The following is a 72,089-nucleotide window of genomic DNA, read 5'->3' as shown; positions in this document are numbered from 1 at the left end:
AAAGAAATGGTATGTAAACCCCGTATTTACATATCTGCCACTGTGCAAGAGAGTCCGTATAGGTGTTCGAGTGTTCGAACCGTAATGCGCAAGAAATGGTATGTAAACCCCGTATTTACATATCTGCCACTGTGCAGGAGAATCCGTATAGGTGTTCGAGTGTTCGAACCGTATTGCGCAAGAAATGGTACGTAAACCCCGTATTTACATATCTGCCACTGTGCAAGAGAGTCCGTATAGGTGTTCGAGTGTTCGAACCGTAATGCGCAAGAAATGGTACATAAACCCCGTATTTACATATCTGCCACTTTGCAGGAGAATCCGTATAGGTGTTCGAGTATTCGAACCGTAATGCGCAAGAAATGGTATGTAAACCCCGTATTTACATATCTGCCACTGTGCAGGAGAATCCGTATAGGTGTTCGAGTGTTCGAACCGTATTGCGCAAGAAATGGTACGGAAACCCCGTATTTATATATCTGCCAGTGTGCAGGACAATCCGTATAGGTGTTCGAGTGTTCGAACCGTATTGCGCAAGAAATGGTATGTAAACCCCGTATTTACATATCTGCCACTGTGCAGGAGAATCCGTATAGGTGTTCGAGTGTTCGAACCGTATGGCGCAAGAAATGGTATGTAAACGCCGTATTTATATATCTGCCACTGTGCAGGAGAATCCGTATAGGTGTTCGAGTGTTCGAACCGTAATGCGCAAGAAATGGTACGTAAACCCCGTATTTACATATCTGCCACTGTGCAGGAGAATCCGTATAGGTGTTCGAGTGTTCGAACCGTATTGCGCAAGAAATGGTATGTAAACCCCGTATTTACATATCTGCCACTGTGCAGGAGAATCCGTATAGGTGTTCGAGTGTTCGAACCGTATTGCGCAAGAAATGGTATGTAAACCCCGTATTTACATATCGGCCACTGTGCAGGAGAATCCGTATCGGTGTTCGAGTGTTCAAACCGTATTGCGCAAGAAATGGTATGTAAACCCCGTATTTACATATCTGCCACTGCGCAGGAGAATCCGTATAGGTGTTCGAGTGTTCGAACCGTATTGCGCAATAAATGGTACGTAAACCCCGTATTTACATATCTGCCTCTGTGCACGAGAATCCGTATAGGTGTTCGAGTGTTCGAATCGTATTGCGAAAGAAATGGTATGTAAACCCCGTATTTACATATCTGCCACTGTGCAGGAGAATCCGTATAGGTGTTCGAGTGTTCGAACCGTATTGCGCAAGAAATGGTATAAAAACCCCGTATTTACATATCTGCCACTGTGCAGGAGAATCCGTATAGGTGTTCGAGTGTTCGAACCGTATTGCGCAAGAAATGGTATGTAAACCCCGTATTTACATATCTGCCTCTGTGCAGGAGAATCCGTATAGGTGTTCGAGTGTTCGAACCGTAATGCGCAAGAAATGGTAAGTAAACCCCGTATTTACATATCTGCCACTGTGCAGGAGAATCCGTATAGGTGTTCGAGTGTTCGAACCGTATTGCGAAAGAAATGGTATGTAAACCCCGTATTTACATATCTGCCACTGTGCAGGAGAATCCGTATAGGTGTTCGAGTGTTCGAACCGTATTGCGCAAGAAATGGTACGTAAACCCCGTATTTACATATCTGCCACTGTGCAAGAGAGTCCGTATAGGTGTTCGAGTGTTCGAACCGTAATGCGCAAGAAATGGTACGTAAACCTCGTATTTACATATCTGCCACTTTGCAGGAGAATCCGTATAGGTGTTCGAGTGTTCGAACCGTAATGCGCAAGAAATGGTATGTAAACCCCGTATTTACATATCTGCCACTGTGCAGGACAATCTGTATAGGTGTTCGGGTGTTCGAACCGTATTGCGCAAGAAATGGTACGGAAACCCCGTATTTACATATCTGCCAGTGTGCAGGACAATCCGTATAGGTGTTCGAGTGTTCGAACCGTATTGCGCAAGAAATGGTATGTAAACCCCGTATTTACATATCTGCCACTGTGCAGGAGAATCCGTATAGGTGTTCGAGTGTTCGAACCGTATGGCGCAAGAAATGGTATGTAAACCCCGTATTTACATATCTGCCACTGTGCAGGCGAATCCGTGTAGGTGTTCGAGTGTTCGAACCGTATGGTGCAAGAAATGGTATGTAAACCCCGTATTTACATATCTGCCACTGTGCAGGAGAATCCGTATAGGTGTTCGAGTGTTCGAACCGTAATGCGCAAGAAATGGTACGTAAACCCCGTATTTACATATCTGCCACTGTGCAGGAGAATCTGTATAGGTGTTCGAGTGTTCGAACCGTATTGCGCAAGAAATGGTATGTAAACCCCGTATTTAAATATCTGCCACTGTGCAGGAGAATCCGTATAGGTGTTCGAGTGTTAAAACCGTAATGCGCAAGAAATGGTAAGTAAACCCCGTATTTTCATATCTGCCACTGTGCAGGAGAATCCGTATAGGTGTTCGAGTGTTCGAACCGTATTGCGCAAGAAATGATATGTAAACCCCGGATTTACATATCTGCCACTGTGCAAGAGAATCCGTATAGGTATTCGAGTGTTCGAACCGTATTACGCAAGAAATGGTATGTAAACCCCGTATTTACATATCTGCCACTGTGCAGGAGAATCCGTATAGGTGTTCGAGTGTTCGAACCGTATTGCGCAAGAAATGGTATGTAAACCCCGTATTTACATATCTGCCACTGTGCAAGAGAGTCCGTATATGTGTTCGAGTGTTCGAACCGTAATGCGCAAGAAATGGTACGTAAACCCCGTATTTACATATCTGCCACTTTGCAGGAGAATCCGTATAGGTGTTCGAGTGTTCGAACCGTAATGCGCAAGAAATGGTATGTAAACCCCGTATTTACATATCTGCCACTGTGCAGGAGAATCCGTATAGGTGTTCGAGTGTTCGAACCGTATTGCGCAAGAAATGGTACGGAAACCCCGTATTTACATATCTGCCAGTGTGCAGGACAATCCGTATAGGTGTCCGAGTCTTCGAACCGTATTGCGCAAGAAATGGTATGTAAACCCCGTATTTACATATCTGCCACTGTGCAGGAGAATCCGTATAGGTGTTCGAGGGTTCGAACCGTATGGCGCAAGAAATGGTATGTAAACCCCGTATTTACATATCTGCCACTGTGCAGGAGAATCCGTATAGGTGTTCGAGTGTTCGAACCGTATGGCACAAGAAATGGTATTTAAACCCCGTATTTACATATCTGCCACTGTGCAGGAGAATCCGTATAGGTGTTCGAGTGTTCGAACCGTAATGCGCAAGAAATGGTACGTAAACCCCGTATTTACATATCTGCCACTGTGCTGGAGAATCCGTATAGGTGTTCGAGTGTTCGAACCGTATTGCGCAAGAAATGGTATGTAAACCCCGTATTTACATATCTGCCACTGTGCAGGAGAATCCGTATAGGTGTTCGAGTGTTCGAACCGTATTGCGCAAGAAATGGTATGTAAACCCCGTATTTACATATCTGCCACTGTGCAGGAGAATCCGTATAGGTGTTCGAGTGTTCGAACCGTATTGCGCAAGAAATGGTATGTAAACCCCGTATTTATATATCTGCCACTGTGCAGGAGAATCCGTATAGGTGTTCGAGTGTTCGAACCGTAATGCGCAAGAAATGGTAAGTAAACCCCGTATTTACATATCTGCCACTGTGCAGGAGAATCCGTATAGGTGTTCGAGTGTTCGAACCGTATTGCGCAAGAAATGATATGTAAACCCCGTATTTACATATCTGCCAGTGTGCAGGACAATCCGTATAGGTGTTCGAGTGTTCGAACCGTATTGCGCAAGAAATGGTATGTAAACCCCGTATTTACATATCTGCCACTGTGCAGGAGAATCCGTATAGGTGTTCGAGTGTTCGAACCGTATGGCGCAAGAAATGGTATGTAAACCCCGTATTTACATATCTGCCACTGTGCAGGAGAATCCGTATAGGTGTTCGAGTGTTCGAACCGTATGGTGCAAGAAATGGTATGTAAACCCCGTATTTACATATCTGCCACTGTGCAGGAGAATCCGTATAGGTGTTCGAGTGTTCGAACCGTAATGCGCAAGAAATGGTACGTAAACCCCGTATTTACATATCTGCCACTGTGCAGGAGAATCTGTATAGGTGTTCGAGTGTTCGAACCGTATTGCGCAAGAAATGGTATGTAAACCCCGTATTTACATATCTGCCACTGTGCAGGAGAATCCGTATAGGTGTTCGAGTGTTAAAACCGTAATGCGCAAGAAATGGTAAGTAAACCCCGTATTTTCATATCTGCCACTGTGCAGGAGAATCCGTATAGGTGTTCGAGTGTTCGAACCGTATTGCGCAAGAAATGATATGTAAACCCCGGATTTACATATCTGCCACTGTGCAGGAGAATCCGTATAGGTATTCGAGTGTTCGAACCGTATTACGCAAGAAATGGTATGTAAACCCCGTATTTACATATCTGCCACTGTGCAGGAGAATCCGTATAGGTGTTCGAGTGTTCGAACCGTATTGCGCAAGAAATGGTATGTAAACCCCGTATTTACATATCTGCCACTGTGCAAGAGAGTCCGTATATGTGTTCGAGTGTTCGAACCGTAATGCTCAAGAAATGGTACGCAAACCCCGTATTTACATATCTGCCACTTTGCAGGAGAATCCGTATAGGTGTTCGAGTGTTCGAACCGTAATGCGCAAGAAATGGTATGTAAACCCCGTATTTACATATCTGCCACTGTGCAGGAGAATCCGTATAGGTGTTCGAGTGTTCGAACCGTATTGCGCAAGAAATGGTGCGGAAACCCCGTATTTACATATCTGCCAGTGTGCAGGAGAATCCGTATAGGTGTCCGAGTCTTCGAACCGTATTGCGCAAGAAATGATATGTAAACCCCGTATTTACATATCTGCCACTGTGCAGGAGAATCCGTATAGGTGTTCGAGTGTTCGAACCGTATGGCGCAAGAAATGGTATGTAAACCCCGTATTTACATATCTGCCACTGTGCAGGAGAATCCGTATAGGTGTTCGAGTGTTCGAACCGTATGGCGCAAGAAATGGTATGTAAACCCCGTATTTACATATCTGCCACTGTGCAGGAGAATCCGTATAGGTGTTCGAGTGTTCGAACCGTAATGCGCAAGAAATGGTACGTAAACCCCGTATTTACATATCTGCCACTGTGCTGGAGAATCCGTATAGGTGTTCGAGTGTTCGAACCGTATTGCGCAAGAAATGGTATGTAAACCCCGTATTTACATATCTGCCACTGTGCAGGAGAATCCGTATAGGTGTTCGAGTGTTCGAACCGTATTGCGCAAGAAATGGTATGTAAACCCCGTATTTATATATCTGCCACTGTGCAGGAGAATCCGTATAGGTGTTCGAGTGTTCGAACCGTAATGCGCAAGAAATGGTAAGTAAACCCCGTATTTACATATCTGCCACTGTGCAGGAGAATTCGTATAGGTGTTCGAGTGTTCGAACCGTATTGCGCAAGAAATGATATGTAAACCCCGTATTTACATATCTGCCACTGTGCAGGAGAATCCGTATAGGTGTTCGAGTGTTCGAACCGTATTGCGCAAGAAATGGTACGTAAACCCCGTATTTACATATCTGCCACTGTGCAGGAGAATCCGTATAGGTGTTCGAGTGTTCGAACCGTATTGCGCAAGAAATGGTACGTAAACCCCGTATTTACATATCTGCCACTTTGCAGGAGAATCCGTATAGGTGTTCGAGTATTCGAACCGTAATGCGCATGAAATGGTATGTAAACCCCGTATTTACATATCTGCCACTGTGCAGGAGAATCCGTATAGGTGTTCGAGTGTTCGAACCGTATTGCGCAAGAAATGGTACGGAAACCCCGTATTTACATATCTGCCAGTGTGCAGGACAATCCGTATAGGTGTTCGAGTGTTCGAACCGTATTGCGCAAGAAATGGTATGTAAACCCCGTATATACATATCTGCCACTGTGCAGGAGAATCCGTATAGGTGTTCGAGTGTTCGAACCGTATGGCGCAAGAAATGGTATGTAAACCCCGTATTTACATATCTGCCACTGTGCAGGAGAATCCGTATAGGTGTTCGAGTGTTCGAACCGTATGGCGCAAGAAATGGTATGTAAACCCCGTATTTATATATCTGCCACTGTGCAGGAGAATCCGTATAGGTGTTCGAGTGTTCGAACCGTAATGCGCAAGAAATGGTACGTAAACCCCGTATTTACATATCTGCCACTGTGCAGGAGAATCTGTATAGGTGTTCGAGTGTTCGAACCGTATTGCGCAAGAAATGGTATGTAAACCCCGTATTTACATATCTGCCACTGTGCAGGAGAATCCGTATAGGTGTTCGAGTGTTAAAATCGTAATGCGCAAGAAATGGTAAGTAAACCCCGTATTTTCATATCTGCCACTGTGCAGGAGAATCCGTATAGGTGTTCGAGTGTTCGAACCGTATTGCGCAAGAAATGATATGTAAACCCCGGATTTACATATCTGCCACTGTGCAGGAGAATCCGTATAGGTATTCGAGTGTTCGAACCGTATTACGCAAGAAATGGTATGTAAACCCCGTATTTACATATCTGCCACTGTGCAGGAGAATCCGTATAGGTGTTCGAGTGTTCGAACCGTATTGCGCAAGAAATGGTATGTAAACCCCGTATTTACATATCTGCCACTGTGCAAGAGAGTCCGTATATGTGTTCGAGTGTTCGAACCGTAATGCTCAAGAAATGGTACGCAAACCCCGTATTTACATATCTGCCACTTTGCAGGAGAATCCGTATAGGTGTTCGAGTGTTCGAACCGTAATGCGCAAGAAATGGTATGTAAACCCCGTATTTACATATCTGCCACTGTGCAGGAGAATCCGTATAGGTGTTCGAGTGTTCGAACCGTATTGCGCAAGAAATGGTGCGGAAACCCCGTATTTACATATCTGCCAGTGTGCAGGAGAATCCGTATAGGTGTCCGAGTCTTCGAACCGTATTGCGCAAGAAATGATATGTAAACCCCGTATTTACATATCTGCCACTGTGCAGGAGAATCCGTATAGGTGTTCGAGTGTTCGAACCGTATGGCGCAAGAAATGGTATGTAAACCCCGTATTTACATATCTGCCACTGTGCAGGAGAATCCGTATAGGTGTTCGAGTGTTCGAACCGTATGGCGCAAGAAATGGTATGTAAACCCCGTATTTACATATCTGCCACTGTGCAGGAGAATCCGTATAGGTGTTCGAGTGTTCGAACCGTAATGCGCAAGAAATGGTACGTAAACCCCGTATTTACATATCTGCCACTGTGCTGGAGAATCCGTATAGGTGTTCGAGTGTTCGAACCGTATTGCGCAAGAAATGGTATGTAAACCCCGTATTTACATATCTGCCACTGTGCAGGAGAATCCGTATAGGTGTTCGAGTGTTCGAACCGTATTGCGCAAGAAATGGTATGTAAACCCCGTATTTATATATCTGCCACTGTGCAGGAGAATCCGTATAGGTGTTCGAGTGTTCGAACCGTAATGCGCAAGAAATGGTAAGTAAACCCCGTATTTACATATCTGCCACTGTGCAGGAGAATTCGTATAGGTGTTCGAGTGTTCGAACCGTATTGCGCAAGAAATGATATGTAAACCCCGTATTTACATATCTGCCACTGTGCAGGAGAATCCGTATAGGTGTTCGAGTGTTCGAACCGTATTGCGCAAGAAATGGTACGTAAACCCCGTATTTACATATCTGCCACTGTGCAGGAGAATCCGTATAGGTGTTCGAGTGTTCGAACCGTATTGCGCAAGAAATGGTACGTAAACCCCGTATTTACATATCTGCCACTTTGCAGGAGAATCCGTATAGGTGTTCGAGTATTCGAACCGTAATGCGCATGAAATGGTATGTAAACCCCGTATTTACATATCTGCCACTGTGCAGGAGAATCCGTATAGGTGTTCGAGTGTTCGAACCGTATTGCGCAAGAAATGGTACGGAAACCCCGTATTTACATATCTGCCAGTGTGCAGGACAATCCGTATAGGTGTTCGAGTGTTCGAACCGTATTGCGCAAGAAATGGTATGTAAACCCCGTATATACATATCTGCCACTGTGCAGGAGAATCCGTATAGGTGTTCGAGTGTTCGAACCGTATGGCGCAAGAAATGGTATGTAAACCCCGTATTTACATATCTGCCACTGTGCAGGAGAATCCGTATAGGTGTTCGAGTGTTCGAACCGTATGGCGCAAGAAATGGTATGTAAACCCCGTATTTATATATCTGCCACTGTGCAGGAGAATCCGTATAGGTGTTCGAGTGTTCGAACCGTAATGCGCAAGAAATGGTACGTAAACCCCGTATTTACATATCTGCCACTGTGCAGGAGAATCTGTATAGGTGTTCGAGTGTTCGAACCGTATTGCGCAAGAAATGGTATGTAAACCCCGTATTTACATATCTGCCACTGTGCAGGAGAATCCGTATAGGTGTTCGAGTGTTAAAACCGTAATGCGCAAGAAATGGTAAGTAAACCCCGTATTTTCATATCTGCCACTGTGCAGGAGAATCCGTATAGGTGTTCGAGTGTTCGAACCGTATTGCGCAAGAAATGATATGTAAACCCCGGATTTACATATCTGCCACTGTGCAGGAGAATCCGTATAGGTATTCGAGTGTTCGAACCGTATTACGCAAGAAATGGTATGTAAACCCCGTATTTACATATCTGCCACTGTGCAGGAGAATCCGTATAGGTGTTCGAGTGTTCGAACCGTATTGCGCAAGAAATGGTATGTAAACCCCGTATTTACATATCTGCCACTGTGCAAGAGAGTCCGTATATGTGTTCGAGTGTTCGAACCGTAATGCTCAAGAAATGGTACGCAAACCCCGTATTTACATATCTGCCACTTTGCAGGAGAATCCGTATAGGTGTTCGAGTGTTCGAACCGTAATGCGCAAGAAATGGTATGTAAACCCCGTATTTACATATCTGCCACTGTGCAGGAGAATCCGTATAGGTGTTCGAGTGTTCGAACCGTATTGCGCAAGAAATGGTGCGGAAACCCCGTATTTACATATCTGCCAGTGTGCAGGAGAATCCGTATAGGTGTCCGAGTCTTCGAACCGTATTGCGCAAGAAATGATATGTAAACCCCGTATTTACATATCTGCCACTGTGCAGGAGAATCCGTATAGGTGTTCGAGTGTTCGAACCGTATGGCGCAAGAAATGGTATGTAAACCCCGTATTTACATATCTGCCACTGTGCAGGAGAATCCGTATAGGTGTTCGAGTGTTCGAACCGTATGGCGCAAGAAATGGTATGTAAACCCCGTATTTACATATCTGCCACTGTGCAGGAGAATCCGTATAGGTGTTCGAGTGTTCGAACCGTAATGCGCAAGAAATGGTACGTAAACCCCGTATTTACATATCTGCCACTGTGCTGGAGAATCCGTATAGGTGTTCGAGTGTTCGAACCGTATTGCGCAAGAAATGGTATGTAAACCCCGTATTTACATATCTGCCACTGTGCAGGAGAATCCGTATAGGTGTTCGAGTGTTCGAACCGTATTGCGCAAGAAATGGTATGTAAACCCCGTATTTATATATCTGCCACTGTGCAGGAGAATCCGTATAGGTGTTCGAGTGTTCGAACCGTAATGCGCAAGAAATGGTAAGTAAACCCCGTATTTACATATCTGCCACTGTGCAGGAGAATTCGTATAGGTGTTCGAGTGTTCGAACCGTATTGCGCAAGAAATGATATGTAAACCCCGTATTTACATATCTGCCACTGTGCAGGAGAATCCGTATAGGTGTTCGAGGGTTCGAACCATATTGCGCAAGAAATGGTATGTAAACCCCGTATTTACATATCTGCCACTGTGCAGGAGAACCCGTATAGGTGTTCGAGTGTTCGAACCGTATTGCGCAAGAAATGGTATGTAAACCCCGTATTTACATATCTGCCACTGCGCAGGAGAATCCGTATAGGTGTTCGAGTGTTCGAACCGTATTGCGCAAGAAATGGTACGTAAACCCCGTATTTACATATCTGCCTCTGTGCACGAGAATCCGTATAGGTGTTCGAGTGTTCGAATCGTATTGCGAAAGAAATGGTAAGTAAACCCCGTATTTACATATCTGCCACTGTGCAGGAGAATCCGTATAGGTGTTCGAGTGTTCGAACCGTATTGCGCAAGAAACGGTATAAAAACCCCGTATTTACATATCTGCCACTGTGCAGGAGAATCCGTATAGGTGTTCGAGTGTTCGAACCGTATTGCGCAAGAAATAGTATGTAAACCCCGTATTTACATATCTGCCACTGTGCAGGAGAATCCGTATAGGTGTTCGAGTGTTCGAACCGTAATGCGCAAGAAATGGTAAGTAAACCCCGTATTTACATATCTGCCATTGTGCAGGAGAATCCGTATAGGTGTCCGAGTCTTCGAACCGTATTGCGCAAGAAATGATATGTAAACCCCGTATTTACATATCTGCCACTGTGCAGGAGAATCCGTATAGGTGTTCGAGGGTTCGAACCGTATGGCGCAAGAAATGGTAAGTAAACCCCGTATTTACATATCTGCCACTGTGCAGGAGAATCCGTATAGGTGTTCGAGTGTTCGAACCGTATTGCGCATGAAATGGTATGTAAACCCCGTATTTACATATCTGCCACTGTGCAGGAGAATCCGTATAGGTGTTCGAGTGTTCGAACCGTAATGCGCAAGAAATGGTACGTAAACCCCGTATTTACATATCTGCCACTGTGCTGGAGAATCCGTATAGGTGTTCGAGTGTTCGAACCGTATTGCGCAAGAAATGGTATGTAAACCCCGTATTTACATATCTGCCACTGTGCAGGAGAATCCGTATAGGTGTTCGAGTGTTCGAACCGTATTGCGCAAGAAATGGTATGTAAACCCCGTATTTATATATCTGCCACTGTGCAGGAGAATCCGTATAGGTGTTCGAGTGTTCGAACCGTAATGCGCAAGAAATGGTAAGTAAACCCCGTATTTACATATCTGCCACTGTGCAGGAGAATTCGTATAGGTGTTCGAGTGTTCGAACCGTATTGCGCAAGAAATGATATGTAAACCCCGTATTTACATATCTGCCACTGTGCAGGAGAATCCGTATAGGTGTTCGAGTGTTCGAACCGTATTGCGCAAGAAATGGTACGTAAACCCCGTATTTACATATCTGCCACTGTGCAGGAGAATCCGTATAGGTGTTCGAGTGTTCGAACCGTATTGCGCAAGAAATGGTACGTAAACCCCGTATTTACATATCTGCCACTTTGCAGGAGAATCCGTATAGGTGTTCGAGTATTCGAACCGTAATGCGCATGAAATGGTATGTAAACCCCGTATTTACATATCTGCCACTGTGCAGGAGAATCCGTATAGGTGTTCGAGTGTTCGAACCGTATTGCGCAAGAAATGGTACGGAAACCCCGTATTTACATATCTGCCAGTGTGCAGGACAATCCGTATAGGTGTTCGAGTGTTCGAACCGTATTGCGCAAGAAATGGTATGTAAACCCCGTATATACATATCTGCCACTGTGCAGGAGAATCCGTATAGGTGTTCGAGTGTTCGAACCGTATGGCGCAAGAAATGGTATGTAAACCCCGTATTTACATATCTGCCACTGTGCAGGAGAATCCGTATAGGTGTTCGAGTGTTCGAACCGTATGGCGCAAGAAATGGTATGTAAACCCCGTATTTATATATCTGCCACTGTGCAGGAGAATCCGTATAGGTGTTCGAGTGTTCGAACCGTAATGCGCAAGAAATGGTACGTAAACCCCGTATTTACATATCTGCCACTGTGCAGGAGAATCCGTATAGGTGTTCGAGTGTTCGAACCGTATTGCGCAAGAAATGGTATGTAAACCCTGTATTTACATATCTGCCACTGTGCAGGAGAATCCGTATAGGTGTTCGAGGGTTCGAACCATATTGCGCAAGAAATGGTATGTAAACCCCGTATTTACATATCTGCCACTGTGCAGGAGAACCCGTATAGGTGTTCGAGTGTTCGAACCGTATTGCGCAAGAAATGGTATGTAAACCCCGTATTTACATATCTGCCACTGCGCAGGAGAATCCGTATAGGTGTTCGAGTGTTCGAACCGTATTGCGCAAGAAATGGTACGTAAACCCCGTATTTACATATCTGCCTCTGTGCACGAGAATCCGTATAGGTGTTCGAGTGTTCGAATCGTATTGCGAAAGAAATGGTAAGTAAACCCCGTATTTACATATCTGCCACTGTGCAGGAGAATCCGTATAGGTGTTCGAGTGTTCGAACCGTATTGCGCAAGAAACGGTATAAAAACCCCGTATTTACATATCTGCCACTGTGCAGGAGAATCCGTATAGGTGTTCGAGTGTTCGAACCGTATTGCGCAAGAAATAGTATGTAAACCCCGTATTTACATATCTGCCACTGTGCAGGAGAATCCGTATAGGTGTTCGAGTGTTCGAACCGTAATGCGCAAGAAATGGTAAGTAAACCCCGTATTTACATATCTGCCATTGTGCAGGAGAATCCGTATAGGTGTCCGAGTCTTCGAACCGTATTGCGCAAGAAATGATATGTAAACCCCGTATTTACATATCTGCCACTGTGCAGGAGAATCCGTATAGGTGTTCGAGGGTTCGAACCGTATGGCGCAAGAAATGGTAAGTAAACCCCGTATTTACATATCTGCCACTGTGCAGGAGAATCCGTATAGGTGTTCGAGTGTTCGAACCGTATTGCGCATGAAATGGTATGTAAACCCCGTATTTACATATCTGCCACTGTGCAGGAGAATCCGTATAGGTGTTCGAGTGTTCGAACCGTAATGCGCAAGAAATGGTACGTAAACCCCGTATTTACATATCTGCCACTGTGCTGGAGAATCCGTATAGGTGTTCGAGTGTTCGAACCGTATTGCGCAAGAAATGGTATGTAAACCCCGTATTTACATATCTGCCACTGTGCAGGAGAATCCGTATAGGTGTTCGAGTGTTCGAACCGTATTGCGCAAGAAATGGTATGTAAACCCCGTATTTATATATCTGCCACTGTGCAGGAGAATCCGTATAGGTGTTCGAGTGTTCGAACCGTAATGCGCAAGAAATGGTAAGTAAACCCCGTATTTACATATCTGCCACTGTGCAGGAGAATTCGTATAGGTGTTCGAGTGTTCGAACCGTATTGCGCAAGAAATGATATGTAAACCCCGTATTTACATATCTGCCACTGTGCAGGAGAATCCGTATAGGTGTTCGAGTGTTCGAACCGTATTGCGCAAGAAATGGTACGTAAACCCCGTATTTACATATCTGCCACTGTGCAGGAGAATCCGTATAGGTGTTCGAGTGTTCGAACCGTATTGCGCAAGAAATGGTACGTAAACCCCGTATTTACATATCTGCCACTGTGCAAGAGAGTCCGTATAGGTGTTCGAGTGTTCGAACCGTAATGCGCAAGAAATGGTACGTAAACCCCGTATTTACATATCTGCCACTTTGCAGGAGAATCCGTATAGGTGTTCGAGTATTCGAACCGTAATGCGCATGAAATGGTATGTAAACCCCGTATTTACATATCTGCCACTGTGCAGGAGAATCCGTATAGGTGTTCGAGTGTTCGAACCGTATTGCGCAAGAAATGGTACGGAAACCCCGTATTTACATATCTGCCAGTGTGCAGGACAATCCGTATAGGTGTTCGAGTGTTCGAACCGTATTGCGCAAGAAATGGTATGTAAACCCCGTATTTACATATCTGCCACTGTGCAGGAGAATCCGTATAGGTGTTCGAGTGTTCGAACCGTATGGCGCAAGAAATGGTATGTAAACCCCGTATTTACATATCTGCCACTGTGCAGGAGAATCCGTATAGGTGTTCGAGTGTTCGAACCGTATGGCGCAAGAAATGGTATGTAAACCCCGTATTTATATATCTGCCACTGTGCAGGAGAATCCGTATAGGTGTTCGAGTGTTCGAACCGTAATGCGCAAGAAATGGTACGTAAACCCCGTATTTACATATCTGCCACTGTGCAGGAGAATCCGTATAGGTGTTCGAGTGTTCGAACCGTATTGCGCAAGAAATGGTATGTAAACCCCGTATTTACATATCTGCCACTGTGCAGGAGAATCCGTATAGGTGTTCGAGGGTTCGAACCGTATTGCGCAAGAAATGGTATGTAAACCCTGTATTTACATATCTGCCACTGTGCAGGAGAACCCGTATAGGTGTTCGAGTGTTCGAACCGTATTGCGCAAGAAATGGTATGTAAACCCCGTATTTACATATCTGCCACTGCGCAGGAGAATCCGTATAGGTGTTCGAGTGTTCGAACCGTATTGCGCAAGAAATGGTACGTAAACCCCGTATTTACATATCTGCCTCTGTGCACGAGAATCCGTATAGGTGTTCGAGTGTTCGAATCGTATTGCGAAAGAAATGGTAAGTAAACCCCGTATTTACATATCTGCCACTGTGCAGGAGAATCCGTATAGGTGTTCGAGTGTTCGAACCGTATTGCGCAAGAAACGGTATAAAAACCCCGTATTTACATATCTGCCACTGTGCAGGAGATTCCGTATAGGTGTTCGAGTGTTCGAACCGTATTGCGCAAGAAATAGTATGTAAACCCCGTATTTACATATCTGCCACTGTGCAGGAGAATCCGTATAGGTGTTCGAGTGTTCGAACCGTAATGCGCAAGAAATGGTAAGTAAACCCCGTATTTACATATCTGCCATTGTGCAGGAGAATCCGTATAGGTGTTCGAGTGTTCGAACCGTATTGCGAAAGAAATGGAATGTAAACCCCGTATTTACATATCTGCCACTGTGCAGGAGAATCCGTATAGGTGTTCGAGGGTTCGAACCGTAATGCGCAAGAAATGGTAAGTAAACCCCGTATTTTCATATCTACCACTGTGCAGGAGAATCCGTATAGGTGTTCGAGTGTTCGAACCGTATTGCGCATGAAATGATATGTAAACCCCGTATTTACATATCTGCCACTGTGCAGGAGAATCCGTATAGGTGTTCGAGTGTTCGAACCGTATTTCGCAAGAAATGGTATGTAAACCCCGTATTTACATATCTGCCACTGTGCAGGAGAATCCGTATAGGTGTTCGAGTGTTCGAACCGTATTGCGCAAGAAATGGTATGTAAACCCCGTATTTACATACCTGCCACTGTGCAAGAGAGTCCGTATAGGTGTTCGAGTGTTCGAACCGTAATGCGCAAGAAATGGTACGTAAACCCCGTATTTACATATCTGCCACTTTGCAGGAGAATCCGTATAGGTGTTCGAGTGTTCGAACCGTAATGCGCAAGAAATGGTATGTAAACCCCGTATTTACATATTTGCCACTGTGCAGGAGAATCCGTATAGGTGTTCGAGTGTTCGAACCGTATTGCGCAAGAAATGGTACGGAAACCCCGTATTTACATATCTGCCAGTGTGCAGGACAATCCGTATAGGTGTCCGAGTCTTCGAACCGTATTGCGCAAGAAATGGTATGTAAACCCCGTATTTACATATCTGCCACTGTGCAGGAGAATCCGTATAGGTGTTCGAGTGTTCGAACCGTATGGCGCAAGAAATGGTATGTAAACCCCGTATTTACATATCTGCCACTGTGCAGGAGAATCCGTATAGGTGTTCGAGTGTTCGAACCGTATGGCGCAAGAAATGGTATGTAAACCCCGTATTTACATATCTGCCACTGTGCAGGAGAATCCGTATAGGTGTTCGAGTGTTCGAACCGTAATGCGCAAGAAATGGTACGTAAACCCCGTATTTACATATCTGCCACTGTGCTGGAGAATCCGTATAGGTGTTTGAGTGTTCGAACCGTATTGCGCAAGAAATGGTATGTAAACCCCGTATTTACATATCTGCCACTGTGCAGGAGAATCCGTATAGGTGTTCGAGTGTTCGAACCGTATTGCGCAAGAAATGGTATGTAAACCCCGTATTTACATATCTGCCACTGTGCAGGAGAATCCGTATAGGTGTTCGAGGGTTCGAACCGTATTGCGCAAGAAATGGTATGTAAACCCCGTATTTACATATCTGCCACTGTGCAGGAGAACCCGTATAGGTGTTCGAGTGTTCGAACCGTATTGCGCAAGAAATGGTATGTAAACCCCGTATTTACATATCTGCCACTGCGCAGGAGAATCCGTATAGGTGTTCGAGTGTTCGAACCGTATTGCGCAAGAAATGGTACGTAAACCCCGTATTTACATATCTGCCTCTGTGCACGAGAATCCGTATAGGTGTTCGAGTGTTCGAATCGTATTGCGAAAGAAATGGTAAGTAAACCCCGTATTTACATATCTGCCACTGTGCAGGAGAATCCGTATAGGTGTTCGAGTGTTCGAACCGTATTGCGCAAGAAACGGTATAAAAACCCCGTATTTACATATCTGCCACTGTGCAGGAGAATCCGTATAGGTGTTCGAGTGTTCGAACCGTATTGCGCAAGAAATAGTATGTAAACCCCGTATTTACATATCTGCCACTGTGCAGGAGAATCCGTATAGGTGTTCGAGTGTTCGAACCGTAATGCGCAAGAAATGGTAAGTAAACCCCGTATTTACATATCTGCCATTGTGCAGGAGAATCCGTATAGGTGTTCGAGTGTTCGAACCGTATTGCGAAAGAAATGGAATGTAAACCCCGTATTTACATATCTGCCACTGTGCAGGAGAATCCGTATAGGTGTTCGAGGGTTCGAACCGTAATGCGCAAGAAATGGTAAGTAAACCCCGTATTTTCATATCTACCACTGTGCAGGAGAATCCGTATAGGTGTTCGAGTGTTCGAACCGTATTGCGCATGAAATGATATGTAAACCCCGTATTTACATATCTGCCACTGTGCAGGAGAATCCGTATAGGTGTTCGAGTGTTCGAACCGTATTTCGCAAGAAATGGTATGTAAACCCCGTATTTACATATCTGCCACTGTGCAGGAGAATCCGTATAGGTGTTCGAGTGTTCGAACCGTATTGCGCAAGAAATGGTATGTAAACCCCGTATTTACATACCTGCCACTGTGCAAGAGAGTCCGTATAGGTGTTCGAGTGTTCGAACCGTAATGCGCAAGAAATGGTACGTAAACCCCGTATTTACATATCTGCCACTTTGCAGGAGAATCCGTATAGGTGTTCGAGTGTTCGAACCGTAATGCGCAAGAAATGGTATGTAAACCCCGTATTTACATATTTGCCACTGTGCAGGAGAATCCGTATAGGTGTTCGAGTGTTCGAACCGTATTGCGCAAGAAATGGTACGGAAACCCCGTATTTACATATCTGCCAGTGTGCAGGACAATCCGTATAGGTGTCCGAGTCTTCGAACCGTATTGCGCAAGAAATGGTATGTAAACCCCGTATTTACATATCTGCCACTGTGCAGGAGAATCCGTATAGGTGTTCGAGTGTTCGAACCGTATGGCGCAAGAAATGGTATGTAAACCCCGTATTTACATATCTGCCACTGTGCAGGAGAATCCGTATAGGTGTTCGAGTGTTCGAACCGTATGGCGCAAGAAATGGTATGTAAATCCCGTATTTACATATCTGCCACTGTGCAGGAGAATCCGTATAGGTGTTCGAGTGTTCGAACCGTAATGCGCAAGAAATGGTACGTAAACCCCGTATTTACATATCTGCCACTGTGCTGGAGAATCCGTATAGGTGTTTGAGTGTTCGAACCGTATTGCGCAAGAAATGGTATGTAAACCCCGTATTTACATATCTGCCACTGTGCAGGAGAATCCGTATAGGTGTTCGAGTGTTTGAACCGTATTGCGCAAGAAATGGTATGTAAACCTCGTATTTACATATCTGCCACTGCGCAGGAGAATCCGTATAGGTGTTCGAGTGTTCGAACCGTATTGCGCAAGAAATGGTACGTAAACCCCGTATTTACACATCTGCCTCTGTGCACGAGAATCCGTATAGGTGTTCGAGTGTTCGAATCGTATTGCGAAAGAAATGGTAAGTAAACCCCGTATTTACATATCTGCCACTGTGCAGGAGAATCCGTATAGGTGTTCGAGTGTTCGAACCGTATTGCGCAAGAAACGGTATAAAAACCCCGTATTTACATATCTGCCACTGTGCAGGAGAATCCGTATAGGTGTTCGAGTGTTCGAACCGTATTGCGCAAGAAATGGTATGTAAACCCCGTATTTACATATCTGCCACTGTGCAGGAGAATCCGTATAGGTGTTCGAGTGTTCGAACCGTATTGCGCATGAAATGGTACGTAAACCCCGTATTTACATATCTGCCACTGTGCAAGAGAGTCCGTATAGGTGTTCGAGTGTTCGAACCGTAATGCGCAAGAAATGGTACGTAAACCCCGTATTTACATATCTGCCACTTTGCAGGAGAATCCGTATAGGTGTTCGAGTATTCGAACCGTAATGCGTAAGAAATGGTATGTAAACCCCGTATTTACATATCTGCCACTGTGCAGGAGAATCCGTATAGGTGTTCGAGTGTTCGAACCGTATTGCGGAAGAAATGGTATGTAAACCCCGTATTTACATATCTGCCACTGTGCAGGAGAATCCGTATAGGTGTTCGAGTGTTCGAACCGTACGGCGCAAGAAATGGTATGTAAACCCCGTATTTACATATCTGCCACTGTGCAGGAGAATCCGTATAGGTGTTCGAGTGTTCGAACCGTATGGCGCAAGAAACGGTATGTAAACCCCGTATTTATATATCTGCCACTGTGCAGGAGAATCCGTATAGGTGTTCGAGTGTTCGAACCGTATTGCGCAAGAAATGGTATGTAAACCCCGTATTTACATATCTGCCACTGTGCAGGAGAATCCGTATAGGTGTTCGAGGGTTCGAACCGTATTGCGCAAGAAATGGTATGTAAACCCCGTATTTAAATATCTGCCACTGTGCAGGAGAATCCGTATAGGTGTTCGAGTGTTCGAACCGTATTGCGCAAGAAATGGTAGGTAAACCCCGTATTTACATATCTGCCACTGCGCAGGAGAATCCGTATAGGTGTTCGAGTGTTCGAACCGTATTGCGCAAGAAATGGTACGTAAACCCCGTATTTACATATCTGCCTCTGTGCACGAGAATCCGTATAGGTGTTCGAGTGTTCGAATCGTATTGCGAAAGAAATGGTAAGTAAACCCCGTATTTACATATCTGCCACTGTGCAGGAGAATCCGTATAGGTGTTCGAGTGTTCGAACCGTATTGCGCAAGAAACGGTATAAAAACCCCGTATTTACATATCTGCCACTGTGCAGGAGAATCCGTATAGGTGTTCGAGTGTTCGAACCGTATTGCGCAAGAAATGGTATGTAAACCCCGTATTTACATATCTGCCACTGTGCAGGAGAATCCGTATAGGTGTTCGAGTGTTCGAACCGTAATGCGCAAGAAATGGTAGGTAAACCCCGTATTTACATATCTGCCATTGTGCAGGAGAATCCGTATAGGTGTTCGAGTGTTCGAACCGTATTGCGAAAGAAATGGTATGTAAACCCCGTATTTACATATCTGCCACTGTGCAGGAGAATCCGTATAGGTGTTCGAGTGTTCGAACCGTATTGCGCATGAAATGGTACGTAAACCCCGTATTTACATATCTGCCACTGTGCAAGAGAGTCCGTATAGGTGTTCGAGTGTTCGAACCGTAATGCGCAAGAAATGGTACGTAAACCCCGTATTTACATATCTGCCACTTTGCAGGAGAATCCGTATAGGTGTTCGAGTATTCGAACCGTAATGCGCAAGAAATGGTATGTAAACCCCGTATTTACATATCTGCCACTGTGCAGGAGAATCCGTATAGGTGTTCGAGTGTTCGAACCGTATTGCGGAAGAAATGGTATGTAAACCCCGTATTTACATATCTGCCACTGTGCAGGAGAATCCGTATAGGTGTTCGAGTGTTCGAACCGTACGGCGCAAGAAATGGTATGTAAACCCCGTATTTACATATCTGCCACTGTGCAGGAGAATCCGTATAGGTGTTCGAGTGTTCGAACCGTATGGCGCAAGAAACGGTATGTAAACCCCGTATTTATATATCTGCCACTGTGCAGGAGAATCCGTATAGGTGTTCGAGTGTTCGAACCGTATTGCGCAAGAAATGGTATGTAAACCCCGTATTTACATATCTGCCACTGTGCAGGAGAATCCGTATAGGTGTTCGAGGGTTCGAACCGTATTGCGCAAGAAATGGTATGTAAACCCCGTATTTAAATATCTGCCACTGTGCAGGAGAATCCGTATAGGTGTTCGAGTGTTCGAACCGTATTGCGCAAGAAATGGTAGGTAAACCCCGTATTTACATATCTGCCACTGCGCAGGAGAATCCGTATAGGTGTTCGAGTGTTCGAACCGTATTGCGCAAGAAATGGTACGTAAACCCCGTATTTACATATCTGCCTCTGTGCACGAGAATCCGTATAGGTGTTCGAGTGTTCGAATCGTATTGCGAAAGAAATGGTAAGTAAACCCCGTATTTACATATCTGCCACTGTGCAGGAGAATCCGTATAGGTGTTCGAGTGTTCGAACCGTATTGCGCAAGAAACGGTATAAAAACCCCGTATTTACATATCTGCCACTGTGCAGGAGAATCCGTATAGGTGTTCGAGTGTTCGAACCGTATTGCGCAAGAAATGGTATGTAAACCCCGTATTTACATATCTGCCACTGTGCAGGAGAATCCGTATAGGTGTTCGAGTGTTCGAACCGTAATGCGCAAGAAATGGTATGTAAACCCCGTATTTACATATTTGCCACTGTGCAGGAGAATCCGTATAGGTGTTCGAGTGTTCGAACCGTATTGCGCAAGAAATGGTACGGAAACCCCGTATTTACATATCTGCCAGTGTGCAGGACAATCCGTATAGGTGTCCGAGTCTTCGAACCGTATTGCGCAAGAAATGGTATGTAAACCCCGTATTTACATATCTGCCACTGTGCAGGAGAATCCGTATAGGTGTTCGAGTGTTCGAACCGTATGGCGCAAGAAATGGTATGTAAACCCCGTATTTACATATCTGCCACTGTGCAGGAGAATCCGTATAGGTGTTCGAGTGTTCGAACCGTATGGCGCAAGAAATGGTATGTAAATCCCGTATTTACATATCTGCCACTGTGCAGGAGAATCCGTATAGGTGTTCGAGTGTTCGAACCGTAATGCGCAAGAAATGGTACGTAAACCCCGTATTTACATATCTGCCACTGTGCTGGAGAATCCGTATAGGTGTTTGAGTGTTCGAACCGTATTGCGCAAGAAATGGTATGTAAACCCCGTATTTACATATCTGCCACTGTGCAGGAGAATCCGTATAGGTGTTCGAGTGTTTGAACCGTATTGCGCAAGAAATGGTATGTAAACCTCGTATTTACATATCTGCCACTGCGCAGGAGAATCCGTATAGGTGTTCGAGTGTTCGAACCGTATTGCGCAAGAAATGGTACGTAAACCCCGTATTTACACATCTGCCTCTGTGCACGAGAATCCGTATAGGTGTTCGAGTGTTCGAATCGTATTGCGAAAGAAATGGTAAGTAAACCCCGTATTTACATATCTGCCACTGTGCAGGAGAATCCGTATAGGTGTTCGAGTGTTCGAACCGTATTGCGCAAGAAACGGTATAAAAACCCCGTATTTACATATCTGCCACTGTGCAGGAGAATCCGTATAGGTGTTCGAGTGTTCGAACCGTATTGCGCAAGAAATGGTATGTAAACCCCGTATTTACATATCTGCCACTGTGCAGGAGAATCCGTATAGGTGTTCGAGTGTTCGAACCGTATTGCGCATGAAATGGTACGTAAACCCCGTATTTACATATCTGCCACTGTGCAAGAGAGTCCGTATAGGTGTTCGAGTGTTCGAACCGTAATGCGCAAGAAATGGTACGTAAACCCCGTATTTACATATCTGCCACTTTGCAGGAGAATCCGTATAGGTGTTCGAGTATTCGAACCGTAATGCGTAAGAAATGGTATGTAAACCCCGTATTTACATATCTGCCACTGTGCAGGAGAATCCGTATAGGTGTTCGAGTGTTCGAACCGTATTGCGGAAGAAATGGTATGTAAACCCCGTATTTACATATCTGCCACTGTGCAGGAGAATCCGTATAGGTGTTCGAGTGTTCGAACCGTACGGCGCAAGAAATGGTATGTAAACCCCGTATTTACATATCTGCCACTGTGCAGGAGAATCCGTATAGGTGTTCGAGTGTTCGAACCGTATGGCGCAAGAAACGGTATGTAAACCCCGTATTTATATATCTGCCACTGTGCAGGAGAATCCGTATAGGTGTTCGAGTGTTCGAACCGTATTGCGCAAGAAATGGTATGTAAACCCCGTATTTACATATCTGCCACTGTGCAGGAGAATCCGTATAGGTGTTCGAGGGTTCGAACCGTATTGCGCAAGAAATGGTATGTAAACCCCGTATTTAAATATCTGCCACTGTGCAGGAGAATCCGTATAGGTGTTCGAGTGTTCGAACCGTATTGCGCAAGAAATGGTAGGTAAACCCCGTATTTACATATCTGCCACTGCGCAGGAGAATCCGTATAGGTGTTCGAGTGTTCGAACCGTATTGCGCAAGAAATGGTACGTAAACCCCGTATTTACATATCTGCCTCTGTGCACGAGAATCCGTATAGGTGTTCGAGTGTTCGAATCGTATTGCGAAAGAAATGGTAAGTAAACCCCGTATTTACATATCTGCCACTGTGCAGGAGAATCCGTATAGGTGTTCGAGTGTTCGAACCGTATTGCGCAAGAAACGGTATAAAAACCCCGTATTTACATATCTGCCACTGTGCAGGAGAATCCGTATAGGTGTTCGAGTGTTCGAACCGTATTGCGCAAGAAATGGTATGTAAACCCCGTATTTACATATCTGCCACTGTGCAGGAGAATCCGTATAGGTGTTCGAGTGTTCGAACCGTAATGCGCAAGAAATGGTAGGTAAACCCCGTATTTACATATCTGCCATTGTGCAGGAGAATCCGTATAGGTGTTCGAGTGTTCGAACCGTATTGCGAAAGAAATGGTATGTAAACCCCGTATTTACATATCTGCCACTGTGCAGGAGAATCCGTATAGGTGTTCGAGTGTTCGAACCGTATTGCGCATGAAATGGTACGTAAACCCCGTATTTACATATCTGCCACTGTGCAAGAGAGTCCGTATAGGTGTTCGAGTGTTCGAACCGTAATGCGCAAGAAATGGTACGTAAACCCCGTATTTACATATCTGCCACTTTGCAGGAGAATCCGTATAGGTGTTCGAGTATTCGAACCGTAATGCGCAAGAAATGGTATGTAAACCCCGTATTTACATATCTGCCACTGTGCAGGAGAATCCGTATAGGTGTTCGAGTGTTCGAACCGTATTGCGGAAGAAATGGTATGTAAACCCCGTATTTACATATCTGCCACTGTGCAGGAGAATCCGTATAGGTGTTCGAGTGTTCGAACCGTACGGCGCAAGAAATGGTATGTAAACCCCGTATTTACATATCTGCCACTGTGCAGGAGAATCCGTATAGGTGTTCGAGTGTTCGAACCGTATGGCGCAAGAAACGGTATGTAAACCCCGTATTTATATATCTGCCACTGTGCAGGAGAATCCGTATAGGTGTTCGAGTGTTCGAACCGTATTGCGCAAGAAATGGTATGTAAACCCCGTATTTACATATCTGCCACTGTGCAGGAGAATCCGTATAGGTGTTCGAGGGTTCGAACCGTATTGCGCAAGAAATGGTATGTAAACCCCGTATTTAAATATCTGCCACTGTGCAGGAGAATCCGTATAGGTGTTCGAGTGTTCGAACCGTATTGCGCAAGAAATGGTAGGTAAACCCCGTATTTACATATCTGCCACTGCGCAGGAGAATCCGTATAGGTGTTCGAGTGTTCGAACCGTATTGCGCAAGAAATGGTACGTAAACCCCGTATTTACATATCTGCCTCTGTGCACGAGAATCCGTATAGGTGTTCGAGTGTTCGAATCGTATTGCGAAAGAAATGGTAAGTAAACCCCGTATTTACATATCTGCCACTGTGCAGGAGAATCCGTATAGGTGTTCGAGTGTTCGAACCGTATTGCGCAAGAAACGGTATAAAAACCCCGTATTTACATATCTGCCACTGTGCAGGAGAATCCGTATAGGTGTTCGAGTGTTCGAACCGTATTGCGCAAGAAATGGTATGTAAACCCCGTATTTACATATCTGCCACTGTGCAGGAGAATCCGTATAGGTGTTCGAGTGTTCGAACCGTAATGCGCAAGAAATGGTAAGTAAACCCCGTATTTACATATCTGCCATTGTGCAGGAGAATCCGTATAGGTGTTCGAGTGTTCGAACCGTATTGCGAAAGAAATGGTATGTAAACCCCGTATTTACATATCTGCCACTGTGCAGGAGAATCCGTATAGGTGTTCGAGGGTTCGAACCGTAATGCGCAAGAAATGGTAAGTAAACCCCGTATTTTCATATCTACCACTGTGCAGGAGAATCCGTATAGGTCTTCGAGTGTTCGAACCGTATTGCGCAAGAAATGATATGTAAACCCCGTATTTACATATCTGCCACTGTGCAGGAGAATCCGTATAGGTGTTCGAGTGTTCGAACCGTATTGCGCAAGAAATGGTATGTAAACCCCGTATTTACATATCTGCCACTGTGCAGGAGAATCCGTATAGGTGTTCGAGTGTTCGAACCGTATTGCGCAAGAAATGGTATGTAAACCCTGTATTTACATATCTGCCACTGTGCAAGAGAGTCCGTATAGGTGTTCGAGTGTTCGAACCGTAATGCGCAGGAAATGGTATGTAAACCCCGTATTTACATATCTGCCACTGTGCAGGAGAATCCGTATAGGTGTTCGAGTGTTCGAACCGTATTGCGCAAGAAATGGTACGGAAGCCCCGTATTTACATATCTGCCAGTGTGCAGGACAATCCGTATAGGTGTCCGAGTGTTCGAACCGTATTGCGCAAGAAATGGTATGTAAACCCCGTATTTACATATCTGCCACTGTGCAGGAGAATCCGTATAGGTTTTCGAGTGTTCGAACCGTATGGCGCAAGAAATGGTATGTAAACCCCGTATTTACATATCTGCCACTGTGCAGGAGAATCCGTATAGGTGTTCGAGTGTTCGAACCGTATGGCGCAAGAAATGGTATGTAAACCCCGTATTTAAATATCTGCCACTGTGCAGGAGAATCCGTATAGGTGTTCGAGTGTTCGAACCGTATTGCGCTAGAAATGGTACGGAAACCCCGTATTTACATATCTGCCAGTGTGCAGGACAATCCGTATAGGTGTCCGAGTGTTCGAACCGTATTGCGCAAGAAATGGTATGTAAACCCCGTATTTAAATATCTGCCACTGTGCAGGAGAATCCGTATAGGTGTTCGAGTGTTCGAACCGTAATGCGCAAGAAATGGTACGTAAACCCCGTATTTACATATCTGCCACTGCGCAGGAGAATCCGTATAGGTGTTCGAGTGTTCGAACCATATTGCGCAAGAAATGGTACGTAAACCCCGTATTTACATATCTGCCACTGTGTAGGAGAATCCGTATAGGTGTTCGAGTGTTCGAACCGTATTGCGCAAGAAATGGTATGTAAACCCCGTATTTACATATCTGCCACTGTGCAGGAGAATCCGTATAGGTGTTCGAGTGTTCGAATCGTATTGCGCAAGAAATGGTATGTAAACCCCGTATTTACATATCTGCCACTGTGCAAGAGAGTCCGTATAGGTGTTCGAGTGTTCGAACCGTAATGCGGAAGAAATGGTAAGTAAACCCCGTATTTACATATCTGCCACTTTGCAGGAGAATCCGTATAGGTGTTCGAGTGTTCGAACCGTAATGCGCAAGAAATGGTATGTAAACCTCGTATTTACATATCTGCCACCGTGCAGGACAATCCGTATAGGTGTTCGAGTGTTCGAACCGTATTGCGCAAGAAATGGTACGGAAACCCCGTATTTACATATCTGCCAGTGTGCAGGACAATCCGTATAGGTGTTCGAGTGTTCGAACCGTATTGCGCAAGAAATGGTATGTAAACCCCGTATTTACATATCTACCACTGTGCAGGAGAATCCGTATAGGTGTTCGAGTGTTCGAACCGTATTGCGCAAGAAATGATATGTAAACCCCGTATTTACATATCTGCCACTGTGCAGGAGAATCCGTATATGTGTTCGAGTGTTCGAACCGTATTGCGAAAGAAATGGTATGTAAACCCCGTATTTACATATCTGCCACTGTGCAGGAGAATCCGTATAGGGGTTCGAGTGTTCGAACCGTATTGCGCAAGAAATGGTATGTAAACCCTGTATTTACATATCTGCCACTGTGCAAGAGAGTCCGTATAGGTGTTCGAGTGTTCGAACCGTAATGCGCAGGAAATGGTATGTAAACCCCGTATTTACATATCTGCCACTGTGCCGGAGAATCCGTATAGGTGTTCGAGTGTTCGAACCGTATTGCGCAAGAAATGGTACGGAAGCCCCGTATTTACATATCTGCCAGTGTGCAGGACAATCCGTATAGGTGTCCGAGTGTTCGAACCGTATTGCGCAAGAAATGGTATGTAAACCCCGTATTTACATATCTGCCACTGTGCAGGAGAATCCGTATAGGTGTTCGAGTGTTCGAACCGTATGGCGCAAGAAATGGTATGTAAACCCCGTATTTACATATCTGCCACTGTGCAGGAGAATCCGTATAGGTGTTCGAGTGTTCGAACCGTATGGCGCAAGAAATGGTATGTAAACCCCGTATTTAAATATCTGCCACTGTGCAGGAGAATCCGTATAGGTGTTCGAGTGTTCGAACCGTATTGCGCAAGAAATGGTACGGAAACCCCGTATTTACATATCTGCCAGTGTGCAGGACAATCCGTATAGGTGTCCGAGTGTTCGAACCGTATTGCGCAAGAAATGGTATGTAAACCCCGTATTTACATATCTGCCACTGTGCAGGAGAATCCGTATAGGTGTTCGAGTGTTCGAACCGTATGGCGCAAGAAATGGTATGTAAACCCCGTATTTACATATCTACCACTGTGCAGGAGAATCCGTATAGGTGTTCGTGTGTTCGAACCGTAATGCGCAAGAAATGGTACGTAAACCCCGTATTTACATATCTGCCACTGTGCAGGAGAATCCGTATAGGTGTTCGAGTGTTCGAACCGTATTGCGCAAGAAATGGTACGTAAACCCCGTATTTACATATCTGCCACTGTGTAGGAGAATCCGTATAGGTGTTCGAGTGTTCGAACCGTCTTGCGCAAGAAATGGTATGTAAACCCCGTATTTACACATCTGCCACTGTGCAAGAGAGTCCGTATAGGTGTTCGAGTGTTCGAACCGTAATGCGCAAGAAATGGTAAGTAAACCCCGTATTTACATATCTGCCACTTTGCAGGAGAATCCGTATAGGTGTTCGAGTGTTCGAACCGTAATGCGCAAGAAATGGTATGTAAACCTCGTATTTACATATCTGCCACCGTGCAGGACAATCCGTATAGGTGTTCGAGTGTTCGAACCGTATTGCGCAAGAAATGGTACGGAAACCCCGTATTTACATATCTGCCAGTGTGCAGGACAATCCGTATAGGTGTTCGAGTGTTCGAACCGTATTGCGCAAGAAATGGTATGTAAACCCCGTATTTACATATCTACCACTGTGCAGGAGAATCCGTATAGGTGTTCGAGTGTTCGAACCGTATTGCGCAAGAAATGATATGTAAACCCCGTATTTACATATCTGCCACTGTGCAGGAGAATCCGTATATGTGTTCGAGTGTTCGAACCGTATTGCGAAAGAAATGGTATGTAAACCCCGTATTTACATATCTGCCACTGTGCAGGAGAATCCGTATAGGGGTTCGAGTGTTCGAACCGTATTGCGCAAGAAATGGTATGTAAACCCTGTATTTACATATCTGCCACTGTGCAAGAGAGTCCGTATAGGTGTTCGAGTGTTCGAACCGTAATGCGCAGGAAATGGTATGTAAACCCCGTATTTACATATCTGCCACTGTGCCGGAGAATCCGTATAGGTGTTCGAGTGTTCGAACCGTATTGCGCAAGAAATGGTACGGAAGCCCCGTATTTACATATCTGCCAGTGTGCAGGACAATCCGTATAGGTGTCCGAGTGTTCGAACCGTATTGCGCAAGAAATGGTATGTAAACCCCGTATTTACATATCTGCCACTGTGCAGGAGAATCCGTATAGGTGTTCGAGTGTTCGAACCGTATGGCGCAAGAAATGGTATGTAAACCCCGTATTTACATATCTGCCACTGTGCAGGAGAATCCGTATAGGTGTTCGAGTGTTCGAACCGTATGGCGCAAGAAATGGTATGTAAACCCCGTATTTAAATATCTGCCACTGTGCAGGAGAATCCGTATAGGTGTTCGAGTGTTCGAACCGTATTGCGCAAGAAATGGTACGGAAACCCCGTATTTACATATCTGCCAGTGTGCAGGACAATCCGTATAGGTGTCCGAGTGTTCGAACCGTATTGCGCAAGAAATGGTATGTAAACCCCGTATTTACATATCTGCCACTGTGCAGGAGAATCCGTATAGGTGTTCGAGTGTTCGAACCGTATGGCGCAAGAAATGGTATGTAAACCCCGTATTTACATATCTACCACTGTGCAGGAGAATCCGTATAGGTGTTCGTGTGTTCGAACCGTAATGCGCAAGAAATGGTACGTAAACCCCGTATTTACATATCTGCCACTGTGCAGGAGAATCCGTATAGGTGTTCGAGTGTTCGAACCGTATTGCGCAAGAAATGGTACGTAAACCCCGTATTTACATATCTGCCACTGTGTAGGAGAATCCGTATAGGTGTTCGAGTGTTCGAACCGTCTTGCGCAAGAAATGGTATGTAAACCCCGTATTTACATATCTGCCACTGTGCAGGAGAATCCGTATAGGTGTTCGAGTGTTCGAACCGTATTGCGCAAGAAATGGTACGTAAACCCCGTATTTACATATCTGCCACTGTGCAAGAGAGTCCGTATAGGTGTTCGAGTGTTCGAACCGTAATGCGCAAGAAATGGTAAGTAAACCCCGTATTTACATATCTGCCACTTTGCAGGAGAATCCGTATAGGTGTTCGAGTGTTCGAACCGTAATGCGCAAGAAATGGTATGTAAACCCCGTATTTACATATCTGCCACTGTGCAGGACAATCCGTATAGGTGTTCGAGTGTTCGAACCGTATTGCGCAAGAAATGGTACGGAAACCCCGTATTTACATATCTGCCAGTGTGCAGGACAATCCGTATAGGTGTTCGAGTGTTCGAACCGTATTGCGCAAGAAATGGTATGTAAACCCCGTATTTACATATCTACCACTGTGCAGGAGAATCCGTATAGGTGTTCGAGTGTTCGAACCGTATGGCGCAAGAAATGGTATGTAAACCCCGTATTTACATATCTGCCACTGTGCAGGAGAATCCGTATAGGTGTTCGTGTGTTCGAACCGTATGGCGCAAGAAATGGTATGTAAACCCCGTATTTACATATCTGCCACTGTGCAGGAGAATCTGTATAGGTGTTCGAGTTTTCGAACCGTAATGCGCAAGAAATGGTACGTAAACCCCGTATTTACATATCTGCCACTGTGCAGGAGAATCTGTATAGGTGTTCGAGTGTTCGAACCGTATTGCGCAAGAAATTGTATGTAAACCCCGTATTTACATATCTGCCACTGTACAGGAGAATCCGTATAGGTGTTCGAGTGTTCGAACCGTAATGCGCAAGAAATGGTAAGTAAACCCCGTATTTTCATATCTGCCACTGTGCAGGAGAATCCGTATAGGTGTTCGAGTGTTCGAACCGTATTGCGCAAGAAATGATATGTAAACCCCGTATTTACATATCTGCCACTGTGCAGGAGAATCCGTATAGGTGTTCGAGTGTTCGAACCGTATTGCGCAAGAAATGGTATGTAAACCCCGTATTTACATATCTGCCACTGTGCAGGAGAATCCGTATAGGTGTTCGAGTGTTCGAACCGTATTGCGCAAGAAATGGAATGTAAACCCCGTATTTACATATCTGCCACTGTGCAAGAGAGTCCGTATAGGTGTTCGAGTGTTCGAACCGTAATGCGCAAGAAATGGTACGTAAACGCCGTATTTACATATCTGCCACTTTGCAGGAGAATCCGTATAGGTGTTCGAGTGTTCGAACCGTAATGCGCAAGAAATGGTATGTAAACCCCGTATTTACATATCTGCCACTGTGCAGGAGAATCCGTATAGGTGTTCGAGTGTTCGAACCGTATTGCGCAAGAAATGGTACGGAAACCCCGTATTTACATATCTGCCAGTGTGCAGGACAATCCGTATAGGTGTCCGAGTGTTCGAACCGTATTGCGCAAGAAATGGTATGTAAACCCCGTATTTACATATCTGCCACTGTGCAGGAGAATCCGTATAGGTGTTCGAGTGTTCGAACCGTATGGCGCAAGAAATGGTATGTAAACCCCGTATTTACATATCTGCCACTGTGCAGGAAAATCCGTATAGGTGTTCGAGTGTTCGAACCGTAATGCGCAAGAAATGGTAAGTAAACCCCGTATTTAAATATCTGCCACTGTGCAGGAGAATCCGTATAGGTGTTCGAGTGTTCGAACCGTATTGCGCAAGAAATGGTACGTAAACCCCGTATTTACATATCTGCCACTGTGCAGGAGAATCCGTATAGGTGTTCGAGTGTTCGAACCGTATGGCGCAAGAAATGGTATGTAAACCCCGTATTTACATATCTACCACTGTGCAGGAGAATCCGTATAGGTGTTCGAGTGTTCGAACCGTAATGCGCAAGAAATGGTACGTAAACCCCGTATTTACATATCTGCCACTGTGTAGGAGAATCCGTATAGGTGTTCGAGTGTTCGAACCGTATTGCGCAAGAAATGGTACGTAAACCCCGTATTTACATATCTGCCACTGTGTAGGAGAATCCGTATAGGTGTTCGAGTGTTCGAACCGTCTTGCGCAAGAAATGGTATGTAAACCCCGTATTTACATATCTGCCACTGTGCAGGAGAATCCGTATAGGTGTTCGAGTGCTCGAACCGTATTGCGCAAGAAATGGTACGTAAACCCCGTATTTACATATCTGCCACTGTGCAAGAGAGTCCGTATAGGTGTTCGAGTGTTCGAACCGTAATGCGCAAGAAATGGTAAGTAAACTCCGTATTTACATATCTGCCACTTTGCAGGAGAATCCGTATAGGTGTTCGAGTGTTCGAACCGTAATGCGCAAGAAATGGTATGTAAACCCCGTATTTACATATCTGCCACTGTGCAGGACAATCCGTATAGGTGTTCGAGTGTTCGAACCGTATTGCGCAAGAAATGGTACGGAAACCCCGTATTTACATATCTGCCAGTGTGCAGGACAATCCGTATAGGTGTTCGAGTGTTCGAACCGTATTGCGCAAGAAATGGTATGTAAACCCCGTATTTACATATCTACCACTGTGCAGGAGAATCCGTATAGGTGTTCGAGTGTTCGAACCGTATGGCGCAAGAAATGGTATGTAAACCCCGTATTTACATATCTGCCACTGTGCAGGAGAATCCGTATAGGTGTTCGGGTGTTCGAACCGTATGGCGCAAGAAATGGTATGTAAACCCCGTATTTACATATCTGCCACTGTGCAGGAGAATCTGTATAGGTGTTCGAGTTTTCGAACCGTAATGCGCAAGAAATGGTACGTAAACCCCGTATTTACATATCTGCCACTGTGCAGGAGAATCTGTATAGGTGTTCGAGTGTTCGAACCGTATTGCGCAAGAAATTGTATGTAAACCCCGTATTTACATATCTGCCACTGTGCAGGAGAATCCGTATAGGTGTTCGAGTGTTCGAACCGTAATGCGCAAGAAATGGTAAGTAAACCCCGTATTTTCATATCTGCCACTGTGCAGGAGAATCCGTATAGGTGTTCGAGTGTTCGAACCGTATTGCGCAAGAAATGATATGTAAACCCCGTATTTACATATCTGCCACTGTGCAGGAGAATCCGTATAGGTGTTCGAGTGTTCGAACCGTATTGCGCAAGAAATGGTATGTAAACCCCGTATTTACATATCTGCCACTGTGCAGGAGAATCCGTATAGGTGTTCGAGTGTTCGAACCGTATTGCGCAAGAAATGGAATGTAAACCCCGTATTTACATATCTGCCACTGTGCAAGAGAGTCCGTATAGGTGTTCGAGTGTTCGAACCGTAATGCGCAAGAAATGGTACGTAAACGCCGTATTTACATATCTGCCACTTTGCAGGAGAATCCGTATAGGTGTTCGAGTGTTCGAACCGTAATGCGCAAGAAATGGTATGAAAACCCCGTATTTACATATCTGCCACTGTGCAGGAGAATCCGTATAGGTGTTCGAGTGTTCGAACCGTATTGCGCAAGAAATGGTACGGAAACCCCGTATTTACATATCTGCCAGTGTGCAGGACAATCCGTATAGGTGTCCGAGTGTTCGAACCGTATTGCGCAAGAGATGGTATGTAAACCCCGTATTTACATATCTGCCACTGTGCAGGAGAATCCGTATAGGTGTTCGAGTGTTCGAACCGTATGGCGCAAGAAATGGTATGTAAACCCCGTATTTACATATCTGCCACTGTGCAGGAGAATCCGTATAGGTGTTCGAGTGTTCGAACCGTATGGCGCAAGAAATCGTATGTAAACCCCGTATTTACATATCTGCCACTGTGCAGGAGAATCCGTATAGGTGTTCGAGTGTTCGAACCGTAATGCGCAAGAAATGGTACGTAAACCCCGTATTTACATATCTGCCACTGTGTTGGAGAATCCGTATAGGTGTTCGAGTGTTCGAACCGTATTGCGCAAGAAATGGTATGTAAACCCCGTATTTACATATCTGCCACTGTGCAGGAGAATCCGTACAGGTGTTCGAGTGTTCGAACCGTATTTCGCAAGAAATGGTATGTAAACCCCGTATTTACATATCTGCCACTGTGCAGGAGAATCCGTATAGGTGTTCGAGTGTTCGAACCGTATTGCGCAAGAAATGGTATGTAAACCCCGTATTTACATATCTGCCACTGTGCAGGAGAATCCGTATAGGTGTTCGAGTGTTCGAACCGTAATGCGCAAGAAATGGTAAGTAAACCCCGTATTTACATATCTGCCACTGTGCAGGAGAATCCGTATAGGTGTTCGAGTGTTCGAACCGTATTGCGCAAGAAATGATATGTAAACCCCGTATTTACATATCTGCCACTGTGCAGGAGAATCCGTATAGGTGTTCGAATGTTCGAACCGTATTGCGCAAGAAATGGTATGTAAACCCCGTATTTACATATCTGCCACTGTGCAGGAGAATCCGTATAGGTGTTCGAGTGTTCGAACCGTATTGCGCAAGAAATGGTACGTAAACCCCGTATTTACATATCTGCCACTGTGCAAGAGAGTCCGTATAGGTGTTCGATTGTTCGAACCGTAATGCGCAAGAAATGGTACGTAAACCCCGTATTTACATATCTGCCACTTTGCAGGAGAATCCGTATAGGTGTTCGAGTGTTCGAACCGTAATGCGCAAGAAATGGTATGTAAACCCCGTATTTACATATCTGCCACTGTGCAGGAGAATCCGTATAGGTGTTCGAGTGTTCGAACCGTATTGCGCAAGAAATGGTACGGAAACCCCGTATTTACATATCTGCCAGTGTGCAGGACAATCCGTATAGGTGTTCGAGTGTTCGAACCGTATTGCGCAAGAAATGGTAGGTAAACCCCGTATTTACATATCTGCCACTGTGCAGGAGAATCCGTATAGGTGTTCGAGTGTTCGAACCGTATGGCGCAAGAAATGGTATGTAAACCCCGTATTTACATATCTGCCACTGTGCAGGAGAATCCGTATAGGTGTTCGTGTGTTCGAACCGTATGGCGCAAGAAATGGTATGTAAACCCCGTATTTATATATCTGCCACTGTGCAGGAGAATCCGTATAGGTGTTCGAGTGTTCGAACCGTAATGCGCAAGAAATGGTACGTAAACCCCGTATTTACATATCTGCCACTGTGCAGGAGAATCCGTATAGGTGTTCGAGTGTTCGAACCGTATTGCGCAAGAAATGGTATGTAAACCCCGTATTTACATATCTGCCACTGTGCAGGAGAATCCGTATAGGTGTTCGTGGGTTCGAACCGTATTGCGCAAGAAATGGTATGTAAACCCCGTATTTACATATCTGCCACTGTACAGGAGAATCCGTATAGGTGTTCGAGTGTTCGAACCGTATTGCGCAAGAAATGGTATGTAAACCCCGTATTTACATATCTGCCACAGCGCAGGAGAATCCGTATAGGTGTTCGAGTGTTCGAACCGTATTGCGCAAGAAATGGTACGTAAACCCCGTATTTACATATCTGCCTCTGTGCACGAGAATCCGTATAGGTGTTCGAGTGTTCGAATCGTATTGCGAAAGAAATGGTAAGTAAACCCCGTATTTACATATCTGCCACTGTGCAGGAGAATCCGTATAGGTGTTCGAGTGTTCGAACCGTATTGCGCAAGAAATGGTATAAAAACCCCGTATTTACATATCTGCCACTGTGCAGGAGAATCCGTATAGGTGTTCGAGTGTTCGAACCGTATTGCGCAAGAAATGGTATGTAAACCCCGTATTTACATATCTGCCACTGTGCAGGAGAATCCGTATAGGTGTTCGAGTGTTCGAACCGTATTGCGCAAGAAATGGTATGTAAACCCCGTATTTACATATCTGCCACTGTGCAGGAGAATCCGTATAGGTGTTCGAGTGTTCGAACCGTAATGCGCAAGAAATGGTACGTAAACCCCGTATTTACATATCTGCCACTTTGCAGGAGAATCCGTATAGGTGTTCGAGTGTTCGAACCGTAATGCGCAAGAAATGGTATGTAAACCCCGTATTTACATATCTGCCACTGTGCAGGAGAATCCGTATAGGTGTTCGAGTGTTCGAACCGTATTGCGCAAGAAATGGTACGGAAACCCCGTATTTACATATCTGCCAGTGTGCAGGACAATCCGTATAGGTGTCTGAGTGTTCGAACCGTATTGCGCAAGAAATGGTATGTAAACCCCGTATTTACATATCTGCCACTGTGCAGGAGAATCCGTATAGGTGTTCGAGTGTTCGAACCGTATGGCGCAAGAAATGGTATGTAAACCCCGTATTTACATATCTGCCACTGTACAGGAGAATCCGTATAGGTGTTCGAGTGTTCGAACCGTATGGCGCAAGAAATGGTATGTAAACCCCGTACTTACATATCTGCCACTGTGCAGGAGAATCCGTATAGGTGTTCGAGTGTTCGAACCGTAATGCGCAAGAAATGGTACGGAAACCCCGTATTTACATATCTGCCACTGTGCTGGAGAATCCGTATAGGTGTTCGAGTGTTCGAACCGTATTGCGCAAGAAATGGTATGTAAACCCCGTATTTACATATCTGCCACTGTGCAGGAGAATCCGTATAGCTGTTCGAGTGTTCGAACCGTAATGCGCAAGAAATAGTAAGTAAACCCCGTATTTACATATCTGCCACTGTGTAGGAGAATCCGTATAGCTGTTCGAGTGTTCGAACCGTATTGCGCAAGAAATGGTATGTAAACCACGTATTTACATATCTGCCACTGTGCAGGAGAATCCGTATAGGTGTTCGAGTGTTCGAACCGTAATGCGCAAGAAATGGTACGTAAACCCCGTATTTACATATCTGCCACTGTGCAGGAGAATCCGTATAGGTGTTCGAGTGTTCGAACCGTATTGCGCAAGAAATGGTATGTAAACCCCGTATTTACATATCTGCCACTGTGCAGGAGAATCCGTATAGGTGTTCGAGTGTTCGAACCGTATTGCGCAAGAAATGGTATGTAAACCCCGTATTTACATATCTGCCACTGTGCTGGAGAATCCGTATAGGTGTTCGAGTGTTCGAACCGTATTGCGCAAGAAATGGTACGGAAACCCCGTATTTACATATCTGCCAGTGTGCAGGACAATCCGTATAGGTGTCCGTGTGTTCGAACCGTATTGCGCAAGAAATGGTATGTAAACCCCGTATTTACATATCTGCCACTGTGCAGGAGAATCCGTATAGGTGTTCGAGTGTTCGAACCGTATGGCGCAAGAAATGGTATGTAAACTCCGTATTTACATATCTGCCACTGTGCAGGAGAATCGGTATAGGTGTTCGAGTGTTCGAACCGTATGGCGCAAGAAATGGTATGTAAACCCCGTATTTACATATCTGCCACTGTGCAGGAGAATCCGTATAGGTGTTCGAGTGTTCGTACCGTAATGCGCAAGAAATGGTACGTAAACCCCGTATTTACATATCTGCCACTGTGCAGGAGAATCCGTATAGGTGTTCGAGTGTTCGAACCGTATTGCGCAAGAAATGGTATGTAAACCCCGTATTTACATATCTGCCACTGTGCAGGAGAATCCGTATAGGTGTTCGAGTGTTCGAACCGTATTGCGTAAGAAATGGTATGTAAACCCCGTATTTACATATCTGCCACTGTGCAGGAGAATCCGTATAGGTGTTCGAGGGTTCGAACCGTATTGCGCAAGAAATGGTATGTAAACCCCGTATTTACATATCTGCCACTGTGTAGGAGAATCCGTATAGGTGTTCGAGTGTTCGAACCGTATTGCGCAAGAAATGGTATGTAAACCCCGTATTTACATATCTGCCACTGTGCAAGAGAGTCCGTATAGGTGTTCGAGTGTTCGAACTGTAATGCGCAAGAAATGGTACGTAAACCCCGTATTTACATATCTGCCACTTTGCAGGAGAATCCGTATAGGTGTTCGAGTGTTCGAACCGTAATGCCCAAGAAATGGTATGTAAACCCCGTATTTACATATCTGCCACTGTGCAGGAGAATCCGTATAGGTGTTCGACTGTTCGAACCGTATTGCGCAAGAAATGGTACGAAAACCCCGTATTTACATATCTGCCAGTGTGCAGGACATTCCGTATAGGTATCCGAGTGTTCGAACCGTATTGCGCAAGAAATGGTATGTAAACCCCGTATTTACATATCTGCCACTGTGCAGGAGAATCCGTATAGGTGTTCGAGTGTTCGAACCGTATGGCGCAAGAAATGGTATGTAAACCCCGTATTTACATATCTGCCACTGTGCAGGAGAATCCGTATAGGTGTTCGAGTGTTCAAACCGTATGGCGCAAGAAATGGTATGTAAACCCCGTATTTACATATCTGCCACTGTGCAGGAGAATCCGTATAGGTGTTCGAGTGTTCGAACCGTAATGCGCAAGAAATGGTACGTAAACCCCGTATTTACATATCTGCCACTGTGCAGGAGAATCCGTATAGGTGTTCGAGTGTTCGAACCGTATTGCGCAACAAATGGTATGTAAACCCCGTATTTACATATCTGCCACTGTGCAGGAGAATCCGTATAGGTGTTCGAGTGTTCGAACCGTATTGCGCAAGAAATGGTATGTAAACCCCGTATTTACATATCTGCCACTGTGCAGGAGAATCCGTATAGGTGTGCGAGGGTTCGAACCGTATTGCGCAAGAAATGGTATGTAAACCCCGTATTTACATATCTGCCACTGTGCAGGAGAATCCGTATAGGTGTTCGAGTGTTCGAACCGTATTGCGCAAGAAATGGTATGTAAACCCCGTATTTACATATCTGCCACTGTGCAAGAGAGTCCGTATAGGTGTTCGAGTGTTCGAACCGTAATGCGCAAGAAATGGTACGTAAACCCCATATTTACATATCTGCCACTTTGCAGGAGAATCCGTATAGGTGTTCGAGTGTTCGAACCGTAATGCCCAAGAAATGGTATGTAAACCCCGTATTTACATATCTGCCACTGTGCAGGAGAATCCGTATAGGTGTTCGAGTGTTCGAACCGTATTGCGCAAGAAATGGTACGAAAACCCCGTATTTACATATCTGCCAGTGTGCAGGACAATCCGTATAGGTGTTCGAGTGTTCGAACCGTATTGCGCAAGGAATGGTAGGTAAACCCCGTATTTACATATCTGCCACTGTGCAGGAGAATCCGTATAGGTGTTCGAGTGTTCGAACCGTATGGCGCAAGAAATGGTATGTAAACCCCGTATTTACATATCTGCCACTGTGCAGGAGAATCCGTATAGGTGTTCGAGTGTTCGAACCGTATGGCGCAAGAAATGGTATGTAAACCCCGTATTTATATATCTGCCACTGTGCAGGAGAATCCGTATAGGTGTTCGAGTGTTCGAACCGTAATGCGCAAGAAATGGTACGTAAACCCCGTATTTACATATCTGCCACTGTGCAGGAGAATCCGTATAGGTGTTCGAGTGTTCGAACCGTATTGCGCAAGAAATGGTATGTAAACCCCGTATTTACATATCTGCCACTGTGCAGGAGAATACGTATAGGTGTTCGAGGGTTCGAACCGTATTGCGCAAGAAATGGTATGTAAACCCCGTATTTACATATCTGCCACTGTGCAGGAGAATCCGTATAGGTGTTCGAGTGTTCGAACCGTATTGCGCAAGAAATGGTATGTAAACCCCGTATTTACATATCTGCCACTGTGCAGGAGAATCCGTATAGGTGTTCGAGTGTTCGAACCGTATTGCGCAAGAAATGGTATGTAAACCCCGTATTTACATATCTGCCACTGTGTAGGAGAATACGTATAGGTGTTCGAGGGTTCGAACCGTATTGCGCAAGAAATGGTATGTAAACCCCGTATTTACATATCTGCCACTGTGCAGGAGAATCCGTATAGGTGTTCGAGTGTTCGAACCGTATTGCGCAAGAAATGGTATAAAAACCCCGTATTTACATATCTGCCACTGTGCAGGAGAATCCGTATAGGTGTTCGAGTGTTCGAACCGTATTGCGCAAGAAATGGTATGTAAACCCCGTATTTACATATCTGCCACTGTGCAGGAGAATCCGTATAGGTGTTCGAGTGTTCGAACCGTATTGCGCAAGAAATGGTATGTAAACCCCGTATTTACATATCTGCCACTGTGCAAGAGAGTCCGTATAGGTGTTCGAGTGTTCGAACCGTAATGCGCAAGAAATGGTACGTAAACCCCGTATTTACATATCTGCCACTTTGCAGGAGAATCCGTATAGGTGTTCGAGTGTTCGAACCGTAATGCGCAAGAAATGGTATGTAAACCCCGTATTTACATATCTGCCACTGTGCAGGAGAATCCGTATAGGTGTTCGAGTGTTCGAACCGTATTGCGCAAGAAATGGTACGAAAACCCCGTATTTACATATCTGCCAGTGTGCAGGACAATCCGTATAGGTGTCCGAGTGTTCGAACCGTATTGCGCAAGAAATGGTATGTAAACCCCGTATTTACATATCTGCCACTGTGCAGGAGAATCCGTATAGGTGTTCGAGTGTTCGAACCGTATGGCGCCAGAAATGGTATGTAAACCCCGTATTTACATATCTGCCACTGTGCAGGAGAATCCGTATAGGTGTTCGAGTGTTCGAACCGTATGGCGCAAGAAATGGTATGTAAACCCCGTACTTACATATCTGCCACTGTGCAGGAGAATCCGTATAGGTGTTCGAGTGTTCGAAACGTAATGCGCAAGAAATGGTACGTAAACCCCGTATTTACATATCTGCCACTGTGCTGGAGAATCCGTATAGGTGTTCGAGTGTTCGAACCGTATTGCTCAAGAAATGCTATGTAAACCCCGTATTTACATATCTGCCACTGTGCAGGAGAATCCATATAGGTGTTCGAGTGTTCGAACCGTATTGCGCAAGAAATGGTATGTAAACCCCGTATTTACATATCTGCCACTGTGCAGGAGAATCCGCATAGGTGTTCGAGTGTTCGAACCGTATTGCGCAAGAAATGGTATGTAAACCCCGTATTTACATATCTGCCACTGTGCAGGAGAATCCGTATAGGTGTTCGAGTGTTCGAACCGTAATGCGCAAGAAATGGTAAGTAAACCCCGTATTTACATATCTGCCACTGTGCAGGAGAATCCGTATAGGTGTTCGAGTGTTCGAACCGTATTGCGCAAGAAATGGTATGTAAACCCCGTATTTACATATCTGCCACTGTGCAGGAGAATCCGTATAGGTGTTCGAGTGTTCGAACCGTATTGCGCAAGAAATGGTACGTAAACCCCGTATTTACATATCTGCCACTGTGCAAGAGAGTCCGTATAGGTGTTCGATTGTTCGAACCGTAATGCGCAAGAAATGGTACGTAAACCCCGTATTTACATATCTGCCACTTTGCAGGAGAATCCGTATAGGTGTTCGAGTGTTCGAACCGTAATGCGCAAGAAATGGTATGTAAACCCCGTATTTACATATCGGCCACTGTGCAGGAGAATCCGTATAGGTGTTCGAGTGTTCGAACCGTATTGCGCAAGAAATGGTACGGAAACCCCGTATTTACATATCTGCCAGTGTGCAGGACAATCCGTATAGGTGTTCGAGTGTTCGAACCGTATTGCGCAAGAAATGGTAGGTAAACCCCGTATTTACATATCTGCCACTGTGCAGGAGAATCCGTATAGGTGTTCGAGTGTTCGAACCGTAATGCGCAAGAAATGGTACGTAAACCCCGTATTTACATATCTGCCACTGTGCAGGAGAATCCGTATAGGTGTTCGAGTGTTCGAACCGTATTGCGCAAGAAATGGTATGTAAACCCCGTATTTACATATCTGCCACTGTGCAGGAGAATCCGTATAGGTGTTCGAGTGTTCGAACCGTATTGCGCAAGAAATGGTATGTAAACCCCGTATTTACATATCTGCCACTGTGTAGGAGAATACGTATAGGTGTTCGAGGGTTCGAACCGTATTGCGCAAGAAATGGTATGTAAACCCCGTATTTACATATCTGCCACTGTGCAGGAGAATCCGTATAGGTGTTCGAGTGTTCGAACCGTATTGCGCAAGAAATGGTATAAAAACCCCGTATTTACATATCTGCCACTGTGCAGGAGAATCCGTATAGGTGTTCGAGTGTTCGAACCGTATTGCGCAAGAAATGGTATGTAAACCCCGTATTTACATATCTGCCACTGTGCAGGAGAATCCGTATAGGTGTTCGAGTGTTCGAACCGTATTGCGCAAGAAATGGTATGTAAACCCCGTATTTACATATCTGCCACTGTGCAAGAGAGTCCGTATAGGTGTTCGAGTGTTCGAACCGTAATGCGCAAGAAATGGTACGTAAACCCCGTATTTACATATCTGCCACTGTGCAGGAGAATCCGTATAGGTGTTCGAGTGTTCGAACCGTATTGCGCAAGAAATGGTATGTAAACCCCGTATTTACATACCTGCCACTGTGCAAGAGAGTCCGTATAGGTGTTCGAGTGTTCGAACCGTAATGCGCAAGAAATGGTACGTAAACCCCGTATTTACATATCTGCCACTTTGCAGGAGAATCCGTATAGGTGTTCGAGTGTTCGAACCGTAATGCGCAAGAAATGGTATGTAAACCCCGTATTTACATATCTGCCACTGTGCAGGAGAATCCGTATAGGTGTTCGAGTGTTCGAACCGTATTGCGCAAGAAATGGTACGAAAACCCCGTATTTACATATCTGCCAGTGTGCAGGACAATCCGTATAGGTGTCCGAGTGTTCGAACCGTATTGCGCAAGAAATGGTATGTAAACCCCGTATTTACATATCTGCCACTGTGCAGGAGAATCCGTATAGGTGTTCGAGTGTTCGAACCGTATGGCGCCAGAAATGGTATGTAAACCCCGTATTTACATATCTGCCACTGTGCAGGAGAATCCGTATAGGTGTTCGAGTGTTCGAACCGTATGGCGCAAGAAATGGTATGTAAACCCCGTACTTACATATCTGCCACTGTGCAGGAGAATCCGTATAGGTGTTCGAGTGTTCGAACCGTAATGCGCAAGAAATGGTACGTAAACCCCGTATTTACATATCTGCCACTGTGCTGGAGAATCCGTATAGGTGTTCGAGTGTTCGAACCGTATTGCTCAAGAAATGCTATGTAAACCCCGTATTTACATATCTGCCACTGTGCAGGAGAATCCATATAGGTGTTCGAGTGTTCGAACCGTATTGCGCAAGAAATGGTATGTAAACCCCGTATTTACATATCTGCCACTGTGCAGGAGAATCCGCATAGGTGTTCGAGTGTTCGAACCGTATTACGCAAGAAATGGTATGTAAACCCCGTATTTACATATCTGCCACTGTGCAGGAGAATCCGTATAGGTGTTCGAGTGTTCGAACCGTAATGCGCAAGAAATGGTAAGTAAACCCCGTATTTACATATCTGCCACTGTGCAGGAGAATCCGTATAGGTGTTCGAGTGTTCGAACCGTATTGCGCAAGAAATGGTATGTAAACCCCGTATTTACATATCTGCCACTGTGCAGGAGAATCCGTATAGGTGTTCGAGTGTTCGAACCGTATTGCGCAAGAAATGGTACGTAAACCCCGTATTTACATATCTGCCACTGTGCAAGAGAGTCCGTATAGGTGTTCGATTGTTCGAACCGTAATGCGCAAGAAATGGTACGTAAACCCCGTATTTACATATCTGCCACTTTGCAGGAGAATCCGTATAGGTGTTCGAGTGTTCGAACCGTAATGCGCAAGAAATGGTACGTAAACCCCGTATTTACATATCTGCCACTGTGCTGGAGAATCCGTATAGGTGTTCGAGTGTTCGAACCGTATTGCTCAAGAAATGCTATGTAAACCCCGTATTTACATATCTGCCACTGTGCAGGAGAATCCATATAGGTGTTCGAGTGTTCGAACCGTATTGCGCAAGAAATGGTACGTAAACCCCGTATTTACATATCTGCCACTGTGCAAGAGAGTCCGTATAGGTGTTCGATTGTTCGAACCGTAATGCGCAAGAAATGGTACGTAAACCCCGTATTTACATATCTGCCACTTTGCAGGAGAATCCGTATAGGTGTTCGAGTGTTCGAACCGTAATGCGCAAGAAATGGTATGTAAACCCCGTATTTACATATCGGCCACTGTGCAGGAGAATCCGTATAGGTGTTCGAGTGTTCGAACCGTATTGCGCAAGAAATGGTACGGAAACCCCGTATTTACATATCTGCCAGTGTGCAGGACAATCCGTATAGGTGTTCGAGTGTTCGAACCGTATTGCGCAAGAAATGGTAGGTAAACCCCGTATTTACATATCTGCCACTGTGCAGGAGAATCCGTATAGGTGTTCGAGTGTTCGAACCGTAATGCGCAAGAAATGGTACGTAAACCCCGTATTTACATATCTGCCACTGTGCAGGAGAATCCGTATAGGTGTTCGAGTGTTCGAACCGTATTGCGCAAGAAATGGTATGTAAACCCCGTATTTACATATCTGCCACTGTGCAGGAGAATCCGTATAGGTGTTCGAGTGTTCGAACCGTATTGCGCAAGAAATGGTATGTAAACCCCGTATTTACATATCTGCCACTGTGTAGGAGAATACGTATAGGTGTTCGAGGGTTCGAACCGTATTGCGCAAGAAATGGTATGTAAACCCCGTATTTACATATCTGCCACTGTGCAGGAGAATCCGTATAGGTGTTCGAGTGTTCGAACCGTATTGCGCAAGAAATGGTATAAAAACCCCGTATTTACATATCTGCCACTGTGCAGGAGAATCCGTATAGGTGTTCGAGTGTTCGAACCGTATTGCGCAAGAAATGGTATGTAAACCCCGTATCTACATATCTGCCACTGTGCAGGAGAATCCGTATAGGTGTTCGAGTGTTCGAACCGTATTGCGCAAGAAATGGTATGTAAACCCCGTATTTACATATCTGCCACTGTGCAAGAGAGTCCGTATAGGTGTTCGAGTGTTCGAACCGTAATGCGCAAGAAATGGTACGTAAACCCCGTATTTACATATCTGCCACTGTGCAGGAGAATCCGTATAGGTGTTCGAGTGTTCGAACCGTATTGCGCAAGAAATGGTATGTAAACCCCGTATTTACATACCTGCCACTGTGCAAGAGAGTCCGTATAGGTGTTCGAGTGTTCGAACCGTAATGCGCAAGAAATGGTACGTAAACCCCGTATTTACATATCTGCCACTTTGCAGGAGAATCCGTATAGGTGTTCGAGTGTTCGAACCGTAATGCGCAAGAAATGGTATGTAAACCCCGTATTTACATATCTGCCACTGTGCAGGAGAATCCGTATAGGTGTTCGAGTGTTCGAACCGTATTGCGCAAGAAATGGTACGAAAACCCCGTATTTACATATCTGCCAGTGTGCAGGACAATCCGTATAGGTGTCCGAGTGTTCGAACCGTATTGCGCAAGAAATGGTATGTAAACCCCGTATTTACATATCTGCCACTGTGCAGGAGAATCCGTATAGGTGTTCGAGTGTTCGAACCGTATGGCGCCAGAAATGGTATGTAAACCCCGTATTTACATATCTGCCACTGTGCAGGAGAATCCGTATAGGTGTTCGAGTGTTCGAACCGTATGGCGGAAGAAATGGTATGTAAACCCCGTACTTACATATCTGCCACTGTGCAGGAGAATCCGTATAGGTGTTCGAGTGTTCGAACCGTAATGCGCAAGAAATGGTACGTAAACCCCGTATTTACATATCTGCCACTGTGCTGGAGAATCCGTATAGGTGTTCGAGTGTTCGAACCGTATTGCTCAAGAAATGCTATGTAAACCCCGTATTTACATATCTGCCACTGTGCAGGAGAATCCATATAGGTGTTCGAGTGTTCGAACCGTATTGCGCAAGAAATGGTATGTAAACCCCGTATTTACATATCTGCCACTGTGCAGGAGAATCCGCATAGGTGTTCGAGTGTTCGAACCGTATTGCGCAAGAAATGGTATGTAAACCCCGTATTTACATATCTGCCACTGTGCAGGAGAATCCGTATAGGTGTTCGAGTGTTCGAACCGTAATGCGCAAGAAATGGTAAGTAAACCCCGTATTTACATATCTGCCACTGTGCAGGAGAATCCGTATAGGTGTTCGAGTGTTCGAACCGTATTGCGCAAGAAATGGTATGTAAACCCCGTATTTACATATCTGCCACTGTGCAGGAGAATCCGTATAGGTGTTCGAGTGTTCGAACCGTATTGCGCAAGAAATGGTACGTAAACCCCGTATTTACATATCTGCCACTGTGCAAGAGAGTCCGTATAGGTGTTCGATTGTTCGAACCGTAATGCGCAAGAAATGGTACGTAAACCCCGTATTTACATATCTGCCACTTTGCAGGAGAATCCGTATAGGTGTTCGAGTGTTCGAACCGTAATGCGCAAGAAATGGTATGTAAACCCCGTATTTACATATCGGCCACTGTGCAGGAGAATCCGTATAGGTGTTCGAGTGTTCGAACCGTATTGCGCAAGAAATGGTACGGAAACCCCGTATTTACATATCTGCCAGTGTGCAGGACAATCCGTATAGGTGTTCGAGTGTTCGAACCGTATTGCGCAAGAAATGGTAGGTAAACCCCGTATTTACATATCTGCCACTGTGCAGGAGAATCCGTATAGGTGTTCGAGTGTTCGAACCGTATGGCGCAAGAAATGGTATGTAAACCCCGTATTTACATATCTGCCACTGTGCAGGAGAATCCGTATAGGTGTTCGAGTGTTCGAACCGTATGGCGCAAGAAATGGTATGTAAACCCCGTATTTATATATGTGCCACTGTGCAGGAGAATTCGTATAGGTGTTCGAGTGTTCGAACCGTAATGCGCAAGAAATGGTACGTAAACCCCGTATTTACATATCTGCCACTGTGCAGGAGAATCCGTATAGGTGTTCGAGTGTTCGAACCGTATTGCGCAAGAAATGGTATGTAAACCCCGTATTTACATATCTGCCACTGTGCAGGAGAATCCGTATAGGTGTTCGAGGGTTCGAACCGTATTGCGCAAGAAATGGTATGTTAACCCCGTATTTACATATCTGCCACTGTGCAGGAGAATCCGTATAGGTGTTCGAGTGTTCGAACCGTATTGCGCAAGAAATGGTACGAAAACCCCGTATTTACATATCTGCCAGTGTGCAGGACAATCCGTATAGGTGTTCGAGTGTTCGAACCGTATTGCGCAAGGAATGGTAGGTAAACCCCGTATTTACATATCTGCCACTGTGCAGGAGAATCCGTATAGGTGTTCGAGGGTTCGAACCGTATTGCGCAAGAAATGGTATGTAAACCCCGTATTTACATATCTGCCACTGTGCAGGAGAATCCGTATAGGTGTTCGAGTGTTCGAACCGTATTGCGCAAGAAATGGTATGTAAACCCCGTATTTACATATCTGCCACTGTGCAAGAGAGTCCGTATAGGTGTTCGAGTGTTCGAACTGTAATGCGCAAGAAATGGTACGTAAACCCCGTATTTACATATCTGCCACTTTGCAGGAGAATCCGTATAGGTGTTCGAGTGTTCGAACCGTAATGCCCAAGAAATGGTATGTAAACCCCGTATTTACATATCTGCCACTGTGCAGGAGAATCCGTATAGGTGTTCGACTGTTCGAACCGTATTGCGCAAGAAATGGTACGAAAACCCCGTATTTACATATCTGCCAGTGTGCAGGACAATCCGTATAGGTATCCGAGTGTTCGAACCGTATTGCGCAAGAAATGGTATGTAAACCCCGTATTTACATATCTGCCACTGTGCAGGAGAATCCGTATAGGTGTTCGAGTGTTCGAACCGTATGGCGCAAGAAATGGTATGTAAACCCCGTATTTACATATCTGCCACTGTGCAGGAGAATCCGTATAGGTGTTCGAGTGTTCGAACCGTATGGCGCAAGAAATGGTATGTAAACCCCGTATTTACATATCTGCCACTGTGCAGGAGAATCCGTATAGGTGTTCGAGTGTTCGAACCGTAATGCGCAAGAAATGGTATGTAAACCCCGTATTTACATATCTGCCACTGTGCAGGAGAATCCGTATAGGTGTTCGAGTGTTCGAACCGTATGGCGCAAGAAATGGTATGTAAACCCCGTATTTACATATCTGCCACTGTGCAGGAGAATCCGTATAGGTGTTCGAGTGTTCGAACCGTAATGCGCAAGAAATGGTACGTAAACCCCGTATTTACATATCTGCCACTGTGCAGGAGAATCCGTATAGGTGTTCGAGTGTTCGAACCGTATTGCGCAACAAATGGTATGTAAACCCCGTATTTACATATCTGCCACTGTGCAGGAGAATCCGTATAGGTGTTCGAGTGTTCGAACCGTATTGCGCAAGAAATGGTATGTAAACCCCGTATTTACATATCTGCCACTGTGCAGGAGAATCCGTATAGGTGTGCGAGGGTTCGAACCGTATTGCGCAAGAAATGGTATGTAAACCCCGTATTTACATATCTGCCACTGTGCAGGAGAATCCGTATAGGTGTTCGAGTGTTCGAACCGTATTGCGCAAGAAATGGTATGTAAACCCCGTATTTACATATCTGCCACTGTGCAAGAGAGTCCGTATAGGTGTTCGAGTGTTCGAACCGTAATGCGCAAGAAATGGTACGTAAACCCCATATTTACATATCTGCCACTTTGCAGGAGAATCCGTATAGGTGTTCGAGTGTTCGAACCGTAATGCCCAAGAAATGGTATGTAAACCCCGTATTTACATATCTGCCACTGTGCAGGAGAATCCGTATAGGTGTTCGAGTGTTCGAACCGTATTGCGCAAGAAATGGTACGAAAACCCCGTATTTACATATCTGCCAGTGTGCAGGACAATCCGTATAGGTGTTCGAGTGTTCGAACCGTATTGCGCAAGGAATGGTAGGTAAACCCCGTATTTACATATCTGCCACTGTGCAGGAGAATCCGTATAGGTGTTCGAGTGTTCGAACCGTATGGCGCAAGAAATGGTATGTAAACCCCGTATTTACATATCTGCCACTGTGCAGGAGAATCCGTATAGGTGTTCGAGTGTTCGAACCGTATGGCGCAAGAAATGGTATGTAAACCCCGTATTTATATATCTGCCACTGTGCAGGAGAATCCGTATAGGTGTTCGAGTGTTCGAACCGTAATGCGCAAGAAATGGTACGTAAACCCCGTATTTACATATCTGCCACTGTGCAGGAGAATCCGTATAGGTGTTCGAGTGTTCGAACCGTATTGCGCAAGAAATGGTATGTAAACCCCGTATTTACATATCTGCCACTGTGCAGGAGAATACGTATAGGTGTTCGAGGGTTCGAACCGTATTGCGCAAGAAATGGTATGTAAACCCCGTATTTACATATCTGCCACTGTGCAGGAGAATCCGTATAGGTGTTCGAGTGTTCGAACCGTATTGCGCAAGAAATGGTATAAAAACCCCGTATTTACATATCTGCCACTGTGCAGGAGAATCCGTATAGGTGTTCGAGTGTTCGAACCGTATTGCGCATGAAATGGTATGTAAACCCCGTATTTACATATCTGCCACTGTGCAGGAGAATCCGTATAGGTGTTCGAGTGTTCGAACCGTATTGCGCAAGAAATGGTATGTAAACCCCGTATTTACATATCTGCCACTGTGTAGGAGAATACGTATAGGTGTTCGAGGGTTCGAACCGTATTGCGCAAGAAATGGTATGTAAACCCCGTATTTACATATCTGCCACTGTGCAGGAGAATCCGTATAGGTGTTCGAGTGTTCGAACCGTATTGCGCAAGAAATGGTATAAAAACCCCGTATTTACATATCTGCCACTGTGCAGGAGAATCCGTATAGGTGTTCGAGTGTTCGAACCGTATTGCGCAAGAAATGGTATGTAAACCCCGTATTTACATATCTGCCACTGTGCAGGAGAATCCGTATAAGTGTTCGAGTGTTCGAACCGTATTGCGCAAGAAATGGTATGTAAACCCCGTATTTACATATCTGCCACTGTGCAAGAGAGTCCGTATAGGTGTTCGAGTGTTCGAACCGTAATGCGCAAGAAATGGTACGTAAACCCCGTATTTACATATCTGCCACTGTGCAGGAGAATCCGTATAGGTGTTCGAGTGTTCGAACCGTATTGCGCAAGAAATGGTATGTAAACCCCGTATTTACATACCTGCCACTGTGCAAGAGAGTCCGTATAGGTGTTCGAGTGTTCGAACCGTAATGCGCAAGAAATGGTACGTAAACCCCGTATTTACATATCTGCCACTTTGCAGGAGAATCCGTATAGGTGTTCGAGTGTTCGAACCGTAATGCGCAAGAAATGGTATGTAAACCCCGTATTTACATATCTGCCACTGTGCAGGAGAATCCGTATAGGTGTTCGAGTGTTCGAACCGTATTGCGCAAGAAATGGTACGAAAACCCCGTATTTACATATCTGCCAGTGTGCAGGACAATCCGTATAGGTGTCCGAGTGTTCGAACCGTATTGCGCAAGAAATGGTATGTAAACCCCGTATTTACATATCTGCCACTGTGCAGGAGAATCCGTATAGGTGTTCGAGTGTTCGAACCGTATGGCGCCAGAAATGGTATGTAAACCCCGTATTTACATATCTGCCACTGTGCAGGAGAATCCGTATAGGTGTTCGAGTGTTCGAACCGTATGGCGCAAGAAATGGTATGTAAACCCCGTACTTACATATCTGCCACTGTGCAGGAGAATCCGTATAGGTGTTCGAGTGTTCGAACCGTAATGCGCAAGAAATGGTACGTAAACCCCGTATTTACATATCTGCCACTGTGCTGGAGAATCCGTATAGGTGTTCGAGTGTTCGAACCGTATTGCTCAAGAAATGCTATGTAAACCCCGTATTTACATATCTGCCACTGTGCAGGAGAATCCATATAGGTGTTCGAGTGTTCGAACCGTATTGCGCAAGAAATGGTATGTAAACCCCGTATTTACATATCTGCCACTGTGCAGGAGAATCCGTATAGGTGTTCGAGTGTTCGAACCGTATTGCGCAAGAAATGGTATGTAAACCCCGTATTTACATATCTGCCACTGTGCAGGAGAATCCGTATAGGTGTTCGAGTGTTCGAACCGTAATGCGCAAGAAATGGTAAGTAAACCCCGTATTTACATATCTGCCACTGTGCAGGAGAATCCGTATAGGTGTTCGAGTGTTCGAACCGTATTGCGCAAGAAATGGTATGTAAACCCCGTATTTACATATCTGCCACTGTGCAGGAGAATCCGTATAGGTGTTCGAGTGTTCGAACCGTATTGCGCAAGAAATGGTACGTAAACCCCGTATTTACATATCTGCCACTGTGCAAGAGAGTCCGTATAGGTGTTCGATTGTTCGAACCGTAATGCGCAAGAAATGGTACGTAAACCCCGTATTTACATATCTGCCACTTTGCAGGAGAATCCGTATAGGTGTTCGAGTGTTCGAACCGTAATGCGCAAGAAATGGTATGTAAACCCCGTATTTACATATCGGCCACTGTGCAGGAGAATCCGTATAGGTGTTCGAGTGTTCGAACCGTATTGCGCAAGAAATGGTACGGAAACCCCGTATTTACATATCTGCCAGTGTGCAGGACAATCCGTATAGGTGTTCGAGTGTTCGAACCGTATTGCGCAAGAAATGGTAGGTAAACCCCGTATTTACATATCTGCCACTGTGCAGGAGAATCCGTATAGGTGTTCGAGTGTTCGAACCGTATGGCGCAAGAAATGGTATGTAAACCCCGTATTTACATATCTGCCACTGTGCAGGAGAATCCGTATAGGTGTTCGAGTGTTCGAACCGTATGGCGCAAGAAATGGTATGTAAACCCCGTATTTATATATGTGCCACTGTGCAGGAGAATTCGTATAGGTGTTCGAGTGTTCGAACCGTAATGCGCAAGAAATGGTACGTAAACCCCGTATTTACATATCTGCCACTGTGCAGGAGAATCCGTATAGGTGTTCGAGTGTTCGAACCGTATTGCGCAAGAAATGGTATGTAAACCCCGTATTTACATATCTGCCACTGTGCAGGAGAATCCGTATAGGTGTTCGAGGGTTCGAACCGTATTGCGCAAGAAATGGTATGTTAACCCCGTATTTACATATCTGCCACTGTGCAGGAGAATCCGTATAGGTGTTCGAGTGTTCGAACCGTATTGCGCAAGAAATGGTACGAAAACCCCGTATTTACATATCTGCCAGTGTGCAGGACAATCCGTATAGGTGTTCGAGTGTTCGAACCGTATTGCGCAAGGAATGGTAGGTAAACCCCGTATTTACATATCTGCCACTGTGCAGGAGAATCCGTATAGGTGTTCGAGGGTTCGAACCGTATTGCGCAAGAAATGGTATGTAAACCCCGTATTTACATATCTGCCACTGTGCAGGAGAATCCGTATAGGTGTTCGAGTGTTCGAACCGTATTGCGCAAGAAATGGTATGTAAACCCCGTATTTACATATCTGCCACTGTGCAAGAGAGTCCGTATAGGTGTTCGAGTGTTCGAACTGTAATGCGCAAGAAATGGTACGTAAACCCCGTATTTACATATCTGCCACTTTGCAGGAGAATCCGTATAGGTGTTCGAGTGTTCGAACCGTAATGCCCAAGAAATGGTATGTAAACCCCGTATTTACATATCTGCCACTGTGCAGGAGAATCCGTATAGGTGTTCGACTGTTCGAACCGTATTGCGCAAGAAATGGTACGAAAACCCCGTATTTACATATCTGCCAGTGTGCAGGACAATCCGTATAGGTATCCGAGTGTTCGAACCGTATTGCGCAAGAAATGGTATGTAAACCCCGTATTTACATATCTGCCACTGTGCAGGAGAATCCGTATAGGTGTTCGAGTGTTCGAACCGTATGGCGCAAGAAATGGTATGTAAACCCCGTATTTACATATCTGCCACTGTGCAGGAGAATCCGTATAGGTGTTCGAGTGTTCGAACCGTATGGCGCAAGAAATGGTATGTAAACCCCGTATTTACATATCTGCCACTGTGCAGGAGAATCCGTATAGGTGTTCGAGTGTTCGAACCGTAATGCGCAAGAAATGGTACGTAAACCCCGTATTTACATATCTGCCACTGTGCAGGAGAATCCGTATAGGTGTTCGAGTGTTCGAACCGTATTGCGCAAGAAATGGTATGTAAACCCTGTATTTACATATCTGCCACTGTGCAGGAGAATCCGAATAGGTGTTCGAGTGTTCGAACCGTATTGCCCAAGAAATGGTATGTAAACCCCGTATTTACATATCTGCCACTGTGCAGGAGAATCCGTATAGGTGTGCGAGGGTTCGAACCGTATTGCGCAAGAAATGGTATGTGAACCCCGTATTTACATATCTGCCACTGTGCAGGAGAATCCGTATAGGTGTTCGAGTGTTCGAACCGTATTGCGCAAGAAATGGTATGTAAACCCCGTATTTACATATCTGCCACTGTGCAAGAGAGTCCGTATAGGTGTTCGAGTGTTCGAATCGTAATGTGCAAGAAATGGTACGTAAACCCCGTATTTACATATCTGCCACTTTGTAGGAGAATTCGTATAGGTGTTCGAGTGTTCGAACCGTAATGCCCAAGAAATGGTATGTAAACCCCGTATTTACATATCTGCCACTGTGCAGGAGAGTCCGTATAGGTGTTCGAGTGTTCGAACCGTATTGCGCAAGAAATGGTACGAAAACCCCGTATTTACATATCTGCCAGTGTGCAGGACAATCCGTATAGGTGTTCGAGTGTTCGAACCGTATTGCGCAAGGAATGGTAGGTAAACCCCGTATTTACATATCTGCCACTGTGCAGGAGAATCCGTATAGGTGTTCGAGTGTTCGAACCGTATGGCGCAAGAAATGGTATGTAAACCCCGTATTTACATATCTGCCACTGTGCAGGAGAATCCGTATAGGTGTTCGAGTGTTCGAACCGTATGGCGCAAGAAATGGTATGTAAACCCCGTATTTATATATCTGCCACTGTGCAGGAGAATCCGTATAGGTGTTCGAGTGTTCGAACCGTAATGCGCAAGAAATGGTACGTAAACCCCGTATTTACATATCTGCCACTGTGCAGGAGAATCCGTATAGGTGTTCGAGTGTTCGAACCGTATTGCGCAAGAAATGGTATGTAAACCCCGTATTTACATATCTGCCACTGTGCAGGAGAATACGTATAGGTGTTCGAGGGTTCGAACCGTATTGCGCAAGAAATGGTATGTAAACCCCGTATTTACATATCTGCCACTGTGCAGGAGAATCCGTATAGGTGTTCGAGTGTTCGAACCGTATTGCGCAAGAAATGGTATAAAAACCCCGTATTTACATATCTGCCACTGTGCAGGAGAATCCGTATAGGTGTTCGAGTGTTCGAACCGTATTGCGCAAGAAATGGTATGTAAACCCCGTATTTACATATCTGCCACTGTGCAGGAGAATCCGTATAGGTGTTCGAGTGTTCGAACCGTATTGCGCAAGAAATGGTATGTAAACCCCGTATTTACATATCTGCCACTGTATAGGAGAATACGTATAGGTGTTCGAGGGTTCGAACCGTATTGCGCAAGAAATGGTATTTAAACCCCGTATTTACATATCTGCCACGGTGCAGGAGAATCCGTATAGGTGTTCGAGTGTTCGAACCGTATTGCGCAAGAAATGGTATAAAAACCCCGTATTTACATATCTGCCACTGTGCAGGAGAATCCGTATAGGTGTTCGAGTGTTCGAACCGTATTGCGCAAGAAATGGTATGTAAACCCCGTATTTACATATCTGCCACTGTGCAGGAGAATCCGTATAGGTGTTCGAGTGTTCGAACCGTATTGCGCAAGAAATGGTATGTAAACCCCGTATTTACATATCTGCCACTGTGCAAGAGAGTCCGTATAGGTGTTCGAGTGTTCGAACCGTAATGCGCAAGAAATGGTACGTAAACCCCGTATTTACATATCTGCCACTGTGCAGGAGAATCCGTATAGGTGTTCGAGTGTTCGAACCGTATTGCGCAAGAAATGGTATGTAAACCCCGTATTTACATACCTGCCACTGTGCAAGAGAGTCCGTATAGGTGTTCGAGTGTTCGAACCGTAATGCGCAAGAAATGGTACGTAAACCCCGTATTTACATATCTGCCACTTTGCAGGAGAATCCGTATAGGTGTTCGAGTGTTCGAACCGTAATGCGCAAGAAATGGTATGTAAACCCCGTATTTACATATCTGCCACTGTGCAGGAGAATCCGTATAGGTGTTCGAGTGTTCGAACCGTATTGCGCAAGAAATGGTACGAAAACCCCGTATTTACATATCTGCCAGTGTGCAGGACAATCCGTATAGGTGTCCGAGTGTTCGAACCGTATTGCGCAAGAAATGGTATGTAAACCCCGTATTTACATATCTGCCACTGTGCAGGAGAATCCGTATAGGTGTTCGAGTGTTCGAACCGTATGGCGCCAGAAATGGTATGTAAACCCCGTATTTACATATCTGCCACTGTGCAGGAGAATCCGTATAGGTGTTCGAGTGTTCGAACCGTATGGCGCAAGAAATGGTATGTAAACCCCGTATTTATATATCTGCCACTGTGCAGGAGAATCCGTATAGGTGTTCGAGTGTTCGAACCGTAATGCGCAAGAAATGGTACGTAAACCCCGTATTTACATATCTGCCACTGTGCAGGAGAATCCGTATAGGTGTTCGAGTGTTCGAACCGTATTGCGCAAGAAATGGTATGTAAACCCCGTATTTACATATCTGCCACTGTGCAGGAGAATCCGTATAGGTGTTCGAGTGTTCGAACCGTATGGCGCAAGAAATGGTATGTAAACCCCGTATTTACATATCTGCCACTGTGCAGGAGAATCCGTATAGGTGTTCGAGTGTTCGAACCGTATGGCGCAAGAAATGGTATGTAAACCCCGTATTTATATATGTGCCACTGTGCAGGAGAATCCGTATAGGTGTTCGAGTGTTCGAACCGTAATGCGCAAGAAATGGTACGTAAACCCCGTATTTACATATCTGCCACTGTGCAGGAGAATCCGTATAGGTGTTCGAGTGTTCGAACCGTATTGCGCAAGAAATGGTATGTAAACCCCGTATTTACATATCTGCCACTGTGCAGGAGAATCCGTATAGGTGTTCGAGGGTTCGAACCGTATTGCGCAAGAAATGGTATGTTAACCCCGTATTTACATATCTGCCACTGTGCAGGAGAATCCGTATAGGTGTTCGAGTGTTCGAACCGTATTGCGGAAGAAATGGTACGAAAACCCCGTATTTACATATCTACCAGTGTGCAGGACAATCCGTATAGGTGTTCGAGTGTTCGAACCGTATTGCGCAAGGAATGGTAGGTAAACCCCGTATTTACATATCTGCCACTGTGCAGGAGAATCCGTATAGGTGTTCGAGGGTTCGAACCGTATTGCGCAAGAAATGGTATGTAAACCCCGTATTTACATATCTGCCACTGTGCAGGAGAATCCGTATAGGTGTTCGAGTGTTCGAACCGTATTGCGCAAGAAATGGTATGTAAACCCCGTATTTACATATCTGCCACTGTGCAAGAGAGTCCGTATAGGTGTTCGAGTGTTCGAACTGTAATGCGCAAGAAATGGTACGTAAACCCCGTATTTACATATCTGCCACTTTGCAGGAGAATCTGTATAGGTGTTCGAGTGTTCGAACCGTAATGCCCAAGAAATGGTATGTAAACCCCGTATTTACATATCTGCCACTGTGCAGGAGAATCCGTATAGGTGTTCGACTGTTCGAACCGTATTGCGCAAGAAATGGTACGAAAACCCCGTATTTACATATCTGCCAGTGTGCAGGACAATCCGTATAGGTATCCGAGTGTTCGAACCGTATTGCGCAAGAAATGGTATGTAAACCCCGTATTTACATATCTGCCACTGTGCAGGAGAATCCGTATAGGTGTTCGAGTGTTCGAACCGTATGGCGCAAGAAATGGTATGTAAACCCCGTATTTACATATCTGCCACTGTGCAGGAGAATCCGTATAGGTGTTCGAGTGTTCGAACCGTATGGCGCAAGAAATGGTATGTAAACCCCGTATTTACATATCTGCCACTGTGCAGGAGAATCCGTATAGGTGTTCGAGTGTTCGAACCGTAATGCGCAAGAAATGGTACGTAAACCCCGTATTTACATATCTGCCACTGTGCAGGAGAATCCGTATAGGTGTTCGAGTGTTCGAACCGTATTGCGCAAGAAATGGTATGTAAATCCTGTATTTACATATCTGCCACTGTGCAGGAGAATCCGTATAGGTGTTCGAGTGTTCGAACCGTATTGCGCAAGAAATGGTATGTAAACCCCGTATTTACATATCTGCCACTGTGCAGGAGAATCCGTATAGGTGTGCGAGGGTTCGAACCGTATTGCGCAAGAAATGGTATGTGAACCCCGTATTTACATATCTGCCACTGTGCAGGAGAATCCGTATAGGTGTTCGAGTGTTCGAACCGTATTGCGCAAGAAATGCTATGTAAACCCCGTATTTACATATCTGCCACTGTGCAAGAGAGTCCGTATAGGTGTTCGAGTGTTCGAACCGTAATGCGCAAGAAATGGTACGTAAACCCCGTATTTACATATCTGCCACTTTGTAGGAGAATTCGTATAGGTGTTCGAGTGTTCGAACCGTAATGCCCAAGAAATGGTATGTAAACCCCGTATTTACATATCTGCCACTGTGCAGGAGAATCCGTATAGGTGTTCGAGTGTTCGAACCGTATTGCGCAAGAAATGGTACGAAAACCCCGTATTTACATATCTGCCAGTGTGCAGGACAATCCGTATAGGTGTTCGAGTGTTCGAACCGTATTGCGCAAGGAATGGTAGGTAAACCCCGTATTTACATATCTGCCACTGTGCAGGAGAATCCGTATAGGTGTTCGAGTGTTCGAACCGTATGGCGCAAGAAATGGTATGTAAACCCCGTATTTACATATCTGCCACTGTGCAGGAGAATCCGTATAGGTGTTCGAGTGTTCGAACCGTATGGCGCAAGAAATGGTATGTAAACCCCGTATTTATATATCTGCCACTGTGCAGGAGAATCCGTATAGGTGTTCGAGTGTTCGAACCGTAATGCGCAAGAAATGGTACGTAAACCCCGTATTTACATATCTGCCACGGTGCAGGAGAATCCGTATAGGTGTTCGAGTGTTCGAACCGTATTGCGCAAGAAATGGTATGTAAACACCGTATTTACATATCTGCCACTGTGCAGGAGAATACGTATAGGTGTTCGAGGGTTCGAACCGTATTGCGCAAGAAATGGTATGTAAACCCCGTATTTACATATCTGCCACTGTGTAGGAGAATCCGTATAGGTGTTCGAGTGTTCGAACCGTATTGCGCAAGAAATGGTATAAAAACCCCGTATTTACATATCTGCCACTGTGCAGGAGAATCCGTATAGGTGTTCGAGTGTTCGAACCGTATTGCGCAAGAAATGGTATGTAAACCCCGTATTTACATATCTGCCACTGTGCAGGAGAATCCGTATAGGTGTTCGAGTGTTCGAACCGTAATGCGCAAGAAATGGTACGTAAACCCCGTATTTACATATCTGCCACTGTGCAGGAGAATCCGTATAGGTGTTCGAGTGTTCGAACCGTATTGCGCAAGAAATGGTATGTAAACCCCGTATTTACATATCTGCCACTGTGCAGGAGAATCCGTATAGGTGTTCGAGTGTTCGAACCGTATGGCGCAAGAAATGGTATGTAAACCCCGTATTTACATATCTGCCACTGTGCAGGAGAATCCGTATAGGTGTTCGAGTGTTCGAACCGTATGGCGCAAGAAATGGTATGTAAACCCCGTATTTATATATGTGCCACTGTGCAGGAGAATCCGTATAGGTGTTCGAGTGTTCGAACCGTAATGCGCAAGAAATGGTACGTAAACCCCGTATTTACATATCTGCCACTGTGCAGGAGAATCCGTATAGGTGTTCGAGTGGTCGAACCGTATTGCGCAAGAAATGGTATGTAAACCCCGTATTTACATATCTGCCACTGTGCAGGAGAATCCGTATAGGTGTTCGAGGGTTCGAACCGTATTGCGCAAGAAATGGTATGTTAACCCCGTATTTACATATCTGCCACTGTGCAGGAGAATCCGTATAGGTGTTCGAGTGTTCGAACCGTATTGCGGAAGAAATGGTACGAAAACCCCGTATTTACATATCTACCAGTGTGCAGGACAATCCGTATAGGTGTTCGAGTGTTCGAACCGTATTGCGCAAGGAATGGTAGGTAAACCCCGTATTTACATATCTGCCACTGTGCAGGAGAATCCGTATAGGTGTTCGAGGGTTCGAACCGTATTGCGCAAGAAATGGTATATAAACCCCGTATTTACATATCTGCCACTGTGCAGGAGAATCCGTATAGGTGTTCGAGTGTTCGAACCGTATTGCGCAAGAAATGGTATGTAAACCCCGTATTTACATATCTGCCACTGTGCAAGAGAGTCCGTATAGGTGTTCGAGTGTTCGAACTGTAATGCGCAAGAAATGGTACGTAAACCCCGTATTTACATATCTGCCACTTTGCAGGAGAATCCGTATAGGTGTTCGAGTGTTCGAACCGTAATGCCCAAGAAATGGTATGTAAACCCCGTATTTACATATCTGCCACTGTGCAGGAGAATCCGTATAGGTGTTCGACTGTTCGAACCGTATTGCGCAAGAAATGGTACGAAAACCCCGTATTTACATATCTGCCAGTGTGCAGGACAATCCGTATAGGTATCCGAGTGTTCGAACCGTATTGCGCAAGAAATGGTATGTAAACCCCGTATTTACATATCTGCCACTGTGCAGGAGAATCCGTATAGGTGTTCGAGTGTTCGAACCGTATGGCGCAAGAAATGGTATGTAAACCCCGTATTTACATATCTGCCACTGTGCAGGAGAATCCGTATAGGTGTTCGAGTGTTCGAACCGTATGGCGCAAGAAATGGTATGTAAACCCCGTATTTACATATCTGCCACTGTGCAGGAGAATCCGTATAGGTGTTCGAGTGTTCGAACCGTAATGCGCAAGAAATGGTACGTAAACCCCGTATTTACATATCTGCCACTGTGCAGGAGAATCCGTATAGGTGTTCGAGTGTTCGAACCGTATTGCGCAAGAAATGGTATGTAAACCCTGTATTTACATATCTGCCACTGTGCAGGAGAATCCGTATAGGTGTTCGAGTGTTCGAACCGTATTGCGCAAGAAATGGTATGTAAACCCCGTATTTACATATCTGCCACTGTGCAGGAGAATCCGTATAGGTGTGCGAGGGTTCGAACCGTATTGCGCAAGAAATGGTATGTGAACCCCGTATTTACATATCTGCCACTGTGCAGGAGAATCCGTATAGGTGTTCGAGTGTTCGAACCGTATTGCGCAAGAAATGCTATGTAAACCCCGTATTTACATATCTGCCACTGTGCAAGAGAGTCCGTATAGGTGTTCGAGTGTTCGAACCGTAATGCGCAAGAAATGGTACGTAAACCCCGTATTTACATATCTGCCACTTTGTAGGAGAATTCGTATAGGTGTTCGAGTGTTCGAACCGTAATGCCCAAGAAATGGTATGTAAACCCCGTATTTACATATCTGCCACTGTGCAGGAGAATCCGTATAGGTGTTCGAGTGTTCGAACCGTATTGCGCAAGAAATGGTACGAAAACCCCGTATTTACATATCTGCCAGTGTGCAGGACAATCCGTATAGGTGTTCGAGTGTTCGAACCGTATTGCGCAAGGAATGGTAGGTAAACCCCGTATTTACATATCTGCCACTGTGCAGGAGAATCCGTATAGGTGTTCGAGTGTTCGAACCGTATGGCGCAAGAAATGGTATGTAAACCCCGTATTTACATATCTGCCACTGTGCAGGAGAATCCGTATAGGTGTTCGAGTGTTCGAACCGTATGGCGCAAGAAATGGTATGTAAACCCCGTATTTATATATCTGCCACTGTGCAGGAGAATCCGTATAGGTGTTCGAGTGTTCGAACCGTAATGCGCAAGAAATGGTACGTAAACCCCGTATTTACATATCTGCCACGGTGCAGGAGAATCCGTATAGGTGTTCGAGTGTTCGAACCGTATTGCGCAAGAAATGGTATGTAAACACCGTATTTACATATCTGCCACTGTGCAGGAGAATACGTATAGGTGTTCGAGGGTTCGAACCGTATTGCGCAAGAAATGGTATGTAAACCCCGTATTTACATATCTGCCACTGTGTAGGAGAATCCGTATAGGTGTTCGAGTGTTCGAACCGTATTGCGCAAGAAATGGTATAAAAACCCCGTATTTACATATCTGCCACTGTGCAGGAGAATCCGTATAGGTGTTCGAGTGTTCGAACCGTATTGCGCAAGAAATGGTATGTAAACCCCGTATTTACATATCTGCCACTGTGTAGGAGAATCCGTATAGGTGTTCGAGTGTTCGAACCGTATTGCGCAAGAAATGGTATGTAAACCCCGTATTTACATATCTGCCACTGTGCAGGAGAATCCGTATAGGTGTTCGAGTGTTCGAACCGTATTGCGCAAGAAATGGTATAAAAACCCCGTATTTACATATCTGCCACTGTGCAGGAGAATCCGTATAGGTGTTCGAGTGTTCGAACCGTATTGCGCAAGAAATGGTATGTAAACCCCGTATTTACATATCTGCCACTGTGCAAGAGAGTCCGTATAGGTGTTCGAGTGTTCGAACCGTAATGCGCAAGAAATGGTACGTAAACCCCGTATTTACATATCTGCCACTTTGCAGGAGAATCCGTATAGGTGTTCGAGTGTTCGAACCGTAATGCGCAAGAAATGGTATGTAAACCCCGTATTTACATATCTGCCACTGTGCAGGAGAATCCGTATAGGTGTTCGAGTGTTCGAACCGTATTGCGCAAGAAATGGTATGTAAACCCCGTATTTACATATCTGCCACTGTGCAGGAGAATACGTATAGGTGTTCGAGGGTTCGAACCGTATTGCGCAAGAAATGGTATGTAAACCCCGTATTTACATATCTGCCACTGTGCAGGAGAATCCGTATAGGTGTTCGAGTGTTCGAACCGTATTGCGCAAGAAATGGTATAAAAACCCCGTATTTACATATCTGCCACTGTGCAGGAGAATCCGTATAGGTGTTCGAGTGTTCGAACCGTATTGCGCAAGAAATGGTATGTAAACCCCGTATTTACATACCTGCCACTGTGCAGGAGAATCCGTATAGGTGTTCGAGTGTTCGAACCGTATTGCGCAAGAAATGGTATGTAAACCCCGTATTTACATATCTGCCACTGTGCAGGAGAATCCGTATAGGTGTTCGAGTGTTCGAACCGTATTGCGCAAGAAATGGTATGTAAACCCCGTATTTACATATCTGCCACTGTGCAGGAGAATCCGTATAGGTGTTCGAGGGTTCGAACCGTATTGCGCAAGAAATGGTATGTTAACCCCGTATTTACATATCTGCCACTGTGTAGGATAATCCGTATAGGTGTTCGAGTGTTCGAACCGTATTACGCAAGAAATGGTACGAAAACCCCGTATTTACATATCTGCCAGTGTGCAGGACAATCCGTATAGGTGTTCGAGTGTTCGAACCGTATTGCGCAAGGAATGGTAGGTAAACCCCGTATTTACATATCTGCCACTGTGCAGGAGAATCCGTATAGGTGTTCGAGTGTTCGAACCGTATGGCGCAAGAAATGGTATGTAAACCCCGTATTTACATATCTGCCACTGTGCAGGAGAATCCGTATAGGTGTTCGAGTGTTCGAACCGTATGGCGCAAGAAATGGTATGTAAACCCCGTATTTATATATCTGCCACTGTGCAGGAGAATCCGTATAGGTGTTCGAGTGTTCGAACCGTAATGCGCAAGAAATGGTACGTAAACCCCGTATTTACATATCTGCCACTGTGCAGGAAAATCCGTATAGGTGTTCGAGTGTTCGAACCGTATTGCGCAAGAAATGGTATGTAAACCCCGTATTTACATATCTGCCACTGTGCAGGAGAATACGTATAGGTGTTCGAGGGTTCGAACCGTATTGCGCAAGAAATGGTATGTAAACCCCGTATTTACATATCTGCCACTGTGCAGGAGAATCCGTATAGGTGTTCGAGTGTTCGAACCGTATTGCGCAAGAAATGGTATAAAAACCCCGTATTTACATATCTGCCACTGTGCAGGAGAATCCGTATAGGTGTTCGAGTGTTCGAACCGTATTGCGCAAGAAATGGTATGTAAACCCCGTATTTACATACCTGCCACTGTGCAGGAGAATCCGTATAGGTGTTCGAGTGTTCGAACCGTATTGCGCAAGAAATGGTATGTAAACCCCGTATTTACATATCTGCCACTGTGCAGGAGAATCCGTATAGGTGTTCGAGTGTTCGAACCGTATTGCGCAACAAATGGTATAAAAACCCCGTATTTACATATCTGCCACTGCGCAGGAGAATCCGTATAGGTGTTCGAGTGTTCGAACCGTATTGCGCAAGAAATGGTATGTAAACCCCGTATTTACATATCTGCCACTGTGCAGGAGAATCCGTATAGGTGTTCGAGTGTTCGAACCGTATGGCGCAAGAAATGGTATGTAAACCCCGTATTTACATATCTGCCACTGTGCAGGAGAATCCGTATAGGTGTTCGAGTGTTCGAACCGTATGGCGCAAGAAATGGTATGTAAACCCCGTATTTATATATGTGCCACTGTGCAGGAGAATCCGTATAGGTGTTCGAGTGTTCGAACCGTAATGCGCAAGAAATGGTACGTAAACCCCGTATTTACATATCTGCCACTATGCAGGAGAATCCGTATAGGTGTTCGAGTGTTCGAACCGTATTGCGCAAGAAATGGTATGTAAACCCCGTATTTACATATCTGCCACTGTGCTGGAGAATCCGTATAGGTGTTCGAGGGTTCGAACCGTATTGCGCAAGAAGTGGTATGTTAACCCCGTATTTACATATCTGCCACAGTGCAGGAGAATCCGTATAGGTGTTCGAGTGTTCGAACCGTATTGCGCAAGAAATGGTACGAAAACCCCGTATTTACATATCTGCCAGTGTGCAGGACAATCCGTATAGGTGTTCGAGTGTTCGAACCGTATTGCGCAAGGAATGGTAGGTAAACCCCGTATTTACATATCTGCCACTGTGCAGGAGAATCCGTATAGGTGTTCGAGTGTTCGAACCGTATGGCGCAAGAAATGGTATGTAAACCCCGTATTTACATATCTGCCACTGTGCAGGAGAATCCGTATAGGTGTTCGAGTGTTCGAACCGTATGGCGCAAGAAATGGTATGTAAACCCCGTATTTATATATCTGCCACTGTGCAGGAGAATCCGTATAGGTGATCGAGTGTTCGTACCGTAATGCGCAAGAAATGGTACGTAAACCCCGTATTTACATATCTGCCACTGTGCAGGAGAATCCGTATAGGTGTTCGAGTGTTCGAACCGTATTGCGCAAGAAATGGTATGTAAACCCCGTATTTACATATCTGCCACTGTGCAGGAGAATACGTATAGGTGTTCGAGGGTTCGAACCGTATTGCGCAAGAAATGGTATGTAAACCCCGTATTTACATATCTGCCACTGTGCAGGAGAATCCGTATAGGTGTTCGAGTGTTCGAACCGTATTGCGCAAGAAATGGTATAAAAACCCCGTATTTACATATCTGCCACTGTGCAGGAGAATCCGTATAGGTGTTCGAGTGTTCGAACCGTATTGCGCAAGAAATGGTATGTAAACCCCGTATTTACATATCTGCCACTGTGCAGGAGAATCCGTATAGGTGTTCGAGTGTTCGAACCGTATTGCGCAAGAAATGGTATGTAAACCCCGTATTTACATATCTGCCACTGTGCAGGAGAATCCGTATAGGTGTTCGAGTGTTCGAACCGTATTGCGCAAGAAATGGTATAAAAACCCCGTATTTACATATCTGCCACTGTGCAGGAGAATCCGTATAGGTGTTCGAGTGTTCGAACCGTATTGCGCAAGAAATGGTATGTAAACCCCGTATTTACATATCTGCCACTGTGCAAGAGAGTCCGTATAGGTGTTCGAGTGTTCGAACCGTAATGCGCAAGAAATGGTACGTAAACCCCGTATTTACATATCTGCCACTTTGCAGGAGAATCCGTATAGGTGTTCGAGTGTTCGAACCGTAATGCGCAAGAAATGGTATGTAAACCCCGTATTTACATATCTGCCACTGTGCAGGAGAATCCGTATAGGTGTTCGAGTGTTCGAACCGTATTGCGCAAGAAATGGTACGGAAACCCCGTATTTACATATCTGCCAGTGTGCAGGACAATCCGTATAGGTGTCCGAGTGTTCGAACCGTATTGCGCAAGAAATGGTATGTAAACCCCGTATTTACATATCTGCCACTGTGCAGGAGAATCCGTATAGGTGTTCGAGTGTTCGAACCGTATGGCGCAAGAAATGGTATGTAAACCCCGTATTTATATATGTGCCACTGTGCAGGAGAATCCGTATAGGTGTTCGAGTGTTCGAACCGTAATGCGCAAGAAATGGTACGTAAACCCCGTATTTACATATCTGCCAGTGTGCAGGACAATCCGTATAGGTGTTCGAGTGTTCGAACCGTATTGCGCAAGGAATGGTAGGTAAACCCCGTATTTACATATCTGCCACTGTGCCGGAGAATCCGTATAGGTGTTCGAGTGTTCGAACCGTATTGCGCAAGAAATGGTATGTAAACCCCGTATTTATATATCTGCCACTGTGCAGGAGAATCCGTATAGGTGTTCGAGTGTTCGTACCGTAATGCGCAAGAAATGGTACGTAAACCCCGTATTTACATATCTGCCACTGTGCAGGAGAATCCGTATAGGTGTTCGAGTGTTCGAACCGTATTGCGCAAGAAATGGTATGTAAACCCCGTATTTACATATCTGCCACTATGCAGGAGAATACGTATAGGTGTTCGAGGGTTCGAACCGTATTGCGCAAGAAATGGTATGTAAACCCCGTATTTACATATCTGCCACTGTGCAGGAGAATCCGTATAGGTGTTCGAGTGTTCGAACCGTATTGCGCAAGAAATGGTATAAAAACCCCGTATTTACATATCTGCCACTGTGCAGGAGAATCCGTATAGGTGTTCGAGTGTTCGAACCGTATTGCGCAAGAAATGGTATGTAAACCCCGTATTTACATATCTGCCACTGTGCAGGAGAATCCGTATAGGTGTTCGAGTGTTCGAACCGTATTGCGCAAGAAATGGTATGTAAACCCCGTATTTACATATCTGCCACTGTGCAGGAGAATCCGTATAGGTGTTCGAGTGTTCGAACCGTATTGCGCAAGAAATGGTATAAAAACCCCGTATTTACATATCTGCCACTGTGCAGGAGAATCCGTATAGGTGTTCGAGTGTTCGAACCGTATTGCGCAAGAAATGGTATGTAAACCCCGTATTTACATATCTGCCACTGTGTAAGAGAGTCCGTATAGTTGTTCGAGTGTTCGAACCGTAATGCGCAAGAAATGGTACGTAAACCCCGTATTTACATATCTGCCACTTTGCAGGAGAATCCGTATAGGTGTTCGAGTGTTCGAACCGTAATGTGCAAGAAATGGTATGTAAACCCCGTATTTACATATCTGCCACTGTGCAGGAGAATCCGTATAGGTGTTCGAGTGTTCGAACCGTATTGCGCAAGAAATGGTACGGAAACCCCGTATTTACATATCTGCCAGTGTGCAGGACAATCCGTATAGGTGTCCGAGTGTTCGAACCGTATTGCGCAAGAAATGGTATGTAAACCCCGTATTTACATATCTGCCACTGTGCAGGAGAATCCGTATAGGTGTTCGAGTGTTCGAACCGTATGGCGCAAGAAATGGTATGTAAACCCCGTATTTACATATCTGCCACTGTGCAGAAGAATCCGTATAGGTGTTCGAGTGTTCGAACCGTATGGCGCAAGAAATGGTATGTAAACCCCGTACTTACATATCTGCCACTGTGCAGGAGAATCCGTATAGGTGTTCGAGTGTTCGAACCGTAATGCGCAAGAAATGGTACGTAAACCCCGTATTTACATATCTGCCACTGTGCTGGAGAATCCGTATAGGTGTTCGAGTGTTCGAACCGTATTGCTCAACAAATGGTATGTAAACCCCGTATTTACATATCTGCCACTGTGCAGGAGAATCCATATAGGTGCTCGAGTGTTCGAACCGTATTGCGCAAGAAATGGTATGTAAACCCCGTATTTACATATCTGCCACTGTGCAGGAGAATCCGTATAGGTGTTCGAGTGTTCGAACCGTATTGCGCAAGAAATGGTATGTAAACCCCGTATTTACATATCTGCCACTGTACAGGAGAATCCGTATAGGTGTTCGAGTGTTCGAACCGTAATGCGCAAGAAATGGTAAGTAAACCCCGTATTTACATATCTGCCACTGTGCAGGAGAATCCGTATAGGTGTTCGAGTGTTCGAACCGTATTGCGCAAGAAATGGTATGTAAACCCCGTATTTACATATCTGCCACTGTGCAGGAGAATCCGTATAGGTGTTCGAGTGTTCGAACCGTATTGCGCAAGAAATGGTACGTAAACCCCGTATTTACATATCTGCCACTGTGCAAGAGAGTCCGTATAGGTGTTCGATTGTTCGAACCGTAATGCGCAAGAAATGGTACGTAAACCCCGTATTTACATATCTGCCACTTTGCAGGAGAATCCGTATAGGTGTTCGAGTGTTCGAACCGTAATGCGCAAGAAATGGTATGTAAACCCCGTATTTACATATCTGCCACTGTGCAGGAGAATCCGTATAGGTGTTCGAGTGTTCGAACCGTATTGCGCAAGAAATGGTACGGAAACCCCGTATTTACATATCTGCCAGTGTGCAGGACAATCCGTATAGGTGTCCGAGTGTTCGAACCGTATTGCGCAAGAAATGGTATGTAAACCCCGTATTTACATATCTGCCACTGTGCAGGAGAATCCGTATAGGTGTTCGAGTGTTCGAACCGTATGGCGCAAGAAATGGTATGTAAACCCCGTATTTACATATCTGCCACTGTGCAGAAGAATCCGTATAGGTGTTCGAGTGTTCGAACCGTATGGCGCAAGAAATGGTATGTAAACCCCGTACTTACATATCTGCCACTGTGCAGGAGAATCCGTATAGGTGTTCGAGTGTTCGAACCGTAATGCGCAAGAAATGGTACGTAAACCCCGTATTTACATATCTGCCACTGTGCTGGAGAATCCGTATAGGTGTTCGAGTGTTCGAACCGTATTGCTCAAGAAATGGTATGTAAACCCCGTATTTACATATCTGCCACTGTGCAGGAGAATCCATATAGGTGCTCGAGTGTTCGAACCGTATTGCGCAAGAAATGGTATGTAAACCCCGTATTTACATATCTGCCACTGTGCAGGAGAATCCGTATAGGTGTTCGAGTGTTCGAACCGTATTGCGCAAGAAATGGTATGTAAACCCCGTATTTACATATCTGCCACTGTGCAGGAGAATCCGTATAGGTGTTCGAGTGTTCGAACCGTAATGCGCAAGAAATGGTAAGTAAACCCCGTATTTACATATCTGCCACTGTGCAGGAGAATCCGTATAGGTGTTCGAGTGTTCGAACCGTATTGCGCAAGAAATGGTATGTAAACCCCGTATTTACATATCTGCCACTGTGCAGGAGAATCCGTATAGGTGTTCGAGTGTTCGAACCGTATTGCGCAAGAAATGGTACGTAAACCCCGTATTTACATATCTGCCACTGTGCAAGAGAGTCCGTATAGGTGTTCGATTGTTCGAACCGTAATGCGCAAGAAATGGTACGTAAACCCCGTATTTACATATCTGCCACTTTGCAGGAGAATCCGTATAGGTGTTCGAGTGTTCGAACCGTAATGCGCAAGAAATGGTATGTAAACCCCGTATTTACATATCGGCCACTGTGCAGGAGAATCCGTATACGTGTTCGAGTGTTCGAACCGTATTGCGCAAGAAATGGTACGGAAACCCCGTATTTACATATCTGCCAGTGTGCAGGACAATCCGTATAGGTGTTCGAGTGTTCGAACCGTATTGCGCAAGAAATGGTAGGTAAACCCCGTATTTACATATCTGCCACTGTGCAGGAGAATCCGTATAGGTGATCGAGTGTTCGAACCGTATGGCGCAAGAAATGGTATGTAAACCCCGTATTTACATATCTGCCACTGTGCAGGAGAATCCGTATAGGTGTTCGAGTGTTCGAACCGTATGGCGCAAGAAATGGTATGTAAACCCCGTATTTATATATGTGCCACTGTGCAGGAGAATCCGTATAGGTGTTCGAGTGTTCGAACTGTAATGCGCAAGAAATGGTACGTAAACCCCGTATTTACATATCTGCCACTGTGCAGGAGAATCCGTATAGGTGTTCGAGTGTTCGAACCGTATTGCGCAAGAAATGGTATGTAAACCCCGTATTTACATATCTGCCACTGTGCAGGAGAATCCGTATAGGTGTTCGAGTGTTCGAACCGTATGGCGCAAGAAATGGTATGTAAACCCCGTATTTATATATCTGCCACTGTGCAGGAGAATCCGTATAGGTGTTCGAGTGTTCGTACCGTAATGCGCAAGAAATGGTACGTAAACCCCGTATTTACATATCTGCCACTGTGCAGGAGAATCCGTATAGGTGTTCGAGTGTTCGAACCGTATTGCGCAAGAAATGGTATGTAAACCCCGTATTTACATATCTGCCACTATGCAGGAGAATACGTATAGGTGTTCGAGGGTTCGAACCGTATTGCGCAAGAAATGGTATGTAAACCCCGTATTTACATATCTGCCACTGTGCAGGAGAATCCGTATAGGTGTTCGAGTGTTCGAACCGTATTGCGCAAGAAATGGTATAAAAACCCCGTATTTACATATCTGCCACTGTGCAGGAGAATCCGTATAGGTCTTCGAGTGTTCGAACCGTATTGCGCAAGAAATGGTATGTAAACCCCGTATTTAAATATCTGCCACTGTGCAGGAGAATCCGTATAGGTGTTCGAGTGTTCGAACCGTATTGCGCAAGAAATGGTATGTAAACCCCGTATTTACATATCTGCCACTGTGCAGGAGAATCCGTATAGGTGTTCGAGTGTTCGAACCGTATTGCGCAAGAAATGGTATAAAAACCCCGTATTTACATATCTGCCACTGTGCAGGAGAATCCGTATAGGTGTTCGAGTGTTCGAACCGTATTGCGCAAGAAATGGTATGTAAACCCCGTATTTATATATCTGCCACTGTGCAGGAGAATCCGTATAGGTGTTCGAGTGTTCGTACCGTAATGCGCAAGAAATGGTACGTAAACCCCGTATTTACATATCTGCCACTGTGCAGGAGAATCCGTATAGGTGTTCGAGTGTTCGAACCGTATTGCGCAAGAAATGGTATGTAAACCCCGTATTTACATATCTGCCACTATGCAGGAGAATACGTATAGGTGTTCGAGGGTTCGAACCGTATTGCGCAAGAAATGGTATGTAAACCCCGTATTTACATATCTGCCACTGTGCAGGAGAATCCGTATAGGTGTTCGAGTGTTCGAACCGTATTGCGTAAGAAATGGTATAAAAACCCCGTATTTACATATCTGCCACTGTGCAGGAGAATCCGTATAGGTGTTCGAGTGTTCGAACCGTATTGCGCAAGAAATGGTATGTAAACCCCGTATTTACATATCTGCCACTGTGCAGGAGAATCCGTATAGGTGTTCGAGTGTTCGAACCGTATTGCGCAAGAAATGGTATGTAAACCCCGTATTTACATATCTGCCACTGTGCAGGAGAATCCGTATAGGTGTTCGAGTGTTCGAACCGTATTGCGCAAGAAATGGTATAAAAACCCCGTATTTACATATCTGCCACTGTGCAGGAGAATCCGTATAGGTGTTCGAGTGTTCGAACCGTATTGCGCAAGAAATGGTATGTAAACCCCGTATTTACATATCTGCCACTGTGTAAGAGAGTCCGTATAGTTGTTCGAGTGTTCGAACCGTAATGCGCAAGAAATGGTACGTAAACCCCGTATTTACATATCTGCCACTTTGCAGGAGAATCCGTATAGGTGTTCGAGTGTTCGAACCGTAATGCGCAAGAAATGGTATGTAAACCCCGTATTTACATATCTGCCACTGTGCAGGAGAATCCGTATAGGTGTTCGAGTGTTCGAACCGTATTGCGCAAGAAATGGTACGGAAACCCCGTATTTACATATCTGCCAGTGTGCAGGACAATCCGTATAGGTGTCCGAGTGTTCGAACCGTATTGCGCAAGAAATGGTATGTAAACCCCGTATTTACATATCTGCCACTGTGCAGGAGAATCCGTATAGGTGTTCGAGTGTTCGAACCGTAATGCGCAAGAAATGGTATGTAAACCCCGTATTTACATATCTGCCACTGTGCAGGAGAATCCGTATAGGTGTTCGAGTGTTCGAACCGTATTGCGCAAGAAATGGTACGGAAACCCCGTATTTACATATCTGCCAGTGTGCAGGACAATCCGTATAGGTGTCCGAGTGTTCGAACCGTATTGCGCAAGAAATGGTATGTAAACCCCGTATTTACATATCTGCCACTGTGCAGGAGAATCCGTATAGGTGTTCGAGTGTTCGAACCGTATTGCGCAAGAAATGGTATGTAAACCCCGTATTTACATATCTGCCACTATGCAGGAGAATACGTATAGGTGTTCGAGGGTTCGAACCGTATTGCGCAAGAAATGGTATGTAAACCCCGTATTTACATATCTGCCACTGTGCAGGAGAATCCGTATAGGTGTTCGAGTGTTCGAACCGTATTGCGCAAGAAATGGTATAAAAACCCCGTATTTACATATCTGCCACTGTGCAGGAGAATCCGTATAGGTGTTCGAGTGTTCGAACCGTATTGCGCAAGAAATGGTATGTAAACCCCGTATTTACATATCTGCCACTGTGCAGGAGAATCCGTATAGGTGTTCGAGTGTTCGAACCGTATTGCGCAAGAAATGGTATGTAAACCCCGTATTTACATATCTGCCACTGTGCAGGAGAATCCGTATAGGTGTTCGAGTGTTCGAACCGTATTGCGCAAGAAATGGTATAAAAACCCCGTATTTACATATCTGCCACTGTGCAGGAGAATCCGTATAGGTGTTCGAGTGTTCGAACCGTATTGCGCAAGAAATGGTATGTAAACCCCGTATTTACATATCTGCCACTGTGTAAGAGAGTCCGTATAGTTGTTCGAGTGTTCGAACCGTAATGCGCAAGAAATGGTACGTAAACCCCGTATTTACATATCTGCCACTTTGCAGGAGAATCCGTATAGGTGTTCGAGTGTTCGAACCGTAATGCGCAAGAAATGGTATGTAAACCCCGTATTTACATATCTGCCACTGTGCAGGAGAATCCGTATAGGTGTTCGAGTGTTCGAACCGTATTGCGCAAGAAATGGTACGGAAACCCCGTATTTACATATCTGCCAGTGTGCAGGACAATCCGTATAGGTGTCCGAGTGTTCGAACCGTATTGCGCAAGAAATGGTACGTAAACCCCGTATTTACATATCTGCCACTGTGCAAGAGAGTCCGTATAGGTGTTCGATTGTTCGAACCGTAATGCGCAAGAAATGGTACGTAAACCCCGTATTTACATATCTGCCACTTTGCAGAAGAATCCGTATAGGTGTTCGAACCGTATTGCGCAAGAAATGGTACGGAAACCCCGTATTTACATATCTGCCAGTGTGCAGGACAATCCGTATAGGTGTTCGAGTGTTCGAACCGTATTGCGCAAGAAATGGTATGTAAACCCCGTATTTATATATCTGCCACTGTGCAGGAGAATCCGTATAGGTGTTCGAGTGTTCGAACCGTATTGCGCAAGAAA

The sequence above is a fragment of the Camellia sinensis genome, chromosome 10 (assembly GCF_055761805.1).
Source record: "Camellia sinensis isolate YWXY chromosome 10, ASM5576180v1, whole genome shotgun sequence".
In the NCBI taxonomy this organism is placed as follows: domain Eukaryota; kingdom Viridiplantae; phylum Streptophyta; class Magnoliopsida; order Ericales; family Theaceae; genus Camellia; species Camellia sinensis.
Note: the sequence above shows the minus strand (reverse complement) of the source record.